Source organism: Schistocerca cancellata, chromosome 5, assembly GCF_023864275.1.
Source record: "Schistocerca cancellata isolate TAMUIC-IGC-003103 chromosome 5, iqSchCanc2.1, whole genome shotgun sequence".
NCBI classification, from domain to species: domain Eukaryota; kingdom Metazoa; phylum Arthropoda; class Insecta; order Orthoptera; family Acrididae; genus Schistocerca; species Schistocerca cancellata.
The window spans coordinates 758,891,097-758,963,185 of NC_064630.1; the positions used below are offsets into that span (position 1 = coordinate 758,891,097).

The following is a 72,089-nucleotide window of genomic DNA, read 5'->3' on the forward strand; positions in this document are numbered from 1 at the left end:
ACACAGTCAAGGAATCATTACCGTAGCGTAGTATTCTGAAAGGTTTTACATAATGCCATGAACGCACTCCGCCTGACATTATTCTGAGTTGGAATCCCGTGATGTAGCGTAATAATTTTGCAATTTTTACATCACTTTCGCCACATAATCTGATGAAGTCGAATTGCAGGAGTAAGCAAAACGTTGTTACATAATCTTACAGAACTAAATCATTAAACATTGAAGCTGGAGTAATGATTTAAAATTTGTGCCAAGGCCGGGACTCGTAGTCGGGTCTCTTGCTTACTACGCAGATGTGTTACATTTTCTTCTCTTCTGGGTGAAAATCATGGTATCATCATTGAGTTGAAGTTTATCCATAAATTTTCACTCTGCAGCGGAGTGTGCGCTGATATGTAACTTCCTGCCAGAGTGAAAATCTCATTCTCGAAACATGCCCTAGGCTGTGGCTAAGCAATGTCTCCACAATATCCTTTCTTCCAGGAGTGCTAGTTCGGCAAGGTTCATAGGAGAGCTTCCGTGAAGTTTGGAAAGTAGGAGACGCACCGTCCTCACAGCTTTACTTCCGCCAGTACCTCGTGAGTCGTGCTTGGGTAGCTCAGGTGGTAGAGCACTTGCCCGCGAAAGGCAAAGATCCCGAGTTCCAGTATCGGTCCCACACACAGTTTTAATCTGCCAGGAAGTTTCATATCAGCGCACACTCCGCTGCACAGTGAAAATCTATTCTGGTGAGAGGTGGGCTGGAGGGCCCAGTGGAAACTTTGTTGACAGTAAACACCGACTTTATTTATCCCCAATACATGGCCTGTCGTGGCTCAGAGAGGCAAACACGCCTCTCTCTCACATTCTCTTTTATCCCTGGCAGACGCTGACGCATAAGCAGTGGGTTCCTCCCTGGGACCGAGCGAAGTGGCGCAGTGGTTAGCACACCGGACTCGCATTGGAGAGGACGACGGTTCAATCCCGAGTTCGGTCATCCTGATTTAGGTTTCCCGTGATTTCCCTAAATCGCTTCAGGCAAATGCCGGGATGGTTCCTTCGAAATGACACGGCCGACGTCCTTCCCCATCCTTCCCTAATCCGATGAGACCGATGACCTAGCAGTTTGGGCTCCTCCTCCAAATCAACGCCAACTCCCTTCTTCCCTGGACGCCGACTCCCTGGGTGCTGACTGCAGGCCTGCGGTAGGCCGGCTGCCTTTGGAAGCCGTGTCCATTGACGTCAATGGTGAGCTACTTCCGTGATGGCGCGGAGATACGGCTGCCCCTCATTCTGCATGCGTCACCACACCACTGCATTGAGATGGCTGTGTTCGGGGTAGATGGAGGGCAACTGGATCTGAGGCTCCAAATCCCACTAGGAACTCAGTGTTGGTGGCAGCATGTGTAGTGGCGCTGAAAATTCAGACTTAATTTGCTAAAGCGTGCACAAACCTCCTGCACGGTTACCACTGTGCGGAGCAGTTTATTGCTGCGCCGGGCTGTCCCCGTCTTGCAGTCCCCTTGCGTGTCTACTGTCGCGACCCCCATGTCACCAGACTGGCGCCTGTCACCCTGCAGCTGTTTATGATCTGTGGCGGCGCTTTCACTACCCTCTCATTACTTTTGGTACACTCGATACACACCGAGGTGACAAAAGACGTGGGATAGCGATATGCAAATATACAAAAAAAGGTTCAAATGGCTCTGAGCACTATGGGACTCAACATCTTAGGTCGTAAGTCCCCTAGAACTTAGAACTACTTAAACCTAACTAACCTAAGGACATCACACACACCCATGCCCGAGGCAGGATTCGAACCTGCGACCGTAGCAGTCCCACGGTTCCGGACTGCAGCGCCAGAACCGCTAGACCACCGCGGCCGGCTTGCAAATATACAGATGGGGGTAGCATCGTGTACACAAGGTATAAAAGAGCAGTGAGCGGAGCTGTCATTTGTACTCAGGTGATTCGTGCGAAAAGGTTCCCGACGTGATTATGGGCACAAGACGGGAATTAACAGACATTGAACGGGGAATGGTACTTGATGCTAGATGCATGGGACACTACATTTCGGAAATCATTAGGGAATTAAATATTCCGAGATTCACCGTGTCAAGAGTGTGCCGAGAATACAAAATTTCAGGCATTACCTCTCACCACGGACACGGAGTGACCTACAGTTTTCATTTAATGACCGATAACGGCTCTAAGCACTATGGGACTTTAAGTAGTTCTAAGTCCAGGGAACTGGTGACCTCAGATGTTAACCTAACTAACCTAAGGACACCACACACATCCATGCCCGAGGCAGGATTCGAACCTGCGACCGTAGCAGCAGCGCGGTTCCGGTCTGAAGCGCCTACAACGGCCGGCATTTAATGACCGAGAGCAGCGGCTTTTGCGTACAGTTGTCTAACCTAACATAAAACCAACACTGCGTAAAATAACCGCAGAAATCAATGTGGGACGTAGAGGTCCGTTAAGACAGTGCGATGTTAATGGGCTACGGCTGCAGACGACCGACGCGAGTGCCTTTGCTAACAGCACGACATGTCTGCAGCACCTCTGCCGGCCTCGTACCCACATGAATTGCTGTCTGGGAATCCGTCGCCTGGTCAGACGATTACCAACAGCTCTTACCAGCTGAAATCGGGAGAGTTCGAGTGTGGCGCCGATCCCACGAAGCCCTGGACCCACTTTGTTAACAGAACACTGTGCAGATTGGTTGTGGCTCCAGAATGGTGTGGGCTTTGTTTACGTGGAATAGAGTGGGTCCTCTGGTCTCATTGAACCGATTATTGATTCAGCTACTTGGAGACCATCTGGAGCCATACACGAACTTGGTTCCCAAACAATGACGGAATTTTTATGGATGAAAATGTACCATGTCGCCGAGCCACAATTGTTCGCAATTGGTTTAAAGAACATTCTGAACAATTCGAGCAAACAATTTCGCCACATAAATCGCCCGACAGGAGTCCCATCGAACATTTATGGGACTTAATCGAGAAGTCAGCTCACGCAAAAAATCCCAACACCACTTTCGCAATTCTGAATGGCTTTCGAGGGAGCACGGCTCAATATTTCTTCTGACGACTTCCAAAGACTTGTCGAGTTGTTGCACGATGCCAAGAAAAAGTAGGTCCGACACGATATTAGGCGGTGTGCTATCACTTTTTTCACCTCACTGTACGACTGTTGCTTCAAAATTTTCTCTTTTAGGCGATGATAAAAGCCTTATGTAAAGGATATCATACGTAATATAAAGGATATACCTATAGTGTAGACAATAACATCAGCACAGAAAACTCTTGTAAAAACAAAGTTTTATTGCCCTAATGTGGTCAACTAGTCAGTGAAGTGACCATTTTAATTACCAGTACTGAGGACAGATAGAAAGCTTTCTTGGAAGTATGATGTTCAAGACCTTATGCAGAAACCGAATGCTCTTGTTTCCACTGTAACAATAAGTCTTCGCGCTTCGTTGTAACAGACAGTAGATATTGTCTTCTTATTCCAAACGATACAGGAGAGTGAAACTAAGCGAAGCAAATCCAATATTCATTGAGTAAACATTAGACGGCGAAGCGATGTACACTTGGAGAATACTTAAGCACTGTACGGAAAGGTGTACACTTTTCAGCAGTTTCCGTTTTCATTAGACTTCCGGAGTAATCAAATCCAAGTAATCAAGTCCAGGTTGCAAGGTTTCTTTGTGCCACACTCCTACTGTGCACGGAAGTTCGTGGCAGTGGTTGATTTTTCTATAAAGTGTTATTCATTCTTATAACCATAACATGTTTTCCTGTTTTATTAATTTTTTTAATTCTGTCCTTAAAATTTCGCCGGCCGGGGTGACCGAGCGGTTCTAGGCGCTACAGTCTGGAACCGCGCGACTGCTACGGTCGCAGGTTCGAATCCTGCCTCGGGCATGGATGTGTGTGATGTCCTTAGGTTAGTTAGGTTTTAGTAGTTCTAAGTTCTAGGGGACTGATGACCTCAGATCTTAAGTCCCATCGTGCTCAGAGCCATTTGAACCATTTTGAACCTTTATAATTTCTCTGGTCAACAGTCTGTAAACCACATATCGATATGGGCTATGACCGAATCGCTTTGGTTCACATGGTGGACTTGGTTCGTTGCCTTTCACAGCCGGAATCAGTTCGTCTGGATTGTATTATTTATTTATTCTATTTAGTTACGTATTTACCGACACCTGTTCTCTCTTTACGAGGCGTAAAGTTCGACATACGAAAACTTTATTAAAATTATTCAAATATGTTTGGAACTTACGGAATTAAACTTTAACCTGTAACTCTCTGTATTTCTCTAGTAAACCGAAAAGGATTTGAATATGGTGAGAAATTTCTCCAGCACAAGACCCTCGATTGGCTGCGCTGCTTCACTGCCCTTTAACTACCAAGGTCGTACTCAGTACCTGTTTTGTTACGATAAGAACATATTCTGCTATCTGAAAATGATTCTCTCTCCTCGTTATCTGATAATATAAAGCGGAAAGTGTCGTGCCTCTTCATCTCATCACTCGCTCTCAGACGTTTCTGACAGCCATGCCTTCACGAGTAGCTCTAAGGCTTACCATCGCGGTAAGTAATAAATATTTTTTTATATACTACGGAAGTTGCAGCTATCATTCATTTGACACTTGCCTAGAAGAGTGAGGTAGGAATTCGGTCTGTTTCTCGTCCATCATTCCTCGATGTAGCGAAGGAGGCGAGCGACGAAGTGTTAGCCATCACTGACTTACGCTTTGTGTTTTAAGTAAGATGAACAACCGAGGACCACAATGACGTTTTTTGTGTAGTCATATCAGCTTCATTTCACCACCTAGGTGGAAGTACGATGTAGTTGTTAGTTTTAGCCAGAAAAAAAACCTTGTCGAGACAAAGGAAGTAAAAGAAGTATTATTAGCGACAATCTTAATTTCTCAGTGAAATATTCCTACCACGTCATGCACAAGCTCATTAGTGACCCAGCGCAAGATGCGATTGGTGATAGGTAGTTGGCCGAGTTGCTTTGTTAGGAGCAGTCATAGCCTTTGCGTTACAGAATTAAGATAACTACGGAAAATCGTACTCTTTATCGCTGGACGGATATCCGATGTTCCGTTCTCCTAAATGCGAGTCAGGTAGCTTACCACTACCCAGTCGGGCCTGCCCTAACAATCGGATCATAACGAGTCGTCGTGTGCGACACAAAACCGTTGGTAAGTTTCTATTCACAGTCGAAAAATACTTGTGCCAAGGATACTGAATAATCCCCTGGCTAAGAAATTCACTTGTTTCTTGCAAAAAGGTCGATTAACGATTAGCTTTTCTTGACATTTGTAAGAAAACTGAGGTTAGTGAAATTGTTGTTGTTGTGGTCTTCAGTCCAGAGAGTGGTTTGATGCACCTCTCCATGCTACTCTATCCTGTGAAACATTCTTCATCTCGCGGTACCTACTGCAACCTACATCCTTCTAAATCTGCTTAGTGTATTCATTTCTTGACCTCCCTGTATTGATCTTACCCTCCACGTTGCCCTCCAATATTAAACTGCTGATCCCTTGGATGCTTCAGGAGATGTCCTACCAACCGATCCCCTCTTCTAGTCAAGTTATGCCACAAATTCCTCTTCTCCTCAATTCTATTCAGTACCTTCTCCTCTTTAGTTTCGTAATCTACCCATCTAATCTTCAGCATTCTTCTTTAGCACCACATTTCGAAAGCTTCTATTCTCTTCTTGTCTAAACTATTTATCGTTCACGTTTCACTTCCATAGATGGCTACACTTCATACAAATACTTTCAGAAAAGACTTCTTGACTCTCAAACCTATACTCGATGTTAACAAATCTCTCTTCTTCAGAAACGCTTTGCCGGCCGGAGTGGCCGTGCGGTTCTAGGCGCTACAGTCTGGAGCCGAGCGTCCGCTCCGGACGCAGGTTCGAATCCTGCCTCGGGCATGGATGTGTGTGATGTCCTTAGGTTAGTTAGGTTTAATTAGTTCTAAGTTCTAGACGACTGATGACCTCAGAAGTTAAGTCGCATAGTGCTCAGAGCCATTAGAAACGCTTTCCTTGCCATTGCCAGTTCATATTTTATATCCTCTCTACTTTGACCATCACCAGTTATTTTGCTCCCCAAAGAGAAAAACTTATCTACTACTAGAAGTGCCTCATTTCCTAATCTAATTCCCTCAGCATTACCTGATTTAATTCGACTGCATTATTATCCTCGTTTTGCTTTTGTTGACGTCCTTTCAAGACACTGTCCATTCCGTTAAACTTCTCTTCCAGGTCCTTTGCTGTTTCTGACAGAATTACAATGTAATACGTAAACCTCAAAGTTTTTATTTCTTCTCCATGGATTTTAATACCTACTCCGAACTTTTGTTTCCTTTACTGTTTGCTCAATATACAGATTGAATAGCATCGGGGAGAGGCTACAACCCTGTCTCACTCCCTTCGCAACCACTGCTTCCCTTTCACGTCCCTCGACTCTTGTAACTGCCATCTGGTTTCTGTACAAATCGTAAATAGCCTTTCAAAATGTTGAAAATGTGTGTGAAATCCTATGGGTCTTAACTACTAAGGTCATCAGTCCCTAAGCTTAAACACTACTTAACCCAAATTATACTAAGGGCAAAGACACCCACCCACGCCCGAGGGAGGACTCTAATCTCCGCCGGGACCAGCCGCACAGCCCATGACTGCAGCGCCCAAGACCGCTCGGCTAATCCCGCGCGGCAAATAGCCTTTCGCTCCGTGTATTTGAGCCCTGCCACCTTCAGAATTTGAAAGAGAGTATTCCAGTCAACACTGTCCAAAGCTTTGTCTATACAAATGCTAGAAAAGTAGGTTTGCCTTCCATTAATCTATCTTCTAAAATAAGTCGTAGGGTCAGTATTGCCTCATGTGTTTCAACATTACTAGGAATCCAAACTGATCATCCCTAAGGTTGTCTTCTACCAGTTATTCCATTCGTCTGTAAATAATAAGTCACCAATGCAAAATACTAACACGAATTCAACTGATAGTTCGGTAATTTTCACATCTGTCAACATCTGCTTTCTTAGGGACTGAAATTATTATATTCTTCTTTAAGTCCTAGAGTATTTCGCCTGTCTCATACATCTTGCTCACTAGATGGTAGAGTTTTGTCAGGGCTGGGTCTCCCAAGGCTATCAGTAGCTCTAATGGAAAGCTGTCTACTCCCGGGGTCTTGTTTCGGCTTATGTCTTTCAGTTTTCTGTGTGCAGAAACGAGTGCAGTATACTGCTGCATCCATTTTCAATAAGCTACCACAAGAATTCAAAAATCTTAGCAGTAACCACGCGCTTTCAAATTGAAACTGAAGAGTTTCCTCATGGGTCACTCTTATTCTGTTGAGGAGTTCCTTGAAAAATCAAACTGATTCTTATGTTATATTGTTGACTGCGTTTTCTTAAGGTTATGGCTAATTTTTTTTTTTGGTTCATAAATATTTTGTTTTTCATCGGTTATTACTTTTACGTTGTAATTTCATGTATTGACACTTTCCATGATCTTGGAGATTTGCTCCTATGTTTGCTCCTACGGAACTAGACTCGTAAATAAATAAATTACTTTGACAGAGTCTGTGGCAGCTTTGGGGGCTCGACTCTTACAGGTTTAGCGCCGTAGAGGTATTGCACACTGGCTAGTAACAGGTCTATCACGAACCATGCTGAAAGTAGCAAGTGTCAATCTGGGATAATGCCCAACTAGATTTCTTATGTCAGCGCGTTTAGTGTAGCACTATAGGCTGTCCATTTCATGTTGATGAATGTTCTGTTAATGCTGAACGTATTTCGATAGTTACAAGGCATGGTGTTGCGCACATTTGTATCAACGACCACTGCACACGTTTTATGTTTTGCTTAGCGCAGTTTTATCCATACAGAAGATATTACAGAACAATGTCGCTGCTTCACATGTACTGTTGGGGAGAGGAGATGACCCCAATAGTGGCGCATGATGCAGCTGTTCATGTGAGAGGAAGAGAGGAAGACGTGCCTGTTTCTCGCCTACATTTGTGACGTAGGGTTCGCGATGACTGAAAACGCCCGCTGGGCCATTAATAATAAATCCCTTTTTACAATAGTCCATTATCAATTTCGGTACAGAGACGGGATAACAGCAGGAGGGAGGCTATTAACTATTCTCCCTCCTTTGGCTTTAACCATTTAGTCGGAAAAGTGAGTCACCGCAGGTTTGGTATACAATATGATATATACAGGCGCAGACATTCGAATTACATTAATTCCAAGTAAACGTCATGGTACACTTTGTATACTCACACACTTAACACAGTCCACATATCACATCTTCACATGCTGGATCCTTTGTGTCTGACTTAAAACTGGTTATCTGCTCCTTGCAGAAAGTGCGCATACTGACGTAGCACGTCACCAACGTAGGCTGGAAAATCCCTTCTCTTATCAAGACCCCGAGAAACTTGCGGTGTTGTCTATCATATTGTGAAGACCCTAGTATCATATGGTTGAGGTCTGCAATCTCAGTGGTCCCCGGCGGACGTTCGAGACCTCCCTCGGGCATGGGTGTGTGTGTTTGTCCTTAGGATAAGCTAGGCCTATTGTTTTTATTTAAGTAAGGCATTTGATTGTATTGATCACAAAATATTGCTCCAGGAGTTGGGCCATTATGGAATATGGGGAGAAGCTCACAATTGGTTCACCTCTTACTTTAGCAACAGACAGCAAAAGGTCATTATTCACAATGTTGATAATGGCTGTGACGTGGGGTCTCAGTGAGGTACGGTCAAGTGGGGGGTACCCCAGGGGTCAGTGTTGGGGCCACTCTTGTTCCTTATTTATATAAATGATATTCCCTCTATTATTACTGGCAACTCTAAAATATTTCTGTTTGCTGATCACACTAGCTTGTTAGCAAAGGACATTGTGTGCAACATTGCACTATTTAAAACTGAGGCAGTTTATGACCTAAGTTCATGGCTTGTAGAAAATAAACTAACGCTAAATCACAGTAAGGTTTAGTTTTTACAGTTTCTAACAAGCAATTCAACAAAACCTGACGTTTTAATTTCACAGAATGGGCATATGATTAGTGAAACTGGAGGCGTTCAAATTTCTAGGTGTTCAGATAGATAGTAAACTGTTGTGGAAAGCCCACGTTCAGGAACTTGTTCGAAGACTTAATGCTGCCATTTTTCCTATTCGAACGGTATCTGAAGTGAGTGATCGTTCGACACGAAAATTAGTCTACTTTGCTTATTTTCATTCACTTATGTCGTATGGTATTATATTTTTGGGTAACTCGTCCCACTCTAAAAGGATATATTTGGCTCAGAAACGCGCGGTTCGGGCAATAAGTGGTGTAGGTTCACAAGCCCCTTGTCGAACCCTGTTCACGAGTCCGGGTATTTTGACATTGGCCTCTCAATATGTATATTCCTTACTGTCATTTCTTGTTAACAATACTAGTTTATTCAGAAGAATAAGCAGTTTTCACTCGGTTAATATTCGGCAGAAATCAAACCGGCACTTGGATCGGACTTCCTTAACTCTTGTGCAGAAAGGTGTGAAGTATACTGCTGCATCCATTTTCGGTAAGCTACCACTCGAATTCAAACATTTTAGTAGTAATCCACGCACTTTCAGATCGAAACTGAAGAGTTTCCTCATGGCTCACTCCTCCTATTCTGTCGATGAGTTCTTTGAAAAAATTAAGCTGATTCTTGTTGTATTGTTGATTGCGTAAAGACTTTTTCGGGTTCTTAAGGATTTTATTTTTATCTATTATTACTTTTATGTTGTAATGTCATGTACTGACACGTTCCATGACCTTAGGGATTTGCTCCTCAATTTGTCCTACGGAACTTGACGTGTAAATAAATAAATAAATAAATAAATGTCGTTGGGGCAACACAGGAACACGTAGGGGTCGTGTGATGTGGACCTGCATGTTCAACATCGGCTTTTGGAACGGTGTGCCCCGAAACACATGTGCCTGCACCAGCCTCGTACCCTGTCGTCAGATCTGCCACAGACAGCCACCAATCGTGGATTACAAGAAGGGGGATCCTCTGACGTGAACGATCTGTGATAAGACCTGGCCGTCCAGTACTACACGGCCTACTCCTTATTTCACAATCCTTCGCCGGCCAGTGTGGCCGTGCGGTTCTAGACGCTTCAATCTGGAACCGCGCGACCGCTACGGTCGCGGGTTCGAATCCTGCCTCGGGCATGGATGTGTGTGATGACCTTAGAACTACTGAAACCTAACTAACCTACGTTCTAGGGGACTGATGACCTCCGATGTTAAGTCCCATAGTGCTCAGAGCCATTTGAACCATTTTGAACAATCCTTCAACCACTTTCCAGTAGTACGCCAACAGGCGACCAGCTTTCAGAGATTCTTGTTCGCACTCGCAGCGCCACAACAATGTGCTCTTTGTCACAACCGCTCACATCAGTGGATTTCCGCATTTGCAGCCTATATCTTCGCTATAATGGCTACCCATTCGTCTCTCTTCCGCTTACGTTCTTTCCTTATTGCGTCACATTCCCGCAACACAACCCGGAAGCATTCAGTGTCGTCGTGAGCACGGTCATAATGATCTGGCTCATCAGTATATTCTCTAATGCAGTCACTCAAAAAAGAACAGATTTCATCAGGACCTTTGTGACCTTCCCCTTCTATATATGAATAAAAAGTTCCGTTGCCAGTTTTGAACTGTGAATGCAAAATACATTTAGCCATAGCTAGCGGTAATAAAGGACCTTTTGCACAGGTAAAGAACGTAGGTAAAGATTTTGCATGTAATCAAAGCACAATCAGCTACGTTTTCACTTTCTTTACATGTCAGTCGAAGTATATTCAGTTTTTAAAAAAAAATTTTTGAGGCTCTGCTCTTGCGAAGGGTGAGATTAGCAGTTGCAGCACATTTGGCATTGTCATTTAAGTGAGGGTCTCTTATTTTGTTACCTAGCTTTTCATACTTCGAGCACACGTCGATTTGAAGGCGATCCAAAAATAAATTGAAATTTTCTCGAAAATACTTCAGAAAAAAATTGTATTTTGCTTTTATTTGGCACTCTGGATGTTTTGTGGTTAAAATTTGCTATAAACATTTTAATTTTAGCTCTGCGGAAAGATAATACACTTTTGTGACATAATGATGCGTTTGCTTGGCAGGTGTATCATTTATAAATTCATGAATCTTCTGGCGACGTTCACCACGAATCACCGTGTTTGAACGAGAGCCAACCTACTTGCTTCTATTATCACGAGGACTTTGGTTACGGATTTTCAAATAGCACAATCGATCAACGCGTTTCCTAGTTATCAAAAACAACGTGTGGGAAGTGTTACGACGTATAGTTAGCCGATAATTACTGAACAATACGACAATGTACTTCAAGGTGTCTGCTTTGATTTTGAGAGTCTTTGACTTACGTTTTGTTTGAATATCTTCATCAACAAGCTTTTTTTAAAGTTCTTTGTTAGTTGAACACCGATTAGTCCTTGGAGAAAAATATCTTTGAGACAGTAAATAACTTTGCTCGTCTTTGGTATTAATCAGTCCCATACATTTTTCAAGCGAGGAGAATCAAAATAATAGTACTACGTAGCAATAAAAGCTTATTACAATCGAAAATTTGAGTATGTAGTCTATCTGCTTCACAATAAAATATAATAATGATGATGAATTTTTGGAGTTTGTTCAAAGCGCAAACGTTAAGAACACACCAGTACGCGTAAGTGCGGACAATTCAAGTGTTTCATTAATAGTCTAGTAACTTACTTGCAGGTGTTTCGAGTGTGTCAAGCTTGAACAAATTTCCCAAAGTGATTAATATGCTCTTTTCCCGTCACTTTTGAGTTCCTAATCGCTATCTGTTCATATTTATCAGGATTTGAAACACCTTTGTTTCGTACTTAACACAGTGAACAAGCATCAAGTTGTAGTAATGCCACTAGACTACAAACAACACGCTGGCAGGGATTGTTGCGTCAGCCCAACATCAGTGTAGGATTCATTTTGAAAACGGGACATCTCCGACAGCTGACCCCTTTTCAAAATGAATACTATGCTTCTTTTCGACTACAACGCTCTGCGACGACGAGATCTGTCTATCTGTCTCGTTTTTGTGAGGAGTCGCCGACCCGACGCTCAGAGAACCCGAATCCATTCAAAATGCATTTTGTCAAAGAACTGGAGATGACCCCTTTTCAGAATGATGATTCCTTAAAAATGTTAGAAACATCTAGTAACAGATATTGAGATATATTGAAATGTTAACTGTATGTTCATTTTGCGAAAACTGTGCTAATGCAGTGATAGTGACATAGGAAACGATTATCTTTTCCAGTTCCTGGCCATTGCCGCCGGCGCTGCCAATGAGGAATATCTGGAGGGTGAGGAATATATGGAATACGAACCAAGAGCGACTTGTTCGTATCCCAGTCAAGTTGTCTGCAGTAATGACTGTTCACAGGTAAGTCATTCTTTTTTAGTTACAATACAATCAGTATTTTTATTTAACAACGATTATGAATACTTCTCAATGCGAATAACCTTTTCATAAACTGAGATTGTCCCGTTACCAAACTTTAATTCTTTAACTATTGATAAGCGTATGATCGGATTTAAGTGGAGCGCGATTTATATCTGGTAAATGACCGTATCTTCCCAGAGAGAATGTTTTCTTTCCGACTAACTAATGGTTATTATCTGGCGTTAAATGAAAACATATAACCTAGGGGGAAGACATTTCGGTAGTCATCTCATATAACAGACATTATTTGAGGTTACTAGTTTGCAAACTGACAGTGTGAAAGTCTAGCGATCTTGCATGTTGCTGTGTTGTACTGATTTTCCATTTTGTCGCATTTGAAATGATGGTTCTAGTCTGTCGAGTTACTCTGTCAGCACTTCACAGTTAATACAGTACACTGGAGAGGCGCCCAGCTTCCGGTTTTTTTTTTTTTTTTTGTGGTTTTAGGGCGCACAACTTCAATGGTCATTAGCGCCCTGACTACTCTAAGAATGCACCGCGAGGCACAAGTGGACAACAACAACTAAAAGGGAAAACACGATAAAAGACAGACTGACAGGCATAGGATTAAAAAACAGCATCATCAAATGTTCTGAGAGAGGTTTGTCAAATTGATAAAACGAAGAACACGAGCAACTGCTCGTGGGTCATCCGCTAAAATGGCATCGAAAGTACTTGGCAGGTTAAGATCTAGACGCAGTGTGTTAAAATATGGACAAGACATTAAAATGTGTCGATCCGTCAGCAAGTGCCCACATGGGCAGAACGGCGCTGGCGCTGGCGCAGCCGTCAGCAGATGGCGATGGCTGAACCGGCAGTGTCCAATTCTTAGCCGGGCCAAAACTACCTCCTCCCGCCGAGAAGGGCGTGAGGAGGACGGCCAAGCCACGGGAAGAGGTTTTAAGGCCCGAAGCTTGTTGTCGGGAAGTGCAGCCCAATCGGCATGCCACAGCGACACAATGCGCCGACAAATGACCCTGCTAAAATCGGACGAAGGGACACAACAAGAAGCTGTCCGAGGCTGGAGGACCGCAGCCTTGGCCGCGGCATCTGCAGCTTCGCTCCCAGGGATACCGACATGGCCAGGAACCCACATAAAGCTAACCGGAGAACCGACGTCCACCAGCTGCTGAAGAGAGCGTTGGATCCGGTGCACGAAAGGGTGAACCGGGTACGGATCACTGAGGCTCTGGATGGCGCTCAGGGAGTCGGAGCAGATGACATAAGCAGAATGTCGGTGGCGGCAGATGTAAAGAACAGCCTGGTAGAGGGCAAAGAGCTCAGCTGTGAAGACCGAACAATGGCCATGGAGCCGGTATTTGAAACTTTGTGCCCCGACAATAAAGGAACACCCGACCCCGTCATTGGTCTTAGAGCCATCTGTATAAATGAAAGTCATGTTGATGAACTTCGAACGAAGTTCCAAAAAACGGGAGTGGTAGACCGAACCGGGGGTAACCTCTTTTGGGAGCGAGCTGAGGTCAAGGTGAACGCGGACCTGAGCCTGGAGCCAAGGTGGCGTGTGGCTCTCACCCACTCGAAAGGTTGCAGGGAGTGAAAAATTAAGGTGTTGAAGGAGGCGACGAAAGCGAACTCCAGGGGGTAGCAGGGCAGAGACATACAACCCGTATTGACGGTCGAGAGAGTCGTCAAAAAAGGAACGATAATACGGATGGTCGGGCATTGACAGTAGCCGACAGGCATACCGACAAAGCAGTATATCGCGCCGGTAGGTGAGTGGCAATTCGCCAGCGTCAGCATGAAGACTCTCTACGGGACTAGTATAAAATGCTCCGATCGCAAGTCATAAACCCCGATGTTGTATGGAGTTGAGGCGGCGTAAGATGGATGGCCGTGCAGAGGAGTATACGAAGCTCCCATAATCCAGCTTGGAGCGGACGATCGACCGATATAGACGAAGTAGGACAGTTCGATCCGCTCCCCACGACATACCACTGAGAACACGGAGGACATTTAAAGAACGGGTACAACGGGCGGTCAAATATGACACATGTGGAGACCAGCTAAGTTTCCTGTCAAATGTAAGGCCTAAAAATTTTGTTGTCTCCACGATTGGGAGAGCAACGGGACCGAGTCGTAAGGACGGTGGGAGAAACTCTTTGTAGCGCCAGAAGTTAATACAGACCGTCTCCAGCTTCCGTTGACATGAGCTCACACCTTCTTGACTACAATCAGAATGAGGTAACAGCTACGAATCCTCACCTCCGTATCGAGTTGGTTATTAGAGGAAGGAGAAAACTTGTTGGTGTTGAAAACTACTTACGTTAGCATGGGCTGCACAATAACATCAATCAGGTTTGTAATGGTCGGTCCTCGCTGCTCTTTCCCTAATGGATGCACTTCAAATGGGATTAATTTCGGTGTTATTCAGTCATTCTTTCCACTTACACGTCCTATATAATTATAACCTGTGTGGAGATATAAATGGGTATGGAGACATAAATTGCAAAAGGTATGGACAGTAACAATTCTGTAATCGATTTGGGTTCAAACGTTTATTGAAACTAGCGTTTCTACACTGATGAGCCAAAGAAACTGATACACCTGCCTAATATCGTGTAGGAGCCCCGCGAGCACGCAGAAGTGCAGGAACACGACTTGGCATGGACTCGACTAATGTCTGAAGTAGTGTTGGAGGGAACTGACACCGTAAATCCTGCAGGGCTGTCCGTAAATCCGTAAGAGTGCCATGGAGTGGAGATCTGTTCTGAACAGCACGCTGCAAGGCATCCCAGTTATGCTCAACAATGTCGGTGTTGGGGAGTTTGGCTCCAGGAACATTCTTGTGAGTTTAAACACTTTCGCTGGCCACCAGTCTACGATACCCCGCAAGTCCAGAATTGCTACAATGTCCTGCTGGAATTGCCCAAGTCCGTCGGAATGCGCAATAGACATGAATGGATGCAGGTGATCAGACAGGACGCTTACCTACGTGTCACCTGTCAGAGTCGGTATGTAGAAGTATCAGGAGACCATACACTCCCAACTTGTCATGCTCCATACCACTACACAGCCTCCACCAGCTCGAACAATCCCCTGCTGACATGCGGAGTCCATGTATTCATGGGTTTGTCGCCATACACGTACACGTCCATCCCCTCGATACAATCTGAAACGAGACTCGTCTAACCAAGCAGTATGTTTCGAGTCATCGACAGTCCAATGTCGGTGATGATGGGACCAGGCGAGGCGTATAGCTTTGCGTCGGGGATCCTACGGCTCCGAAAGTCCATATCGATGACGTTTCGTTGAATGGTTCGCAGATTGACACTTACTGATGGTCCAGCATTGAAATGTGCAGCAAATTGCGGAGGGGTTGCACTTTGTCACGTTGAACGATTCTCTTCAGCCGTCATTGGTCCCATTCTTGCAGGATCTATTTGCGGCCTCAGCGATGTCGGAGATTTCATGTTTTACCGGATTCCTGATGTTCACGGTACACTCGTGAAATGGTCGTACGGGAAAATCCCCATTTCATCGCTACGTCAGAAATGCTGTGTCCTATCGTTCAGGCACCGGTTACAACAGCAAGCTAAAGCTCAATAAATCTTAAAAATCTGCCATTGTAGCAACAGTAATCGATCTAACAACTGCGTCATACACTTGTTGTCTTATATAGGCGTTCCCGACCGCAGCGCCGTATACTGCCTGTTTCAATATCACCGTATTTGAGTAAACGTGCCTATACCAGTTTCTTTGGCGCTTCAGAGTATATGACTTTTGGCCGCCAATGTTTGGCTGTCAGGGACAAACAGCCATCGTAAAGAGCTGGACGCAGTTCCGGCGGTCCGGGAACGAGCAGACATTTTTATAAGCCCCTCTATGGTCCCACAGCAGACGACGTCAATATCAGAAAATACAAAAAGAAAAACGCTGTGTTCCTGTATAAGCGCAAACCCGTACGCATTGACAGCATGCAGTATAACTGCCTAGTTACGAAAACCAATTATCGATCATAATTCTTTGGAATACTAATGGCATCGTGTGCTCCAAACCGCTATAATTCCTTTGATAAGCAGCAACGCCGACAGTAACACCGCCGAGATGTAATCCCCAGACCTGAAAATGTCCGAAACTACGTCCATGCATTCAAATGGGTAATAATCTAGCTTGTGCATTAAAAATGTACAAATATCCAAGTGGTACGGTTGTTAAAATACTAGCACTTAAAGCACTTCTTTTAACTATATAGGCTTTTAATGCAATTTTATTCAGATGGACGGAGAGAGAGGGAGGAGGCGATGGACAAAGAAAGAAAAGAGAAGGAGGTGGATAGAGACAGGGACAGAAAGAGTTGAGACAGAGATATGAGCGAACAGGAGATGAACAGAGGAGGAAACTACAGAGAAAGGGAAGAGGAGATAGAGATAAAGGGGCGGGGATGCAGTAAGTTTGGAATTTCTGGGCACTAGTCCGCTCCTTCCCCATCCGATAGACGTAACTCACTGCTGAGCTGTCTCGACGCCACAGCACCAGCGATTGCTGCGTGCTATGTCCCCAAGAAATCCTCGGCTTTCGACGTCCATGTGGTTTCCATACTCAAAAGGCGCATTAAGATGAGCTTGGAGGTGGAAAGCTAAGTGGGATAGTCGCGAGTGTATCAGTAGTTCTGTTGGTAATCAATAGAAAAATGCAGTCGAGACTGCTTTAACTGACCAGCTGAGTACCTGGAGTTGCCCGAGTATGTATATTCCTGTCTTCTATTAGTCCCGTCCCCTTCTCTTTGTCGACTTCCTCCTTTACCCTTCTGTACATATCCTCCACACACCTTTCTCTGTGCACTTCCTCCACCAACACTCCGTCCAACTCCTCCTCCCCCTCTAATTCAATCTCATCTTCCCCCCTCCTTTGTCAATCTCTTCCTTCACACCATTTTGTCTATATTCTCCACCCCCCCCCCCTCTCTCTCTCTCTCTCTCTCTCTCTCTCTCTCTCTCTCTCTCATATATCCTCCCCTTTCCTTCCTCTGCCATTTCCTCCTCCCCCTGTGTCTCTCCATCACTGTCTCTTACTCTCCTTGCCTCTGTCCACCTCCTCTTTCCTCTCTCTGTTCATTTCTTACCCTCCCTCTCTCCATCTCTTACTCCCCCATCTCTGTTTATCTTCTTCTCCACCTGTCTCTGTGACCATCTGCTACTTCTTCCTTTTTCTAACATGTAACAGGACGTCTCGGAGTTTGTAGCAATGTTCTTTTGGCAGCCTACTTCTTCGTTAGTTGAAAGCAGCGAACCTATAGCGTACATTTGTACAGATAACACCACATGTTATCAAAAGCATCCTGGCACCTGGCTGAAAATGATTTAAAAGTTCGTGGCGCCCTCCAACGGAAATGTTGGAATTCAATATGGTATTGGCCCACCCTTAACCTCGATAACATCGTCCACATTCGCAGGCATACGTTCAATCAGGTGCTGGAAGGTATCTTGGGGAATGGCAGCTCATTCTTCACAGAGTGCTGCACTGAGGAGAGGTATCGATGTCGGTCGGCGAGGCCTGGCACGAAATCGGCGTTCCAAAACATCCCAAAGGTGTTCTATAGGATTCAGGTCAAGACTCTGTGCGGGCCAGTCCGTTACAGGAATGTTATTGTCGTGTATCCACTTCGCCACAGGACGTACAGTATGAACACGTGCTCGATCGTGTTGAAAGATGCAATTGCCATCCCCGACTTGCTGCTCAACAGCGGGAAGCAAGAATGTGCTTAAAACATCAATGTAGGCCTTTGCTATGGTAGTGCCACGCAAGACAACAAAGGGTGCAAGCCCCCTCAATGAAATACACGACCTCACTATAACACCACCGCCTCCGATTTTTACTGTTGGCACTACACATGCTGACAGATGACGTTCACCGGGCATTCGCGATACCCACACCCTGCCATCGGATCGCCAAATCGTTTACCGTGATTAGTCACTTCATACAACGTTTTTCCACTGTTCAGTCGTCCAATGCTTACGCTCCTCACACCAAGCGAGGCATCGTTTGGCACTTACCGACGTGATGTGTGGCTTATGAGCAGCCGCTCGACCATGAAATTCAGGTTTTCTCACCTCTCGCCTAACTGTCATAGTACTTGCAGTGGATCCTGATGCAGTTTGGAATTCCTGTATAATGGTCTGGATAGATGTCTGTCTATTACACATTATGACCCCCTTCAGCTATCGGCGGTCTCTGTCAATCAACAGACGAGGATAGCCTGTGCCCTTTTGTGCTGTTAGTGAAATGGAAACGTCAAGACACGATCACATTGGAAACAGTGGACCTAGATATGTTTGGGTGTCACTAGTATCATACGTCTGTACGCGATATTTCCACGCTTCTAATCACCTGACCACGTTCGAAGTCCGTGAGTTCCGCGGAGCGCCCCTTCTGCTCTCTCACGACGTCTAGTGACTACTGAGGTCGCTGCTATGAAGTACCTGGCAGTAGGTGACAGCACAATGCACCTAATATGAAAAACTTATGTCTTTGGGGGTGTCCGGATACTTTATATCACATCGTATATCTATACAAATGTACTCTATAGGTTCGTCACTTTCAACTAACGAAGCGAACGCAGATTCCCAAAAGAACACTGTTATATGGGAGAACATTTTTCTGAGTTTTTAGCAATTTCACGTGTAATATGTTACAAAACACGCCAAGAGCTGGTTTCGAACCTTTTTCCTATTTAAAAAAAAATCTGTTTTTGTGCTTGGGGGGGAGGGGACGTCCCATAACGCTGATCTATTCACCCAGTGTTTGTATTGCAGAGGGCAGGTAACGCTCTCACCAAACACGCTGAGCAACCGCGCCGGCTATACTAGACACCTTCAGTACGTCGATCTGACGCTCTACCACAGTGGTCGTGTGTTTTCAGGATGTATTCCCGTCGTTTTTCCATTAACTGGCGTGAAATAGTAACACTTATTTACGCCATATTTAAAAGAGAGTGTTTTCTCTGCCATCTACATCTACGTTATTACTCTCCTATTCAAAATGAAGCGCCTGGCAGAAAGTTCAATAAACCACCTTCAAGCTGCCTCTCTACCGTTCTGCTCCCGAACGGCGGGCGGGAAAAACGAGCTCTTGATTTTTCAGTGCGAGCCCTGATTTCTTTTATTTTATCGTGATGTTCATTTCTCCCTATGCAGGTGGGTGCCAACAGAATATTTTCGCAATCGGAGGAGAAACTGGTGATTGAAATTTCATGATGAGGTTCCGTCACAATGAAAAACGCTTTTGTTTTAATGATTGCCATTCCAATTCACGTATCATGTCTGTGACACTATCTACCCTATTTCGCGATAATACAAAAACGAGTCGCTCTCCTTTGAACTTTCTCAATATCATCCGTCAATCCCACCTGATACAGATCCCACACCGCACAGCAATACTCCAGAATAGGGCGGACAAGTGTGTGTAAGCAGTACATCTGTTGCACCTTCTATGTGTTCTGCCAATGAATCGCAGTCTTTGGTTTGTTCTACCCACAACATTATCTATGTGATCATTCCAATTTAGGTTATTTGTAATTGTAATCCATAAGTATTTAGTTGAATTTACAACCTTCAGATTAGTGTGACTTATCGCGTAATCGAAATTTAGCTGATTCCTTTTAGTAATGTAAATAACTTCACACTTTTCTTTATTCAGGGTCAATTGCCAGTTTTCGCACCATAGAGATATCTTATCTCAATCGTTTTGCAATTTGGTTTGGTCATCTGATGACTCTACAAGATGATAAATGACAGCAAAAACTGCAAACGATCTAAGACAACTACTCAGATTGTCTTCTATGTCGTTAATATAGGTCAGGAACAATAGAAGCCCTGTAACACCTCCTCGGGCAACGCCGGATATTACTTCTGTTTTACTCTATGACTTTCCGTCAATTACTGTCTTTCTGACAGGAAATCACGAATCCAATCTTACAGCTGAGGCGATTTTCCATAGGCATAGGGGTTGGTTAGAAGACGTTTGTGAGGAATGGTGTCGAAAACCTTCTGGAAATCTAAAAATATGGAATCAATTTTACGTCCCCTGTCGATAGCACTCATTAAATAAATGGCTCTGAGCACTATGGGACTTAACATCTGAGGTGATCAGTCCCCTAGAACTTAGAACTACTTAAACCTAACTAACCTAAGAACATCACACACATCCATGCCCGAGGCAGGATTCGAACCTGCGACCGTAGCGGTCATGCGGTTCCAGACTGAAGCGCCTACAACCGCCGGCTAGCACTCATAACTTCATGAGTATAAAAAGCTAGTTGTATTTCACAAGAACGATATTTTCTTAATCCGTGCTAACGATGTGTCAATAAATCGTTTTCATCGAGGTAATTCACAATGTTCTAACACAGTATATGTTCCAAAATCCTACTGCAAATCGACGTTAGTGATATTGACCTGTAATTCATCGGATTATTCCTGTTTCCCTTTTCGGGTATTGGTGTGACTAGAGCAATTTTCTAGGCTTTAGGTACGGATCTTTCTATGAGGGAGCGCTTGTATACACACACATTAGGAAAAGTTTTGCGTCGCCTTGATTCCCGGAGTTCCGGAACCAGTACAGAAAATTGGAATAGAGATCAACATAATCATCATTTCCGCCCTTTTTATTGCTCATAAAAACCACACATAGCATGTTGTACCACCATATAGCGTGACCTTCAGAGGTGGTGGTCCAGATTGCTGTATACACCGGAATCTCTAATATCCAGTAGTACACCCTCTTGCATTGATGGATGCCAGTAATCGACGTGGCATACTATCCACAAGTTCATCAAGGCACTGTTGGTCCAGATTGTCCCACTCCTCAATGGTCATTCCACGTAGATTCCTCAGAGTGGTTGGTGGGTCACGTCGTCCAGTCCTTGTCAGTCTATCCCAGGCATGTTCGATAGGTTTCATGTCTAGAGAACATGCTGGCCACTCTAGTCGAGCGACGTCGTTATCCTGAAGGAAGTCATTCACAAGATGTGCACGATGGGAGAGCGAATTGTCGTCCATGAAGACGAATGCCTCGCCAGTACGCTGCCGAAGTGGTTAAAATATCGGAGGATGGCATTCGCATATTGTACAGCCATTGCGGCGCCTTCCATGACCACCAGCGGCGTACGTCGGCCCACATAATGCCACCCCAAAATAGCACAGAACATCAACCTTGCTGCACTCGCTGGACAGTGTATCTAAAGGGTTCAGCCTGACCAGGTTGCCTCCAAACATGTTCCCGACGATTGTGTGGTTGAAGACATATGCGACTCTCATTGGTGAAGAGAACGTGATGCCAATCCCGAGAGGTCCATTCGGCATGTTGTCGGGCCCATCTGTACCGCTCTGCATGGTGTTGTGGTTACAAAGATCGACCTCACCATGGACGTCGGGAGTGAAGTTGCGCATCATGCATCCTCTTCCGCACACTTTGAGTCGTAAAATGACGTCCTGTGGCTGCAGGAAAAGCATTATTCAACATGGTGGCGTTGCTGTCAGAATTCCTCCGAGCCATAATCCGTAGGTAGCGGTCATCCACAGCCCTTGGGCGGCCTGAGCGGGGCATGTCATCCACAGTTCCTGTCTCTGTATCTCCTCCATGTCCGAACAACATCGCTTTGGTTCAGTCCGAGACGCTTGTGAGAGCCCTTCCTGGCACAAACTAACAATGCGGACGCGATCGCACCGCGGTGTTGACCGTCTAGGCATTGTTGGACTACAGACAACACGAGCTGCATACCGCCTTCCTGGTGGAATGACTGGAACTGATCGCCTGTCGGACCCCCTCCGTCTAATAGGCGGTAGTCATGCATGGTTGTTTACATCTTTGGGCAGGTTTAGTGACATCTCTGAACAGTGAAAGGGGGCTGTGTTTGTGATACAATATCCACAGTCAACGTCTGTCTTCAGGAGTTCTGGGAACCGTCGTGATGCAAAACATTTTTTGACGTGTGTAATTGCTAAATATGGAGCTATTGTATCAGCATAGTCTCGAAGGGACCTGACAGTCTAGACCGGAGGCCTCGCCTTTAGGGGGGTTGGGGTTGTTTGGGGGAAGAGCCTAAACTGCGAGGTCATCGGTCTCATCGGATTAGGGAAGGACGGGGAAGGAAGCCGGCCGTGCCCTTTCAAAGGAACCATCCCGGCATTTGCCTTGAGCGATTTAGGGAAATCACGGAAAACCTAAATCAGGATGGCCGGACGCGGGATTGAACCGTCGTCCTCCCGAATGCGAGTCCAGTGTGCTGCCTCGCCTTTAATAAATGATTTAAGCTGCTTTGCTACACCGAGGATATCTACTTGTATGTTTCTCATCTTGGCAGTTGTTCTTGACTGGAATTGAGGAATATTTACTTCGTTTTCTTTGGTGAAGGAGTTTCGAAAAACCATGTTTAATAACTCTGATCTAGTGGCGTTGTCATCAGTGACTTCATCGTTGTTATCGCGCGTCGTGGCACTTTTGTGCTTTATGTATGGGTTTTCTGCCAGATTCCGAGACAGAGTTTCGTTGTGGAAATTATTAAAAGCATCTAGCATTGAATCACGAGCCATATTTCGATCTTGTGCAAAACTGTGCCAATGTGTTGAATTTTGCCATCTTTTAAATTTGGCATATTATAACTCGAGAGCGTAACGAATGAAACAGGAAAATGCTCACCGAACGTGACCAGTGCTTCGAATGGGAAGTTTGTTCGAGACGTGGTGGGCCATGGGACATACTGTATACGTCTTCCTCGCTCGCAGGTCAACTTGTGCATGAGCGTGGACGGCGGCCTGACACCCACAGTGGTGGAGACCTGCGACGTCAACGCCGGCCAGAGGTGCAGCTTCTCGCAGAAGACGTGCGTGGCCGAGGGCTCCTCCGACTGCCACAGCTTCGTCACCAACTTCACGTGCAACGACCCGGGCGCCTACCCCGACCCCTACGACTGCACCACGTACCACGTCTGCTTAGAGGGCGACACCACAGCGGATTTGGGCCACTGCGAGGTCGGCTGGGCCTACAACGCGCTCACCAACGACTGCAGGTAACCCTTAGTACAGTGGTTCCCGTCATTTCTTAAGACGCTTATCTGTGACCGCAATCAGGTACTGGCTGGCACCCCCGTCCTCCCCTCCCCGCCATCTGTTGCATCCTCTCAAACGCCTCTGAGCACTATGGGACTTAACTTCTGAGGTCATCAGTCCCCTAGAACTTTCAACTAGTTAAACCTAACTAACCTAAGGACATCACAAACATCGATGCCCGAGGCAGGATTCGAACCTGTGACCGCAGCAGTCGCGCGGTTCCAAACTGTAGCGCCTGGAACCGCTCGGCTACCCCGGCCGGCTGCATCCTCTCCCTCACATTATAACCAACCTTAGCACCTAACTAAATTTTAGAATGTAATACTTTTCTTGGAGCACTTTTATTTCTAAAATGAAAGATTGGTGTCTGTGCCTCTGTCTGCCTGCGCGTGTGCGCGTGTGCGCGTGCGCGTGCGCGCCTGCGCGCGTGCGCGCCTGCGCGCGTGCGCGCCTGCGCGCGTGCGCGCCTGCGCGCGTGCGCGCCTGCGCGCGTGCGCGCCTGCGCGCGTGCGCGCGCCTGCGCGCGCGCGCGCCTGCGCGTGCGCGCGCCTGCGCGTGCGCGCGCCTGAGCGTGCGCGCGCCTGCGCGTGCGCGCGCCTGCGCGTGCCTGCGCGTGCGCGCGCCTGCGCGCGCCTGCGCGCGCCTGCGCGTGTGCGTGTGTGTGCGCGCCTGTGTGTGCGTGTGTGTTCGCGCCTGTGTGTGCGTGTGTGTGTGCGCGTGTGTGCGCGCGCGTGTGTGCGCGCGCGTGTGTGCGCGCGCGTGTGTGCGCGCGCGTGTGTGCGCGCGCGTGTGTGCGCGCGCGTGTGTGCGCGCGCGTGTGTGCGCGTGTGTGCGCGTGTGTGCGCGTGTGTGCGCGTGTGTGCGCGTGTGTGCGCGTGTGTGCGCGTGTGTGCGCGTGTGTGCGCGTGTGTGCGCGTGTGTGCGCGTGTGTGCGCGTGTGTGCGCGTGTGTGCGCGTGTGTGCGCGTGTGTGCGCGTGTGTGCGCGTGTGTGCGCGTGTGTGCGCGTGTGTGCGCGTGTGTGTGCGCGTGTGTGCGCGTGTGTGTGCGCGTGTGTGTGCGCGTGTGTGCGCGCGTGTGTGCGCGTGTGTGTGCGCGTGTGTGTGCGCGTGTGTGTGCGCGTGTGTGCGCGTGTGTGCGCGTGTGTGCGCGTGTGTGTGCGCGTGTGTGCGCGTGTGTGCGCGTGTGTGCGCGTGTGTGCGCGTGTGTGCGCGTGTGTGCGCGTGTGTGTGCGTGTGTGTGCGTGTGTGTGCGTGTGTGTGCGTGTGTGTGCGTGTGTGTGCGTGTGTGTGCGTGTGTGTGCGTGTCTCTCTGTGCGCGTGCGTGTGCGTGTGAACTTTCCACAGTGACGGCACACACTTGTTACGTAACATGCTTCCCCTGCATTACTCCTCTCCACTACGGCTCTTGCTTGACCTGCAGAGTGAAACACCATTTAAAATCAAACAAGTTCAGACGTGTGTACTGTACTTACTGTTCCCAAATCACTTAATTTCATTACTGCACGTCTTACTTCTGAACTGGCAGAAAGTGGACGACTTCAGTCTGTCAATGTTTTGTGTCTGAAGACTACTAACAATACTAAAAGCTTAACTCCTCGCGAACAGGCTATGAAGGCCCAACGCTACCGACCGGCCGCCGTGTCATGCTAAGGCGTTAGTGGATGAGGATATGGAGGGGCATGTGGTCAGCACACCGCTCACCGGCCGTGTATCAGTTTCCGAGACCGGAGCCACTGCTTCTCAATCGAGCAGCTCCTCAGTTTGCGTCACAAACGCTGAGTGCACCCTTCTTGCGAACAGCGCTAGGCAGACCGGATGGTCATCCATCCAAGTGCTAGCCCAGCCTGACAGCACTGATCTGAGGGAACCGGTGTTACCACTTCCCCAAGGCCGTTGGCTCACTAACACTACAATTTCTAATAATAATAATAATAATAATAATAATAATAAGAAGAAGAAGAAGAAGAAGAAGGAGAAGAAGAAGGAGAAGAAAAGAATAGGCCTCCGGTATGTTCTGCCAGTCGTCAAAAGGCGACGAAAAGAACGAACCACTAATAGGGCTAACCCCCCCTTTTAGTGTGATTACTTGGTTCAGGACAGAACTGAAGAAGCCTCGGACAAGCGCCGTCATGGTCGGGGACGACGCTTGAACCCTATGCCCGCCCACAATGGTAACGACACTGCTAGCCAACTGGAAAATGATTTAAATCCAAATAGAGGTGTTTTGCAGGATATGCTTCCTGCGACCACCCTAGAAGGAAAACAAAGACGGAGGATGAGATGGTCAGATGAAGTTAATCGACACCTCATGTTCTGTTATTACCAAGCAACAAACCTAGGAACCAACACAACTGGATACAGATCACAAGTATGCACAACATTTATTACCAGATACCCGGAATTAAAATTTTTAACAGAACAACGACTAGCTGATCAGATCCGTGTAATAATAAAAAATAACAGGATACCCCAGTCAGAATTAGAAAACATCAAACAACAAGTACAACAAATACTGGAACAAAATAATGTGCAATCAGAAGAAGAAGAAGAAGAAAATACAGTAATGGACTCAAATATCCCAGAGCAAACAAACAAAGACCAACACGCATCAATTAAACAATCAGAGGAAAACGAAATCTTAAGACAGCCACCAGAACAAGCACAAATAGAACGCGAAGAGACACAGGTGTTAGATATAGAAGAGAAATTTCAGCTGACATATATAGAATACAAAGACACAAATACAGACATTAGACCATTCTTGCATAGACCGCCAAATAACCCACAAGTCGAAACAACACTAAAAACTATCAACACAATCATACACAACAAAATAAATGAAAATACAACTATGGAAGAGTTACAACTACTGGTTTATGTAGGAGCACTCACTACACTAAATATACACACTAGGCAGAGATCAGAACAAACTAACACACAGAAGAAACCCACAAAACCAGCATGGCAACACATGCTACAGATCAGAATAGAAAAACTGAGAAAAGACATCGGACAGCTAACACAATTTATAAGAAATGAAATATCAGACAAAAAACGAAAAAGGTTAGGTAAAATCTCACAACAAGAAGCAATAGAGCAATTAGATGAAAAAAAAACAGAAATTACAAGCATTGGCCAAACGACTTAGAAGATACAAAAAAGTGAAAATAGAAGGAAACAAAACCAAACATTCAACACAAACCAAAAGAGATTTTACCAAACAATAGATACACACATTAAAATAGACAATCCACCAAACATAACAGACATGGAACACTTCTGGAGCAACATATGGTCAAACCCGGTACAACATAACAGGCATGCACGGTGGAGACAAGCAGAAACAGACACATACAAGATGATACCACAAATGCCTGAAGCGATAATTTTGCAACATGAAGTCACCCGAGCAATTAATTCTACACACAATTGGAAAGCCCCTGGAAATGATAAAATAGCAAATTACTGGCTAAAGAAGTTCACCTCAACACATTCACATCTAACTAAATTATTTAACAGTTACATTGCAGACCCATACACATTCCCTGATACACTTGCACATGGAATAACCTACCTGAAACCTAAAGATCAAGCAGACTCAGCAAACCCAGCTAAATATCGCCCCATAACATGCCTACCAACAATCTACAAAATATTAACTTCAGTCATTACACAGAAATTAATGACACATACAACACAGAACAAAATTATAAATGAAGAACAAAAAGGCTGCTGCAAAGGAGCACGAGGATGTAAAGAGCAACTGATAATAGATACGGAGGTGACATATCAAGCTAAAACTAAACAAAGGTCCCTACACTACACATACATTGATTACCAAAAAGCCTTTGATAGTGTACCCCACTCATGGTTACTACAGATATTGGAAATATACAGAGTTTAGAAACTGTATCAATTTAGGATCTAAATAGTAATATCCAAACAAATTCAGATAACATCACATCACAGCCAATACAGATTAAGCGTGGAATATACCAAGGAGACTCATTAAGTCCTTTCTGGTTCTGTCTTGCTCTGAACCCACTATCCAACATGCTAAATAATACAAATTATGGATACAATATTACTGAAACATACCCACACAAAATCACACATTTGCTATACATGGATGATCTAAAACTACTGGCAGCAACAAATCAACAACTCAACCAATTACTAAAGATAACCGAAGTATTCAGCAATGATATAAATATGGCTTTTGGAACAAAAATTTAAGAAAAATAGCATAGTCAAGGGAAAACACACTAAACAAGAAGATTACATATTGGATGACCACAGCGACTGCATAGAAGCGATGGAAAAAACAGATGCCTATAAATATCTAGGATACAGACAAAAAATAGGAATAGGTAATACAAATATTAAAGAAGCTCAACAGAAAAATATAGACAAAGACTAACAAAAATACTGAAAACAGAACTGACAGCAAGAAACAAGACAAAAGCTATAAATACTTATGCTATACCAGTATTGACCTACTCATTTGGAGTAGTGAAATGGAGTGACACAGACCTAGAAGCACTCAATACACTTACACGATCACAATGCCACAAATATAGAATACATCACATACATTCAGCAACAGAAAGATTCACATTAAGCATAAAGGAAGGTGGAAGGGGATTTATAGATATAAAAAACCTACATTATCGACAGGTAGACAATTTAAGAAAATTCTTTCTAGAACGAGCAGAAACTAGCAAAATACACTAAGCAATCACTCATATAATCAGCTACACCATTGCAATTTCATAACCACTTCTACAACCCTTTAGATCACATAACATCAACAGGTACAAAGAAAGTAAATTGGAAAAAGAAAACACTACATGGCAAGCACCCGTATCATCTAACACAGCCACACATAGATCAAGACGCATCCAACACATGGCTAAGAAAAGGCAATATATACAGTGAGACGGAAGGATTCATGATTGCAATACAGGATCAAACAATAAATACCAGATATTACAGCAAGCATATTATTAAAGATCCCAATACCACAACAGATAAATGCAGACTTTGCAAACAACAAATAGAAACAGTAGATCACATCACAAGTGGATGTACAATACTAGCAAATACAGAGTACCCCAGAAGACATGACAATGTAGCAAAAATAATACATCAACAACTTGCCATAAAACATAAACTAATAAAACAACACGTTCCCACATACAAGTACACACCACAAAATGTACTGGAGAATGATGAATACAAATTATACTGGAACAGAATGATTATAACAGATAAAACAACACCACATAACAAACCTGACATCATACTCACCAATAAAAAGAAATTAACACAACTAATTGAAATATCCATACCCAACACAACAAATATACAGAAGAAAACAGGAGACAAAAATTGAAAAATGCATCCAACTGGCTGAGGAAGTCAAGGACATGTGGCATCAGGATAAAGTTGACATTATACCAATTATACTATCAACCACAGGAGTCATACCTCACAATATCCACCAGTACATCAATGCAATACAGCTACATCCAAACATATATATACAACTACAAAAATCTGTAATTATTGATACATGTTCAATGACCCGAAAGTTCCTAAATGCAATATAACGTATACCGTACAGTTAAAAGGAAGTGACGCTTGATCAAGGTCCGCGTCACTGTCCATTTTTGACCAGACATAACGTCTGAGAATAGAAAGAAACAATAACAATAGTAATAATAATTCGCCTCCAAAAACTAAAGAGAGCCAGTGGAAGAACCTACAAGGTGTACAATAAAAAATTAGTCCAAAAACACTAAAATTAGGCATTGTAATACAGTATAAAAACCCGAAGTCCTGTATGCCAGTGAAATACTGACATTCCACATAAAAGTTGACATACGAGTAGAAATCTTATTCAAGGAAGAACTAAAATCATCACAAAGATATCAGGACCAAAGAAAACCGGAGAGGGCTATAGACTACAATCTCGTCAAACAACTTAGAAATTGTCCAATCGTGTAGCAGACATTAGAAAAAGGCAATTAAGAATTTTGTGCGTAAGTCTTGTTTTGGGAAGCCTAGAGACGCGCCCATAGAATTTCAAATACTTAGGACAAAGTGAATCAAGAACCTTCTCTAGTTTGAGCAGAAATGCTCTGAAGTCGGAGTAAGGGAGCTATAAACAACATACATAACCACTCCTCCATCCCGCAAGGAACTCCTCGAGATACAGCCAGCTGATCTGTATCGTGGTAAAGGAAGCTTCTGAATTGTCAAATTGTTTAAGTGGTGCTCTGATATACCAATAATTTTAGAGTCAAAATCTATAAGCAGTTCACTAGCTTTATCTCTAATACCTCTTATATTTTGATGAAATATGCTAATTCCTTCTCTACTTGGAAACATTACATCCTGAGAAGATGAGCCCATAGTTAGAGAGACTTCCTTTCAGAAGGTATACCTATCAACTGACTTCAATCTAAAAAAAGGTGCAGCTCTAACACCAACTACTACAGGAATTTTTCCATGAGTGACACCACCACCACCACACTTCCAAAAAAAAAAAAAAAAAAAAAAGTTTCAAATGGCTCTGAGCACTATGGGACTAAACTTCTGAAGTCATCTGTCCCCTGTAACTTAGAACTACTTAAACCTAACTAACCTAAGGACACCACACACATCCATGCCCGAGGCAGGATTCGAACTGCGACCGTAGTGGTCGCGCAGTTCCAGACTAAAGCGCCTAGAACCGCTCAGCCACACCGGCTGGCACTACACTTTCACCTATAAGCTTAGCCAATCATTATGTAATACTCTTTTCAGTAGTTATTTAAATTGACAAGCACATTTTAACAACATCGTTACAACATTTTATATAAACAACACTACAAATTAACGCAGAAATATAGATTGTTGTTGTTGTTGTTGTCTTCAATCCTGAGACTGGTTTGATGCAGCTCTCCATGCTACTCTATCCTGTGCAAGCTTCTTCATCTCCCAGTACCTACTGCAACCTACATCCTTCTGAATCTGCTTAGTGTATTCATCTCTTGGTCTCCCTCTACGATTTTTACCCTCCACGCTGCCCTCCAATACTAAATTTGTGATCCCTTGATGCCTCAGAACATGTCCTACCAACCAATCGCTTCTTCTAGTCAAGTTGTGCCGCAAACTCCTCTTCTCCCCAATCCTATTCAATACATCCTCATTAGTTACGTGATCTAACCCACCTAATATTCAACATTCTTCTGTAGCACCACAATTCGAAAGCTTCTATTCTCTTCTTGTCCAAACTAGTTATCGTCCATGTTTCACTTCCATACATGACTACACTCCATACAAATACATTCAGAAACGACTTCTTGGCACTTAAATCAATACTCAATGTTAACAAATTCCTCTTCTTCAGAAACGCTTTCCTTGCCATTGCCAGTCTACATTTTATATCCTCTCTACTTCGACCATCATCAGTTATTTTGCTCCCCAAATAGCAAAACTCCTTTACTACATTAAGTGTCTCATTTCCTAATCTAATTCCCTCAGCGTCACCCGACTTAATTCGACTGCATTCCATTATCCTCGTTTTGCTTTTGTTGATGTTCATCTTATATCCTACTTTCAAGACACTGTCCATTCCGTTCAACTGCTCTTCCAAGTCCTTTCCTGTCTCTGACAGAATTACAATGTTATCGGCGAACCTCAAAGTTTTTATTTCTTCTCCATGGATTTTAATACCTACTCCAAATTTTTCTTTTGTTTCCTTTACTGCTTGCTCAATACACAGATTGAATAGCATCGGGGAGAGGCTACAACCCTGTCTTACTCCCTTCCCAACAACTGCTTCCCTTTCATGTCCCTCGACTCTTATAACTGCCATCCGGTTTCTGTACAAATTATAAATAGCCTTTCGCTCCCTGTATTTTACCCCTGCCACCTTTAGAATTTGTAAGAGAGTATTCCAGTTAACATTGTCAAAACCTTTCTCTAATTCTACAAATGCTAGAAACGTAGGTTTGCCTTTCCTTAATCTTTCTTCTAAGATATGTCGTAGGACCTATTGCCTCACGTGTTCCAACATATCTACGGAATCCAAACTGATCTTCCCCGCGGTCGGCTTCTCCTAGTTTTTCCATTCGTCTGTAAAGAATTCGTGTTAGTATTTTGCAGCTGTGGCTTATTAAACTGATTGTTCGACAATTTTCACATGTCAACACCTGCTTTCTTTGGGAATGGAATTATTATATTCTTCTTGAAGTCTGAGGGTATTTCGCCTGTTTCATACATCTTGCTCACCAGATAGTAGAGTTTTGTCAGGACTGGCTCTCCCAAAGCCGTCATTAGTACTAATGGAATGTTGTCTACTCCCGCGGCCTTGTTTTGACTCAGGTCTTTCAGTGCTCTGTCAAACTCTTCACGCAGTATCGCATCTCCCATTTCGTCTTCATCTACATCCTCTTCCATTTCCATAATATTGTCCTCAAGTACATCGCCCTTGTATAAACCCTCTATATACTCCTTCCACCTTTCTGCCTTCTCTTCTTTGCTGAGAACTGGGTTTCCATCTGAGCTCTTGATGTTCATACAAGTAGCTCTCTTTTCTCCAAAGGTCTCTTTAATTTTCCTGTAGGAAGTATCTGTTTTACCCGTAGTGAGATAAGCCTCTACATTCTTACATTTGTCCTCTAGCCATCCCTGCTTAGCCATTTTGCACTTCCTGTCGATCTCATTTTTGAGACGTTTGTGTTTCTTTTTGCCTGCTTCATTTACTGCATTTTTATATTTTCTCCTTTCATCAATTAAATTCAATATTTCTTCTGTTACGCAAGGATTTCTACTAGTCCTCGTCTTTTTACCTACTTGATCCTCTGCTGCCTTCACTACTTCATCCCTCAAAGCTACCCATTCTTCTTCTACTGTATTTCTTTGCCCCATTCCTGTCAATTGTTCCCTTATGCTCTCCCTGAAATTCTGTACAACCTCTGGTTCTTTCAGTTTATCCAGGTCCCATCTCCTTAAATTCCCTCCTTTCTGCAGTTTCTTCAGTTTTAATCTACAGGTCATAACCAATAGATTGTGGTCAGAGTCCACATCTGCCCCTGGAAATGTCTTACAATTTAAAACCTGGTTCCTAAATCTCTGTCTTACCATTATATAATGTATCTGATACCTTTTAGTATCTCCAGGGTTCTTCCACGTATACAACCTTCATTTATGATTCTTGAACCAAGTGTCAGTTGTGATTAAGTTGTGCTCTGTGCAAAATTCTACCAGGCGGCTTCCTCTTTCATTTCTTAGCCCCAATCCATATTCACCTACTACGTTTCCTTCTCTCCCTTTTCCTACTACCGAATTCCAGTCACCCATGACTATTAAATTTTGGTCACCCTTCACAATCTGAATAATTTCTTTTATTTCATCATATATTTTTTCAATTTCTTCGTCATCTGCAGAGCTAGTTGGCATATAATCTTGTACTACTGTAGTAGGTGTGGACTTCGTATCTATCTTGGCCACAATAATGCGTTCACTATGCTGTTTGTAGTAGCTTACCCGCATTCCTATTTTCCTATTCATTATAAAACCTACTCCTGCATTACCCCTATTCGATTTTGTGTTATAGATACAGATATAAAATAGGTTTACTTGTAGCACCTATTTTTGAGCAATATCTCATCGGGAGAAATGAGTTCGTCTCCAGGGTGACGATGTCGAGAAATAAGTGTCTAGATATGAAGAACTAAGATGCTGATTGTTAGATAACTTCGTTTTATTTAAAAACTGTAAGAGTTTTCACATAAAGAATTCGGAGGCACTGCTTTTTAGCCCGTCTCCGTAGTTACGGGGTTAGTTTAGTAAAGCCCTTTATTGTAATTCTGCCTGTAGTGACGTTCGCTAATGCTCGGTTTCAAACGTCCAGCCTTAAGACGACGGACCGCCCGTGCGTGGAGGGCCCCATCGACGGCTGCACGTCACCAGCGCAGGTGGGCGTGGTGCAGGAGAACCCGGCCATCTACTACGTCTGCATCCGCGAGAACGGGAACCTCTTCCCGGACATGCGCAGGTGCCACCACGGGCAGGTCTTCAACGTCACCACTGTCGGGTAAGTACTGAATGTAGCAACGCAGCGAGGAACGCCAGAAAAGAACCACAGTGGAAAACTTGATGTTACGAACAATATACGGGGTGTCCCAAAAAGAATGACCCGATTTTAAGTTGTAATAATACTGAGACAAATGTCACTAGTAACTGAAACAGCGCTAGATGTAATCGGCATGGTCTAGAGTTTCAGAAAAAATCCGCTAGATGTCGCTACGAGCGCAGTTTCCTCGATGCCAACGTGCCTGAACATTAGATAGGGCGTGACAGGACCGCAAGACCAGGCTTTACACTCTTGGCCTCCTAGGTCCCCTGACTTAACACCATTCGATTTCTTCCTCTGGGGGTATGTTAAACAATGTGTTTACGTTCCTCCCTTACCTCGTGACACTGGTGAACTAAAAACCAGAATATCAGCTGCTGTAGCTTCAGTGACAGAAGACACCTTACACTCAGTTTGGAATGAATTCGGCTATCGGCTAGATGTCGTCCGTGCAGCCAATGGAGGACATATTGAACATTTATGATGGATTTTTATACACTTCTGTCTTTTCTGAGCAATTTACCATGCAATTTGTTGGTGTTAAGCCCTTCTTCCTAATAAATAATTCTATTTAAAATCAGGTCATTCTTTTTGGAACACCATGTACACTGACTGCGTATCCTCCTCCCGTTCTGGGTGGTTCACATTTTTTTCCAATGAAACTTCACGAGCTGTGAGTGTGTATGATGTCATTTCGACGATTACAAGAGAGAGTCAAATTAAAAAACAACTTGCATTACGAGCGCACATATCAGCAGGACATCCTCAATGCTATACTCTGTTCGTCATAAGAATAAACCCGATGTAAACAAACACAAACGCAATGATTGGTCAGAAGCCGTAGCACACGTACACTGGTGGTGTTACGCTCTTGGAAATAAACTTTCATGTAACGTAACTTGGTATTAAGATATCTAGTGTATAAATAGGACTTAAGACGTTATAATGTATTAACAGCCATAATCACACTTAAGCAATCTAGTTTTTATTTCAAAAATCGTGTGCATCCACCGTCTCTGTACTGTTGTGTTTTGAGTAGCACTGTTAATACGCAGAATGAAAACGGCTGAGGCTGCTTCCCGCTCCATAGTCAAACACGCCTGTGGACCACGGTTAAAAAGTGCCGAGAAATACGTTGTTCTTAATATTTTTCATAACTTTACAGAAAACAACAGGCTTCGAAATTTTCCAAGCGATGCTATTTAATGTAGTTGAGATACAAATAGAATGGCTTTTTTTTTTTTCAACCTCCGATAGGCTATAAATAAAAGATAAGTTCATAGAAAACAATTATTTTATTATCAAAAGTTTTGCACACTTGTGGTTACTTTTCAACATCACCACCGAAAAGACAAACATTTACCGTACCTGCGGACAAGCTTTGCAATACCTTCTTCAAAAAATGTTGCCGCCAATGATGTCAAATGACACTCCTAGCCATGTCTTCAGTTCAGGGAAAAGGTGAAAGTCACTGGGTGCCAGGTTAGGACTGTACGGCGGATGATCGAAAATGTCCCATTGAAATTGTTATTTTAAGGAGACGTTGGGTTGTGACAGCAGTGTGTGGACGAGCGTTGTCATGGATCAACACAATTCCTGAAGCCAGCATTCCTCTTCGTTTGTTTTGAATAGCTCTCCGCATACCTTAAGTTTCACAATAAGCAGCTGCACTGAGAGTGGTTCTGGGCTGCATAAACTCTACAGGCCACACACCCTTTTGGTACAAAACATGGTAGCCATCACCTTTCTGTTGTTGAATGTTTGGATGCATCCAAATCAGCCAAAAAAAAAATCATTCTTGTGACTGTAGTTTTTTTTTTCCGGTGTGTCATACTGGTTCCAAGTTTCACCTCCAGTAACAATTTATTTCAAAAAGTTCTGTCCTTCATCGTGATAATGGTCAAGGAAATTCAAAGCTGATACCATTCGGTGATATGTGGGCGTTTGTCAACACTTTTGGAACCAAGCGAGCACGAAGTCATTCGTAGCCTAAATGTTCAGTAACGACAGAGTATACGACAGATCTTGAAACTTCCAGAATTGCCATAGATAAAGCAGTTATGGTGAACCTACGATTTCCTCTAACCATTCTGTCAACTCGTTCAACAAGGTAGACCGTAACGACAGACTTGCGTCCTTGGCCTCCTCCATCATGCACGTCATTTCGGCCATCGTTAAACCATTCACGCACAACACCATCAGTCATGAAGTTATTCACCGTACACTCGGCTCCTCCTCCGATGAATTTCTGCTGCACTATTCCCTTCTGCTTGCAGAAACCGAACTGCACTTCGTAATTCACAACTGGCCGGAGCAACAATGACTGCAGCCATGTTTTGGCTGTAGTGCAACACAGACTGATTCCTTGAGGTCGGCAATGGCGGAGTGTGTTGTGCGGGAGTTGCGCAGGAGCCTACAGTGAATGTCCACTTTCTGCCGCTCGCATAGCTTCTATAACAGTGGAATCGGTAGCGTCGTAGGTAGCTAATTTAGTGCACTTAAGTGGTCGCTGGTTCAAGTCTCGTTTTGGTTATCTTTCTTCGTTCAATTTGAAATACCTACTTCTCGTAATTGTAAAATTGATCATTTTTTATGAATAATGGACGTCGTCTTGTTTCTAATCACAAATTGCACGCGAAATTCCTGTTTCCATTTCAAATGTAAATTCTTAATTAACGTACTCTGAAAGATTGTTAATAAAGGTTGCTTAAATTAAGACATTAGAACAAATTAGGACAAAAACGAAAAATGTGATACTGTTTATTTGGACTATGTCTATTGTTTTACACCACAGGAACCACAATGATAACTGTCGCAGAAACCTGAATAATATCATTTTCACAGCAGTACTGAAATGAAATGAAATATATTTCTCGGATTTCGATAGGGAAGAAACTAAGGGATTACCAGAGAGTAACTGTAATTAATACCTTCAGTAGCTTCAGTATTCAACCATACGGTGAAATCCTTGCAGTATGCTTTTGCAGCACACATAGCTCACCCAGAAAAATTCCGTGTTTAAGTTAGGAATCTTCATCATACTTGTTTGTGGTTAGAATATACAGGGTGGTCCATTGATAGTGACCGGGCCAAATATCTCACGAAATAAGCATCAAACGAAAAAACTACCAAGAACGAAACTCGTCTAGCTTGAAGGGGGAAACAAAATGGCGCTATGGTTGGCCCGCTAGATGGCGCTGCCATAGGTCAAACGGATATCAGCTGCGGTTTTTTTTTTTAAATAGGAACCCCCATTTCTTATTACATATTCGTGTAGTACGTAAAGAAATACGAGTGTTTTAGTTGGACCACTTTGTGGTAGATGGCGCTGTAATAGTCACAAACGTATAAGTTCGTGGTATCGCTTAACATTCCGCCAGTGCGGGCGGTATTTGCTTCGTGATACATTATGTGTGTTAAAATGGACCGTTTACCAATTGTGGAAAAGGTCGATATCGTGTTGATGTATGGCTATTGTGATCAAAATGCCCAATGTGCGTGTGCTGTGTATGCTGTTCGGTATCCTGGACGACATCATCCAAGTGAACGCACCGTTCGCCGGATAGTTACGTTATTTAAGGGAACAGGAAGTGTCCAGCCACATGTGAAACGTCAACCGCGACCTGCAACAAATGATGATGCCCAAGTAGGTGTTTTAGCTGCTGTCGCGGCTAATCCGCACATCAGTAGCAGACAAATTGCGCGAGAATCGGGAATCTCAAAAACGTCGGTGTCGAGAATGCTACATCAACATCGATTGCACCCGTGCCATATTTCTATGCACCAGGAATTGCATGGCGACGGCTTTGAACGTCGTGTACAGTTCTGCCACTGGGCACAAGAGAAATTACGGGGCGATGACATATTTTTTGCACGCGTTCTATTTAGCGACGAAGCGTCATTCACCAACAGCGGTAACGTAAACCGGCGTAATATGCACTACTGGGCCACGGAAAATCCAGGATGGCTGCGACAAGTGGAACATCAGCGACGTTGGCGGGTTAACGTATGGTGCGGCATTATGGGAGGAAGGATAATTGGCCCCCATTTTACTAATGGCAATCTAAATGGTGCGATGTATGCTGATTTCCTACGTAATGCTCTACCGATGTTATTACGAGATGTTTCACTGCATGACAGAATGGCGATGTACTTCCAACATGATGGATGTCCGGCGCATAGCTCGCGTGCGGTTGAAGCGGTATTGAATAGCATATTTCATGACAGATGGATTGGTCGTCGAAGCACCATACATACCATGGTCCGCACTTTCACCGGATCTGACGTCCCCGAATTTTTTTCTGTGCGGAAAGTTGAAAGATATTTGCTATCGTGATCCACCGACAACGCCTGACAATATGCGCCAGCGCATTGTGAATGCATGTGCGAACTTTACGTGTATCGATATTCCTCTCAACAGCGAGTAGTCCGCCTTCCGTATTGCCAAATGCATTGAGGTTGACGGACATCATTTTGAGCATTTATTGCATTAATGTGGTATTTACAGGTAATCACGCTGTAACAGCATGCGTTCTCAGAAATAATAAGTTCACAAAGGTACATGTATCACACTGGCAAAACCGAAATAAAATGCTCAAACGTACCTACGTTCTGCATTTTAATTTAAAAAACCTCCCTGTTACCAACTGTTCGACTAAAATTGTGAGACGTTTGTGACTATTTTCGCTTTGTGGTAAATGGCGCTGTAAAAGTGGTCCAACTAAAACATTCATATTTCTGTACGTACTATGTACTATGTAATAAAAAATTGGGGTTCCTATTTTTAAAAAAACGCAGCTGATATCCGTTTGACCTATGGCAGAGCTATCTAGCGGCCCAACCATAGCGCCATCCGGTTTCCCCCTTCAAGCTAGGCAAGTTTCGTTCGTTGTAGTTTTTTCATTTGACGCTTATTTCGTGAGATATTTGACCCGGTCACGATCAATGGACCACCCTGTATACACGATACTGGGGCAGTAACAATAACTCTTGTGTAATGTACAATGTTTTACGTTAATTTATGCACTTTCTTTATAATTTTACAATATCTTAAAAACATTTGCTTGAGAATAAATTATGTGCTTTATTTAATTTGTCTGTAGGTGCACAGACAAACAAGAAGATTGAAGCACCGCGGCTTCTGGGTAAGATTAAGGTCAACAAAGTACCTCTCATCACGATGTGGAGATTCTGCCACATTCACAGCCATTGTGGACCACAATGGCCGAAGCTGGAACTCTGATGGTGTCTCATAACTAGAACATGGACATCTACAATGATCATAGACATAAGTTCAACATGCATTCTTTGAGTTGTTTATTACCACCAGCACCAAGAAATGTAAATAATTTGTACATAACTAATCAAAAGACAATATAAAACGTTACATTAAGTAATTTGTGTTTCAAGTGTTTGATTGCCAACCTGTTCATAGACATAAGCCAAGTGAGAATGCTATTTGGATATTGCACAGTTCAGCCATACAACTCTCAACTCACAACTCAGCATAGCCATTTCAATAGTACTACCATACTAAACATTTCTTTTTCTGGGGTAAATGGAAACAGACCCATAGTTATGGGCCTGTTAACGTGTATTAAAGTATGTTCTATAGAAATTTATTCTTGGATAGGTTTGTATTTGAAGTTATTTACCACAAGATGAAGTATGCAAACGTCGCTGAATATCGTATGCACCAGATACCTGCAGATCCAGTTTCACGTTAACAAAAAAAAATTGATAAAAAAGACGTCTCAAGTGGATGGTCTTGTTGATGGTGCGGAAAAACATATTCTCTTTTAACTTTATCCAGTATTTACGTGCAATTTTAGTTCCCTCTGACAAGGCATCCACAGTTTAACCAAAGCTGAAAAACTGCCAAACATACTCAGCTTCTTACCATCGTTCTTGCATTTTTATGTGTGTCTTCATTTGCATCTTCTCTGACGAACGTCGAGGGCTTCCTTCTCTACTTTTCTAAGTCTATTGCAACTGTTTTTAATCAAAACTCAAATGTTGCCACTTCACTGGTTCTTGCTTTATCGGAATACATTGGAACTGAAAATATGCTTTCTCTGAATTAATATACGGTAAAAAATGATACATTAATTTGCAGCTGAAAGCTAAACCTAATTTCTGACATACACACAAACTCACTGAACCATTCATACATAAAGAGATATAATGCATTTTACCTGCTTGAACATCAAATATCATTACTCTGTAATATTTTATGTCTCAGGACGCAAGCGGAAATAACGAGTATTAATGTCGTCAGAGCAAATTTTTCTATTTCTATAAATGTTGGAGCTGATGTGAATTCATTGAAATTCTATTAAACAATCTATGCATTGAATATGGAATAGCTATACCAAAGTTCCCATCACTGTTTACATAGTCACAAGGCTATACGCTAACTGCGATCTTTCATTAATATGCATACTTATCGATAGAACTGAAGTAATCTTTACACCGAGTTATATTACCACGGAGATTCAAACAGTGAGTGATTTATACTTCTTTCAAGAAAACACTGTTACTTCAAGAAGTTCGTCTAGGGCAACTAAGTATCGGGCTGCATGTAATGTCTTAAACTTCGTTCTATTATGCACATTATGCTGAAAGTTGTTTTATTTTGATAGTGAATTACTGCTGCAGCTGAAGATAGCTATGGATATGTGGTGTGGAGATATTCTGCTAGGTCAAAAGAAACTGAAAATTCAAACGCTGAAATTATGCATAAAAAATATTATCCTTCAAAATAACTGTCCCAAAAATACTATATGGCCATAAAAGATACCAAATACCTTCATGTTGATTATCTGTTTCGGTCTACTCGCTTATTGTGAGCAACAATGGACTCCAATGCAATCTTAAATTTATGTGGCGTAGCGTTAGTTTATTTAAGCTTTTACTTTCAAACCAAAAAATTAGTGCTCGACCCTGAGAATAAAATAACTCTTGTAATTAGTGCACCGTTCCAACCTCGTTCTCAGTAGCACAAGGAATGTTCAACATTCACTTTCTTTGATATTGTGCACTGCCCCTACAGCCCAATGGCTCAGTCCTCATTTTGATCAAAACACACAGCCGCTATCTTCTGCATGCACTGGCACAGCTATTGACCCGTTCACTGAAACTTGGTTGACGAGAGCCTGCACGATCCTTGTTCTTTCGATGTCATGATGTCTGCATACTGAATGATCTTCTGCACCGATTCTCTTGAACAGTCTTTCGTGCAGTTCAGTTTTCTGTTCTGCTTCTCTATTTATTCGTGAAGCCCTCAACTCAATTCGTCGTTAATTTCAGTGACTCGTTTCCAGACATGAGTGATGCCGTCATAATTATAACATCTTCATTCCACTCTTTCAATATTTCGACTCAGCTCTCCATACTTTATCATCTGGCAATACCACTAAGGACACTACTCTTATTCCACAAAGTGCCATCATTTCTCCTCTAAACTATGCCATGTCCTTTCTGTCTATCGTTATAATTCCGATTTTCATAGTCAACTGTCTCTTTCTCCTCAATAATATTATAGAGATATATTTTTACATGTTGAGCCACAGCACTTCTCACGCTCCATCCGTGAATGGAACCAGAAGAAACCCTAATAACAGGTACAAAGGAATGTACCTTCTGCCATGGACCTCGCGATGGTTTGTGGAGTATACTTGTAGATGTTGATCTCGTGCTGTCATTCATTGATACCTTTCCAAGTGTGTTTTACAACAGGTAGTGGTCTAGTGGTTAGCGTCCCTCTAGATTCTACGGTTCTAGGTTCGATTTCTTGCTGTTTTTTTTTTCATATGTGGTCTGGGTGTGTTGTTCTAATCCTTTCATCTCTTCTTCATCATAAAGAAGTTAAAAAGTATCTGAAGGGACATGAAATGGGAAGACGTGCACCAGTGGGAGGGGGGGGGGGGACAACTCTGGGGGAAAGGGAGGGCTCCTCTGTCCACTGGAGCCGTCTTTTCATTCCCATTTCTGTGAAGACGACATGAAATGTCGAGGCCCTTTATCTACTATGTTTCAAAAGCATTGCGCTCCTGTCGTTATTCGTCATTAAGCGTGTCTTCCACAGTCTTGTTTCTTACAGTTGATGCTTGGATCAAATCGAGACTATTCGCTGTAGGTACTTTTTCTCCCCACGCCTATGGACTATATGAAATTGCTTAGTAGCTGCATTTAGCAATAGATTTTCGTTTAAAAAAAGATAAAATAAGGGGGAGAAATGACAAAGACTGGAATATATCTGTATATTAAAGGTAATTGAAGTGTATGGGCATTGGTGGGACAAAGGAAGAGGTACAAAATATAAGCTAGAATCTTCCCCAAAGCTTGTCTCACGTATGCATTCAACACACACATTGAATACACCTCCTCCCTGTATTGCCCGCACACTCGCACTCACCATATCTTCCTCCCCCTGCCTCTTTTCATCTCCACTTCCCCCTCCATCTGCTTACAACCCCTCTACAACTTCGACCTGCATGACACATCTACTCCTACTCCTCCCATCTCTCTGACCATTTCCTCCTCTTCTTGCTCAGTCCACCTCCTCTACATACCTCAACCCACCCCAACTATGTTCATCAGTACATTTACCATTTCCATTACAGTTCCCAAAACATGCCTGTCATGCAGGGCAGGCTAAACATCAGGGGCTTGAAAATCATTCGTTTGCCCCTGACATACAGGCCTCCATGCAAAGTATTTCGATAAAGCAGGCCAATAATACTCCAACGCCATGCACCTATAACGCAGGGCAGTCTACATATCAGGGCAAATAAAACCATTTCTTGCATCTGAAATGTAGGCTTCTCTGCAAAGCAGATTTATTAGGCAGGCCAATACTGCCTCCACACCACATTCGTGCCATTCATAAACAAACCAGAGGCTAGAAAAATATATTCTTCCCTTACCTCTGCTGCTATTGGAACTAGCAGGTTATAACAAGTTATAAAACCCATAGTGCTGATACTCATTTCTGTGTCAAATTTGGTTGGAATGGATCCATAGGTTTGGGAGCAGATGTTGGACACACACACACACACACTGTGATGTACCACTATTGAAATAAACCCTTCATGTGTAAGTCCATTTTTGTTCATTCTGAGATACAGCATCCTAAAATTAAAAGACAGCTGAAAAATCTTCAGATTTCCATGGACTAAACACAGAGAAAAACACAACCAGTAAAGGACAAGCAATAAATGTTAGTGAGATGTCAGGCTACATTGCTGAAGTTAAGCGCCATCAGTTGTGGATAGTATTTCGATAGTTGTGATACTCACCATCCGGTTATCCTGCACACTGTTAAAGATTTTCCCTTTGCCTTTACAGCAGATGGGACAGGAAATACTGAACACCAGGATTTATTCCAGTGTCCTAGACTAAGTTCCAAACCTATCTGCAGTGCCTGATGAAGTGAGGACACACAGCACTGTACGCGATGTGAAGGCCATGTGTCAGAATTGGGTTTTATACTTTCCCTTCTCTGAATGCGCCCTTCGGTGTCTCCTAGCTATTCATGCCACAGTAGCTCCCTTTACGTCTGAAATATGAAGTCTGTTGAAATTTCACTCCATTCCTTTAAGGCAACGAAGAGTTTGAACGAGTACTATGCTAATTGGAAACTAATCATGATTGTGAATGTCATTATATATTGGAAGCCTCATAAAGGGGGTTCATAAAATCTAAAATGTCCTTACATGGGAGAGTATTGGGCAAAAAGTACATACTCCCTATCGACTTTCATTTATGTCGTACAACCACTTCCCAGTGTTGCGATTTCTTCTCCGTCAGTGTATTTGTCGTTTGCTTACATATTATACGGAAATAAAAGCAAGACCCATGAAAGGTTGTACATAAATGTCGAAATGTGTGTGGTTGGAAAATAAAAAGTTGAAACATTGTGCTTCGCGCAAGGCGATGTATTACACACACTCATTACAAGAGTAAAGCAAGGTTTTTGGGAAATATCTGTCAGTTGTTTTGTGTAACTTCTACCCCTTACAGAACCAGAGACAGTGTTCATAGTTCATGAATGACATCCGATAGCGGTGGGGAGCTGTGGGTCAGATTTTACTAAAAGTTTCAGCAGTTCCTTGCGGTGACTGTCATGCTATCAGAAGGAGAAAGAAATTTGGTTAAGATCTCCAACTGAAGTATCATTGCACTGACAACATGGGAACTCTATAGCCTTCATTCGCTGCAGATAACTAAGAAACGGACCGTAATTCAGTCTTATCCTTTAGACGACGTAAACCGAGGTCTTTTGGGAATATCGGTCAATCTTTTTGTGCAACTTTTACCCTTACGGAACGAAAGATAATGTCCATACTCTCACGGTCGAGAGACAAACTGAAACTGAGTGTACTAAAGCAAAGGCGTAAGTGCCTAGCTCCGTTTCTGAATGTTCCTTTACGAAGGCAATTATAGTAGTATTAACCTAATATAATTCTCTCGCCACTGAAAAGTTGATCGATAGACATGTCAGTGTTAGCGATGTTGAAAAAGAGCCGAAATCAGTAAAATCAAACAAAGTTCGATAACCCGATGGGATCTCTACCAGGTTCTATACCAAATTTGTGGATAAGTTGGTGCCTGTTTAAGCTATAATTCACAATATGTCCCTCTAACAAAAATCCGTGCCAAACAGTTGGGAAAAAACAAAGATCACAACCATTTATCAAAGGACAACAGAATTGATCCTCGCAACTACCGTCCAAATTCACTGATACTCGTTTGCTATAGATTCTTAGTGTTGTGTCTAGACAAGACAGTCTAGACAAGACAGTCTAGACAAGACAGTCTAGACAAGACAGTCTAGACAAGACAGTCTAGACAAGACAGTCTAGACAAGACAGTCTAGACAAGACAGTCTAGACAAGACAGTCTAGACAAGACAGTCTAGACAAGACAGTCTAGACAAGACAGTCTAGACAAGACAGTCTAGACAAGACAGTCTAGACAAGACAGTCTAGACAAGACAGTCTAGACAAGACAGTCTAGACAAGACAGTCTAGACAAGACAGTCTAGACAAGACAGTCTAGACAAGACAGTCTAGACAAGACAGTCTAGACAAGACAGTCTAGACAAGACAGTCTAGACAAGACAGTCTAGACAAGACAGTCTAGACAAGACAGTCTAGACAAGACAGTCTAGACAAGACAGTCTAGACAAGACAGTCTAGACAAGACAGTCTAGACAAGACAGTCTAGACAAGACAGTCTAGACAAGACAGTCTAGACAAGACAGTCTAGACAAGACAGTCTAGACAAGACAGTCTAGACAAGACAGTCTAGACAAGACAGTCTAGACAAGACAGTCTAGACAAGACAGTCTAGACAAGACAGTCTAGACAAGACAGTCTAGACAAGACAGTCTAGACAAGACAGTCTAGACAAGACAGTCTAGACAAGACAGTCTAGACAAGACAGTCTAGACAAGACAGTCTAGACAAGACAGTCTAGACAAGACAGTCTAGACAAGACAGTCTAGACAAGACAGTCTAGACAAGACAGTCTAGACAAGACAGTCTAGACAAGACAGTCTAGACAAGACAGTCTAGACAAGACAGTCTAGACAAGACAGTCTAGACAAGACAGTCTAGACAAGACAGTCTAGACAAGACAGTCTAGACAAGACAGTCTAGACAAGACAGTCTAGACAAGACAGTCTAGACAAGACAGTCTAGACAAGACAGTCTAGACAAGACAGTCTAGACAAGACAGTCTAGACAAGACAGTCTAGACAAGACAGTCTAGACAAGACAGTCTAGACAAGACAGTCTAGACAAGACAGTCTAGACAAGACAGTCTAGACAAGACAGTCTAGACAAGACAGTCTAGACAAGACAGTCTAGACAAGACAGTCTAGACAAGACAGTCTAGACAAGACAGTCTAGACAAGACAGTCTAGACAAGACAGTCTAGACAAGACAGTCTAGACAAGACAGTCTAGACAAGACAGTCTAGACAAGACAGTCTAGACAAGACAGTCTAGACAAGACAGTCTAGACAAGACAGTCTAGACAAGACAGTCTAGACAAGACAGTCTAGACAAGACAGTCTAGACAAGACAGTCTAGACAAGACAGTCTAGACAAGACAGTCTAGACAAGACAGTCTAGACACAAGGAGAGGAAGCCGAAAGGGCACGCGTTTACACACGCAGGCTTGCTTTAGGTCTGAAACAGGATACGTAATGAATGCTATAAAGAAAAGTACGTAGCTGCTGGAATACTTAACTTTAATCCAACATTTGTATACAGCATTCTCGATGATACAAGTGAGACTCTCTCTAGATATGGTTAATGGCGCCTTGCTAGGTCGTAGCCATGGACTTAGCTGAAGGCTATTCTAACTATCTCTTGGCAAATGAGAGAAAGGCTTCGTCAGTGTAGTCGCTAGCAAAGTCGTCGTACAACTGGGGCGAGTGCTAGTACGTCTCTCAAGACCTGCCGTGTGGTGGCGCTCGGTCTGCGATCACTGACAGTGGCGACACGCGGGTCCGACATGTACTAATGGACCGCGGCCGATTTATAGCTACCACCTAGCAAGTGTGTTGTCTGGCGGTGACACCACACTTAGAACATATTCTGAGCTCAGATGTAAAGAGGTATCTCGAAGAGAGCGAACTTCTCCATGACAAAAAGCATTGCTTGAAAAAACATGGAAGTAGTGGAACCCCACCCACATAGTTTCCTCATGACGTCCTGAAAACCTTGGATCAAGGCGTTCAGGTAGATTCAGTATTTATTGATTACCGAGATGCATTTGACACGATACCACACCTCCACATGTTATCGAAAGTACGTTCGTATGGACTATTGAGGATTTGATACCCCGGTAGACGCAGCATATCTTCTATGGAGAGTCATCGATAGATGTAGAAATTAGTTCTGGTGCGTTCCATGGACGGGTGTTGGTACCCTTGCTGAATGACGTTGCCGGAAATATTGTTACCTAAGACTTTTCCACGGATAATGCAGTTATGCACAATGAAGTACTGTACAAAGAAAGCTGCGCAAATATTCAGTTGGGTCTTGGTAAGATTTGAAAGTGGTGAAGAGTTTAGCGACGTCCTTTAAATGTTAAGTAGTGTAGAACTGTGCTTTAAATGTGAATATTTTAGGTTTGAATTTACCGTGACTGTTGTTGATCACGAATAAAATAACAAGTTTTCTATTACCAGTCTTAAACCTTCGGAGTGTGGTGAAACTTCCGTTACCAGGATGATTTATTTTATCAATATGGCATGCGTATATTGTGCGACGACATTTGTGGTAACCTGTGGCACTTTATAACAGATAAAACGAAACACCATTTCAGAATACCTCTGTGGAAGTCTTTGAATATAACCCGAACTTAAATATAAAAGTGCAAATAAAATAGAATATCTCCAGTGCTCACAGGCTCCTTTTTCTCTTTTAACACGTCAAATGTAAACCGTCACACTTTGTAAACAAAGATGGTGTTCACAAATTGATAGCTGCTAACACACAGGGTATTAGGCGTATAGTTACAGATATTGTGGTAATTGGTACCTTAATATGTATGCACTTCATTGTGATAGCTTTCTCTTTGCGTCTAACATCCTTCTCTTAAAAATCACATAATTTGCTGCCTCATGTTTTCTGCACGGTCGTAACTGTGTCATGAAGTTGACTAAACCTGTCCATATAGACTGTCCATACTTCAATAACTGATCTGCTTCCCAGCGGAAAATAAACGTTGATGGCTTGCTTGTGCTGTGTGTACTTGGAGGTACTAACAAAGCTAAAAATTTAAAACTCATAATAACTAGAATCATTAGCCTGCAAATGAAGTAAATATTGATGTATTGTTGTTCAGCACACTGTCTTCAGTCATCAATAGAAATATCTGCACTTACACCCCTAACATAATAAACAGCAAAACAGGAACACGATCTCGAAGTACAAAGAACATGTAAGATCACTGAACAGATGGAGCTATTATAATTCACATTTCCACACAACTATAACAGAATCAACAATAAATTCCACAATCAAACAAAAGGCCTAGCAATGGAGTCAAACATTTCTTGACTGTTAGCGGAAATATTTATAAACTACTTAGAAAATAAAATTCTTAATTCCGACAATCACATCATCATGAACTTTATCTACGACTATAGATATGTAGATTATATCATCATTTTAATCAATGGCACAAAACATAATATCAGTGAGTTAAACCAATTTCTCAACAGTTCCCATGGAAACAAAGTTCACAGTTGAGCATTATGTGGGTGACAGCATAAACAATCTAGACCTGATCTTTTAACAGTGAATAATATACACCAATTTGTAATTTGTCAGAAATTTTCCTTAACACACACTACCATCCAAAATTATTCTTGTGATCCAGCACCTCTCAAAATGGCAACATTCCCATATATGGTCAGCACAACTATCCAACTACCAAACTCCAAAGTAAAATTCAAAGAAGAAATTGAAATAATAAAGCTAAAAGCCGTTGCAAATGGCTTTAACACCTCCACAGTAGACACCTTGAAACTCTCCGTCATGGCGAAACAACCACACAACGACAAACAAGCAGAAAGTAAGATACCCCATACTATACCATTTCACAGGGAGCCTGATTAAAATACGACTATTTCTTAAAACAATAATGCATGAACATCTTTTCCACCGCTGACAACAACATTGTGTTGATGTTATGAGGTAACTTCTGCCAAGTGAACTACTATAGCATACAGATGTATACAGAAATTGAATGTTTTAACTGTGATCTTTTCTACATAGGCCAGACAAGTAAATCATTTGAGATTAGATTCAAGAGAAATACATGTCAGCGCTAAAACACAAAAGAAACACCCTACATCAGAAATATCCTTCTACCTGTATAAAACCAAACACTATACTAACAGGGTGTGTTACCACTGAACCGCAAAAGATTCGTTTCGCCACTGGATAGATAGAAATGTTGTTCCAAACTGCTCAAAAGTTTGACAGAGTTCAACTGTGTCTGTGGGCCAAGGGGCTCCAACACCTTGAATTTAAGTACTGGTCAAGAGGCCACAAAGAGATTGAGGAAACAGGTATTCAATCCAGAACCGTTCCATAACAAATAGCGTAGTCTCCTCAGGTGCTCTGAGAAATATTTGAACGAAGCTAATCATGTGGAAGAGTCCACATCTCACAAAGATGTGGCAAGAATTCTGAAGGACAAGTTGCTTTCCATAGTCGTGAGAAATTTACAGGTACCAGAAGATGATCTATAACATTTTATGTCTATTCTAGATTCTGTTGATCATATTCATGAAGACATGAATGTCCATAACCATAAACAATAATGGCCACAATAGCGCGCCAAATTCAAGTCAGCTGCACGAACAGTACCATAACACTGGCAGTCCAGATGAGTACCGTGCCGTTCTTCTGATGTCACCTCTTACATCACCCGACTAATGATGCACGTCACACAGATAATCGTGAACAGAATTCTAATAATAGTAACAGAAGAAGGTTTAATAATAACCAGTAGCACCCTGGGTACCAGATAAACGGAGATTGACAAAATTTCAGAAATAAAAATAACGGTTGCTGGAATCCAAGTAATGGAGACCAGAAATGACGAAAAGCAGACAACATTTATCAAACAGATTACCTATATACAACACGGTGTGCCTGCTAGTAGTTGGAAAAATCAAGGTCATTCGGTAAACACTGCATAAGTCACAAATGAACCACGGCCAACTGCCCACACAGAAGCTTCGTCAAATTAATTTCAGCCTCATTAAATCCTCCGATGTCGGCCGTATCACGCCGTGGGGGAAACCAAGCAATCATGCCAACCTCTGAAGGTGTAATTACGGTACCTGTGTGCCTGTGCACACTCAAGAAGTACAGGTTTTAATGCAAGCCTCAATACACGCCTTACTGGGAAAAATTCCTACCACAATAATTTTAGAAACAGGTGCACTATTAACTTCTTATCAAAATACTTATTTAAACCTATTAGTAAAATAGACAAATTGCCGACCTACTAGGTACAAATCTGTTGTATTGTTGGAGCTCCAGGTGCCAAGTCGCAACCTGTAAAGTTGCAGACAAAAGTAATTCTTGATTCTAAAAAAAAAATATTATCATTTGCTGAATATGGAGTTTATCTGAGAAAAGGATTTAAAATTAGACTTTTCGTTGGGTAAATGCTACTCACGCATCAAGGGCGATTAAACTGAAGTAGATTTAATACTAAACCCAAGCGAAATATAAGTACTTCAATGGAATTAAAGTAGAAGATTTTAATACAGAGTAATGAACTTTAAATATATTATGTACACGAACATATTGCCGAAATGATTAACGTTGAAAGATCACAGGTTAACGTCAGCGCGAGATAGGCTACTGCAAATGTGAAATGGTGGTACGTCAATACCGGGTAATCGCCAGAGTGTGTGAATGCATGCAAGCAAGCAAACGTGCATGCATCGTGTTGTACAGGTGCCGGATATCAGTTTGTGGGATGCCTGTTGCAGTTGATTGGTCAATACAGGGACGGTTACTGCTGTTTGTGTATGACGCTAGAGTTTTCGTCCAATGACGTCGCGTGTATATTGGATTGGGGACAGACAGATCTGGTGATCAAGAAGTCGACACTGTAGAACATTTGAAGTTAAAAGCCGCGCGGGATAGCAGCGTGGTCTGGGCGCCTTGCCACGGTTCGCGCAGCTTCCCTCGTCAGAGGTTCGAGTCCTCCCTCGGGTCTGGGTGTGCGTGTGGTGCCCTTAGAGTAAGTTCGTTTAAGTTAGATTAAATAGTGTGTAAGCCTAGAGACCGATGACCTCAGCAGTTTAGTCCCATAGGAACTTACCACCAGTTTCCATTGGGTTACAACAGCGGTAAACGGACTAGCGTTGCCATGTTGGAAAACAATCCCTGGAATGCTGTTCAAGAATGGCAACAAAACAGATTAAATCACCAGACAGACAAATTTGCAGTTGGGGTGCGTGGGACAACCACGAGAGTGATCCTGCTGTCATACGATATCGCATCCCTGACCATAACGCCAGGTGTGGATCCAGTGTGTCTAGCATACAGACAGAAATGGTGCAGGTCTATTTCAGATGCCTGAAAAGGACGGTAAGATTGAAGTTAACATGATTAGTTTTGCTACTAGATCCTTTTCAGAACGCGAGCGTGGATATTCTGCAACTGGCCGAAATGTGGTAGGTTAAGAAATACAGGTATTACCTTATGGAAAACACATTGAGGTATTTTATGACCATCATGTTCTGAGGCTTTTATTAACCTCTAAGCTACTACATCCCAGGATTATGAGGTCTGCAGTCTTTCTACAGGAATATAGTTTCGAGATTATGTCTAGGAAAGACAAGAACAATGTTGTGACTGACGCTTTGTCTCGCCTACTGCAAGGGCTGATAGATCTTTTGGATTTAACATACCAAGTAACGGAATAAAGAATTTTGTTAAGGAAAGAAACACATTACAAACAATACTGTTTAGATATGTATAACAACCTGACTACGTTATGTGACACAGGCTCGAGTGACATAAAATGAAGACTCTCCTTACACAGAACTCACCTCAGATAATTTTACAGCATTGCAAAACTCAAAACAATGATTTATGCTACAGACGTAATGCTTCTGTTGACAACTGGTGTGTGTGCTTGCCACATAGTTGCAGACAATAGTTTGGCATCCTCAATATGTTTAGAGTCATTAGTGCCACAAAACGTTTAAGAAAACTGAATTTACATTGCTTGTCTACCGTGTCAAAAAGCAACGCCAATAATACGTTCTACTATACGGAATCGCACACTGTCTTCCCAGCACAGTCGCTACAAATTTTATCTCTCGATATAAGCGGGCCAATGCCCTCTAGACGTGGTTGTGTTAAGTATTTAGTAGCTGTGAATGACGTTTTTTCCAAAATATGTCAAGCTATATGCTACGAGGTCGACGGGAGTGTCTTTTTATTGTGAACATTACGTACCAACAATTGCGAAGCGTCTCACATGCTCCACAGACAATGGGTCGAGTTGTACGTTCAAGAAATGGAAACATTCTGTGCGGTAGTATTCAGCACGTCTTTATAACCTGGTAATACCGTCCAACTAACCCGGCTGAACACATTTCCAGAAAATTCAATCGATTTATAAGAACTTACGCTAGTACACAACACACACGATGAGTTAAATTATTTACAATGTTTTTGAGTGGTTCAATAGATTCATCTATTGACACAAAATCATAGACACCTGCAGAAGAACTTAATGACAATAAGGAAACCAACGATTGGATAAACCCATTGCCACCTCTGCCTAAAGAAGAACCTGCTCTGGAAGAAAAGGTAAGGAAATACACTAGTTGCAAACACTGATCATGCCAGACGTAGAAAAAAAGAAAAGATACGACAAAATGTTAGCTCATGTACTCGTACAGCAATATTTTGGTTGAGATTGGAGTATTTCTCCAACCAAATTCTCTGCTTTACAGAAAGAAAATAGCAAATATCAATTACGCTATACAGGATCCTACCGAATAGTCCACACCCATCTAGTTATCTTTTGGCCTTTCCTAAACCTGGTAAAATTAGAACATCTTACTGTCACCAGGATCTGAGAACACATCTACATGTGTAACAATAATGACCCTGTTCTCTGATCTGAGAAAGCAGTAGATGTACCTTTTTTTTGTTTTTTTTACAAATGACATGTATGAAAACTAAAGCAAAGAAAGAACTAAACCTATGCTTTTATGCTGTGACTTTCAGATTAATCAAATATACGTAAGAAAAATACAAAAGAATACATCACTGCTTAAGATAATCCTGCTGTAATACGGACAGATTTTGTTGACTGTAGCGAATATAGCTTTCATTTACCGAACAAATTACTATGGAACCAGAGACCCTGTGAATCATTGCATGAAACACTATATTTGTAAAGAAATTACTTTACGATTCATCTTGTCTTAGGTACAGTGAACTTGAATGTGGCATTAACGGAAAACTGAGATGACCTCAGAAGTTAAGTCCCACAGTCCTCAGAGCCATCTGAACTTTCTGGCTTGACACTCAATACTGTTCATCAGTCCCCTAGAACTTAGGTTAGTTAGGTTTAAGTACGAGGTGCATTCAAGTTCCAAGGCCTCCGATATTTTTTCTAATTAACTACTCACCCGAAATCGATGAAACTGGCGTTACTTCTCGACGTAATCGCCCTGCAGACGTACACATTTCTCACGACGCTGACTCCATGATTCCATGGCAGCGGCGAAGGCTTCTTTAGGAGTCTCTTTTGACCACTGGAAAATCGCTGAGGCAGTAGCAGCACGGCTGGTGAATGTGCGGCCACGGAGAGTGTCTTTCATTGTTGGAAAAAGCCAAAAGTCACTAGGAGCCAGGTCAGGTGAGTAGGGGGCATGAAGAATCACTTCAAAGTTGTTATCACGAAGAAACTGTTGCGTAACGTTAGCTCGATGTGCAGGTGCGTTGTCTTGGTGAAACAGCATACGCGCAGCCCTTCCCGGACGTTTTTCTTGCAGTGCAGGAAGGAATTTGTTCTTCAAAACATTTTCGTAGGATGCAACTGTTACCGTAGTGCCCTTTGGAACGCAATGGGTAAGGATTACGCCCTCGCTGTCCCAGAACATGGACACCATTTTTTCAGCACTGGCGGTTACCCGAAATTTTTTTTGGTGGCGGTGAATCTGTGTGCTTCCGTTGAGCTGACTGGCGCTTTGTTTCTGGATTGAAAAATGGCATCCACGTCTCATCCATTGTCACAACCGACGAAAAGAAAGTCCAATTCGTGCTGTCGTTGCGCATCAACATTGCTTGGCAACATGCCACACGGGCAGCCGTGTGGTCGTCCGTTAGCATTCGTGGCACCCACCTGGATGACACTTCTCGCATTTTCAGGTCGTCATGCAGGATTGTGTGCACAGAACCCACAGAAATGCCAACTCTGGAGGCGATCTGTTCAACAGTCATTCGGCGATCCCCCAAAACAATTCTCTCCACTTTCTCGATCATGTCATCAGACTGGCTTGTGCGAGCCCAAGGTTGTTTCGGTTTGTTGTCACATGATGTTCTGCCTTCATTAAACTGTCGCACCCACAAACGCACTTTTGACACATCCATAACTCCATCACCACATGTCTCCTTCAACTGTCGATGAATTTCAATTGGTTTCACACCACGCAAATTCAGAAAACGAATGATTGCACGCTCTTCAAGTAAGGAAAACGTCGCCATTTTAAGTATTTAAAACAGTTCTCATTCTCGCCGCTGGCGGTAAAATTCCGTCTGCCATACGGTGCTGCCATCTCTGGGACGTATTGACAATGAATGCGGCCTCATTTTAAAACAATGCGCATGTTTGTAACTCTTTCCACTCCGGAGGAAAAAAATCGGAGGCCTTAGAACTACGAGGTGCATTCAAGCTGTAAGGACAATACACACATCCATGCCCGAGGCAGGATTCGAACCTGCGACCGTAACCGTCGCGTGGTTCCAGACTGTAGCGCCTAGAACCGCTCTGCCACCCCTGCTGGCAAGCCAGAAAGTGTGCCTGAAGTAAATGTGAGTCCTTCCATAAACACACTCCAGTAAGTAATCCTCACTTTTCACTTAAAGACTAATATGTGAACATACCTATACTAACATTCCACTAATGATTAAGTAGTATTGAAGTACAAAATTTTATACATGGCTGCACGTTCAGAGACCGTGAATAGTTACAATTGAAAGAAAACAGCCCTCGGTCACTATTTTTAACGTATTAACCGGGTTTCAACACTGCCAGGAGTGTCTTCCTCAGAATACATGGTCACAGAATTATGACTAAAAACGGAAGTCCGTTTGCAACCTGTAACCGCGCAAGCAACGAGCAGCCCTTAGTGGCTCGCCATTACGGGTTTTTATCTTAAATCTCTTTGTGACAAATGTCCTTTTGGCTGACTGAAGCGCCTAGAACCGCTCGGCCACCGCGGCCGGCTGGACGGTGCGAAACTTACGACAATCCCAGTGATACATCGCAGACTTTATTGTCGATACCGACTGTTCCCTATGCAAGGAGGTTATAAAAATTCAAACAGCTTAAATAGAATGAATACAAAATGCAAACTTAATAAAGACAGAGACGGCGCTAATGTAAGTGTTCGTAAGATGTTAAATAAGCCCTGAATAAAACTGAGGGGATATTCTAAAATATTTCCAGTATCTTACTTATTTATCAATATATGTTCATGTTGCATCAGGAATGGAAATCTTGTACCCATGGAATTCTAAAACGCTTTTGCACAACTCAAGACTGTTGTGCTGAAATAAATATCACTGACTGTGTCGTACAATTGTTCCATTACCCAGGCCTGTGTGGAAGATTTGAAGACTTCCTGGATATCACGACGTCATTCAGTTACAGTACGGATGAGAAACTCACCTCTTGGATCCCATCCCCCAAAGTGGAACTGCCCCCCAAGCTGTGCTGCCTCCTGTCACCTGACTTGCCTCGGCGAGTCGTCTACCTGTTTACCAATCAGTGGTAAAACAAGCTACGTCAATTAATCTTATATTTACTTAGATGGCGCGCGGAGTGGCCGGCCATGACACGGACTGCAGGGCCCCTCCCGCCGCAGGTTCGAGTCCTCTCTTGGCCACGGGTCTGTGAGTGCTGTTCTTAGCATAAGTTACGTTAAGTTAGGACTGAAGAGCACAACAACACACTGAGACTGGTTTGATGCAACTCTCCATGCTACTTTATCCTGTGCAAGCTGCTTCATCTCCCAGTACCTACTGCAGCCTACATTATCCTGAATCTGCTTAGTGTATTCATCTCTAGATCTCCTACGATTTTTACCCTCCACGCTGCCCTCCAATACTAGATTGGTGATCCCTTAATGTCTCAGACCATGACTAGAAGAAGGGATCGGTTGGTAGGACAAGTTGGGCCACAAACTCCTGTTCTCCCCAATTCTATTCAGTACCTCTTCATTAGTTATGTGATCTACTAATCTAATCTTCAGCATTCTTCTATAGCACCACATTTCGAAAGCTTCTATTCTCTTGTTGTCCAAACTTTTTATCGTCCATGTTTCACTTCCATACACTGCTACACTCCATACAAATCCTTTCAGAAACGACTTCCTGACACTTAAGCGTTTCTGAAGAAGAGAAATTTGTTAACATCGAATATAGATTTTCCTTGCCATTGCCAGTCTACATTTTATATCCTCTTGCTATTTGGGGAGCAAAATAACTGATGATGGTTGAAGTAGAAACTACTTTACTACTTTAAGCGTCTCATTTCCTAATCCAATAGCCTCAACATCATCCGACTTAATTCGACTACATTCCATTTTCCTCGTTTTGTTTTTGATGTTCATCTTATATTCTCCTTTCAAGACACTGTCCATTCCGTTCAACTGCTCTTCCAAGTTCTTTGCTGTCTCTGACAGAATTACAATGTCATCGGCGAACCTCAAAGTTTTTATTTCTTCTCCATGGATTTTAATACCTACTCCGAAATTTTCTTTTGTTTCCTTTACTGCTTGCTCAGTATACAGATTGAATAACATAGGGGAGAGGCTACAGCCCTGTCTCACTCCCTTCCCAACCACTGCTTCCATTTCATGCCCCTCGACCCCTAGAACTGCCATCTGGTTTCTGTACAAATTGTAAATAGCCTTTCGCTCCCTGTATTTTACCCCTGCCACCTTCAGAATTTGAAAGAGAGTATACCAGTCAACATTGTCAAAAGTGTTCTCTAAGTCTACAAATGCTAGAAACGTAGGTTTGCCTATTCTTAATCTATCTTCTAAGATAAGTCGTAGGGTCAGTATTGACTCACGTGTTCCAATATTTCTACGGAATACAAACTGATCTTCCCCGAGGTCGGCATCTTCCAGTTTTTCCATTCGTCTGTAAAGAATTCGCGTTAGTATTTTGCAGCCGTGACTTATTAAAGTTAGTTTAAGCAGTATGTAAGTCTAGGGACCGATGACATCGGAAGTTTGGTTCCTTAGGAATCCACACACTTAAATATTTTTTTATACCTACATACTTAATCGCAAGAAAAAAAAATGAAAACTATCCATTCAAAAGAAAGACGAAAGCCTTTTGCTCTGTGTATGAACAACTTTTACCTGCCTACAAGAAATCAGTATATTTGTTGGTTCATGTGTGCGATAAAATGTGCTAAGTGTTATGAGAGTTCAGGAACCAAAGAAATTAACTTACACTGCTAATTATGAATAATTAACACAATGGAATGAATAGACATTGTGTAGTGACTTGTTGAATAGCGTGTAAAATTCATGGTGAATGCCAACGCCTTTCAAGGGGGCTATGTAGTCCCGCAATTTATCATCATCATCATCATCATCATCATCATCATCATCATCATTACACCACCACCACCACTTCCAAATCTCAAAGATAATTTCAGAGTGAAAAGAAGTAATAGGACATCGTACAAGATTAAATTGTTTTTAGGACAAATCCTCACTACTCTCTTGCACTCTTTTTGTCTCAGTGAATGCATGGAATAAAAAGTGCTGTCTAGTGATGTTCGTTTAACTAAGGCGAATTACACTATTCTGAAAATTTACTTTATTCATCTGCATTATTCAATTTACTCCTCGATATCATCCGATAATTTTTAACGCTTTTGAGCAAATATTCGTTGTTGGTCGTCTTAATACGATGATGCAGTGGATCAGTCGCCATTGTCGCAGCCGTAAGTGCTCATGGTACGTTCCAGAAAACGAACCTGTCTTCATTCAGTTGCACGATACCGACGTCTGATGCCGATTTATAAGCGTCATTTTATGCAAAATTAATTCAATTTTCGCCTTTCGTCTCATCACTATAATCATCCTCTCTCTCTCTTTGTCCTTATATAATCATCACAATCAGTAGTATCATCTTACTAAACGGAAAGAGCGATTTAATACAACACACACACACACACACACACACACACACACACACACACACACACACACACACACACGTTGCCTGTATCGCCCCTTCATATTTGGCATGAATTATTCAGTTATTTGGATGGTTGGTTGATTTTTTTGTGTATATCTTTTGAGTTTTGCGAGTTATGCAAGTCAACTGTTCATCGAGAAAATATTAAACGTTTGTGTCCCATGTCAACCTGTTATTGTAGATGTCTGTTCATGTTATTGAGAGAATATCTATCTGACTAGCTTTAATTCTTTATCAGTGTATTTCTTCAACATTTCCTTAGATGGAACATGTAACACATGTATGCATAAGAAACCCACAGCTTTGGTGTAACCATACAGTGCTTCCTGCCTGTCACTCCCATCGTCCTCTATCTACGAATGCCAACCTGAATTGCTATTCATGTATAATTTTGGCAACATAAATATTATATTTAACGTTTTCAGCGTGTAGCCTGACTGCACAAATGAGTGCAAAGATTACGCTCTATAATCTTGACAGAAAAATATTCGTGTAGGCCTACCAATTTAACAAATCTGCTCATTCTCTCAACAGAGGTATCCACAATGGCTTCCTCCGAAATAATAATTTTGTTCTGCTGTGTATTCTTTGTACTTTGAAATTGTGATTGTGTTTTGCTATATGTTCCTTGCACCTTTAAGTAACTAGACAGCATGTTTGTTTACGAAACGTGATAATTTATGTGTGATGTATTGGGACAGAGAAAGGAGACTGTCACCGCTGGTGGTATTCTATTCTAGTTGTTTTATTTGAACATTTCTGAAATAGAGAATAGTTGCTCAAGCGCTCTACGATAAATTACTGCTAGAAGGGGAGCAAGTTCTTTCGCATAATCTTTATAGAATCTTATAGATATCTCATCTGGTCCTGACGTCTTTCCGTTACTAAGCGATTGAAGGTGCTTTTCAGTTTCGGAATCGGCCATTTCGACGTTCGCACGACGATTGAAAGGAGGGACAGTGTTACTATCTTCCACGGTGAAAGAACTTCGGAAGACCGAATTCAGTATTTCGGCCTTCTCTCTGTTGTCTTCCATTTCGGTGCCGGTGTTGTCGCTGAGAGAATGAATAGATGATTTTGACCCACTCTTAACTGGTTTTGCATACGACCAAAGTCTCTTAGGCCGCTTGACGACGTCTTATTTTCAAAATCATTGAACGCTTCTCTCATTGCTCTTCTTACGCTCATTTTCGCTTCGTTCAGCTTTTGTTTGTCAGCTAGGTTTTTACTTCTCTTGAATCTGAGATGAAGTGCTCTTTGTTTACGCAGTGGTTATCAACACGGCTATTAAACCATGATGGAACTCTTCCATACCTTACTCTTAAGATATTTGTCTATGGAATATTGAACAATGTTTTAATGTCTTTGAATTTTTGTATTTGTTCTCCACATCTTCATCCTCTTCGCCGAGTATTTGATGCTGACTGCTGAGATATTTTGAAATTTGTATCCTGTCACCCTTGCTGAGCAAATATATCTTCCTACTCTTCTTAACATTCCTTGTAGGACCGGTCGTCATAGATGCTGGCACTGCCTTATGAACACTGATGACTTCCTCTACGTTAACTGATTCGATAAGTTCAGGTCTGTTTGTTGCCAGGAAGTCTAAAGCTTTACCCTCACGAGTTGGTTCTCTGTCTATCTGCTCACAGTGTAAAATGCTTAGATACAAAAAAGTTTTGCCTAGAGCAACATATAGAAGCATGTGCCTGTCAACTTAAACTGAAGGAGGGCTCTTTTATACTTGTAACGGTATATAGGTCCCCTTCAGGAAACTTTCATTTATTCCTGGAAAACTTGGATGCCATGTTGTGCTATCTGTCAGATAGAGGAAAGCAAATTATTATTTGTGGGGACTTCAGTGTTGATTCACTGAAAGAGGGTAGTAGGAAGAATGACCTAGAAGTCTTGCTCAGTTCTTTCAATTAGACATCTGTCAATTTTCCTACTCAGGTAGTAAAGGACAGCTCCTTGCCGCCGTTGGATAAGCAGCTGCTCGCAGAAAGTCGTATACTCGTAACTCACTTATTTGTTACATAGTTTAATTCTTAATTTTGCGTGTTTTTGGTACTTGCATTGTTTATTCATAAATTTCGGGCGTATTATAGTATTTGAGAGTTGTAGCATCGCGTTTTAGTACCTGAATAGTGTAAAATTGCCTAGTAAATGCAGTAATGCTGCTACTTGCGCACTGCTGACACACTGCTCGGCGGCGGAAGGAGACCACGCAATCTTGTATTTTAGTAACCGTTTAAATTTTGTGTCGATTTGTTTGTGCTCTCTGTAGATTAGTTCAGACGTTCTTCGCACAACAGTTTTTAGCATGGATAGGGACTGCAACTGCTGTGTTCGGATGCATGCTGAGTTGGCATCCCTTCGCTCCCAGCTTCAGGCAGTGTTGGCTTCGGTCACACAGCTTGAGGCTGTTGCCAATGGGCATCACTGTGGGGGGTCCGGACGGGGGTTTGTCCGGGACGGCCAGCTCGTCCCACGCATCACCCGATCGGACTACGACTGTGGCTGCCCGGGACACTACCACAGGTGAGGGATCAGCCTCAATGTGGGCAGAGTGGGAGGTCGTCTCAAGGTGTGGCAGGGGGCGGAAGACATTCCGGAGGCCTGAACGGAAGGCCTCTCCAGTTTGTCTGACGAACCGGTTTCAGGCTCTGTCTCAGGCTGATACTGATCTTTGGCCGGACATGGCTGCTTGTCCTGTTCCACAGGTTGCCCCTCAGTCTGCAAGATCCGGGCGGTCGCAGAGGGTGGGCTTACTGGTAGTTGGGAGCTCCAACGTCAGGCACGTAATGGGGCCCCTTAGGGATATGGCAGCAAGAGAGGGGAAGAAAACCAATGTGCACTCCGTGTGCATATGGGGGGAGTCATTCCAGATGTGGAAAGTGTTCTTCCGGATGCCATGAAGGGTACAGGGTGCACCCATCTGCAGGTGGTCGCTCATGTCGGCACCAATGATGTGTGTCGCTATGGATCGGAGGAAATCCTCTCTGGCTTCCGGCGGCTATCTGATTTGGTGAAGACTAATAGCTTGCGGTCTCAGAGTACAGTGAGAAATCTGCGCAGCAACTTTTAGTGTTTCTGGTGAGCTCTGCTTTCATCCCGCTAGCGAGACAGGCAAACAGAAATGAATTTGTCTACTGAAGTTGATGTATTTACAAATACCTTTTTTTAGAAATCCTCATTATAGAAAGTTATTACACGAAATAAATATTCAAACTAGAATGCACTGACCTAAACTGTATGCTGTCTGCTAGCACAAAATTCAAACTTTATGGCGTGACGGAATATCTGGTGACGGGAAAATTTACGCTAGGATGCCGCCCTAAACAAGGATATTCACAAGACCTACGCAAAAACTAAAAAACTACGATTAATTTTCTAATCACTAGTCTACACAGTATGATGCAGGCTGTGCCTCTGCTTTGCCGGAGTGGGCGTGCAGTTCTAGGCGCTAGTCTGGAACCGAGCGACCGCTACGGTCACAGGTTCGAATCCTGCCTTGGGCATGGATGTGTGTGATGTCCTTAGGTTAGTTTGGTTCAAATGTCTCTGAGCACTATGCGACTTAACTTCTGAGGTCATCAGTCGCCTAGAACTTAGTAAATCAATTTAGTCTTTGGTCTTTTTTGATGTGCCTCTGCAAAAAAAAGTTTAATTAGTTCTGTTTATCAGACAAGTATTGCTGCTCGTCCTCTCGGGTCGGAGTCTGCACACGCCTTATTCAACATGTAAACATCACTACAGATTTAGGTTACGGCATGCTCGATGGGCCTGCCATTATTGTCGATTATGTGGCGCATACGAATAACGACATACTGCATGCTATTTTGTCAAAAAGTGACGTTTTGAGCCCGTGGCTATCTACAAAACAAAGGTTGATTCTTACATAGGAGATAACAGCAGCCAACCACTTTTTACAGTGTTATTTCTTTATTTAAGTAACGCCGTTACCGGTTTCGGAACCGACGGGTTCATCATTTGGGGAAAAAAAGGCGAAAACTAAGGGAAAACATAAACTAGCCGTCTGAAGATGAATTTTCCTGGGCTGATGGTGCCCTACAACTAAAACAAGATGTGAGACAATGTCTTTTTAACTGTAACTGTCCCCAACAACGATTTTAAGTGATCGAAACATCTTCCCTTTAATAATTTGTTTACGTTACTAACTAAGAGAAATCCGCGCCATTATGTTCCAGTGCTGACTGCTTATTATCTCGTACCAGCGAAAACTGTATTCTTGACTTTTTATGTATATTTATGTACATAATTTAAAGCAACGCTCACACACTAAGAAGATTCATCACATAGAGGTATGTATGCAAAGATGGCGATATTACGATCATAACAATGCCGAAGTCTTCCACTTTCAGAGATATTGCGTTACATACATGTATGTGACACAAGAAATTCACAACTAACTAATGTTACATTACTTGTCCACCTAAGTTTAAACATTCGTCTGTGAGAAAACCGAAACAGAAGAGAATCGAAGCATTCGAGATGTGGTGCTACAATGTTTCGCTACCATACAATGCTGTACTCCAGACGTACATTCTCAGAAATTTCTTCCTAAAATTAAGGCCGTTATTTGATATTAGTAGACTTGTCTTGGCCATGAATGCCGTTTTTGCCGATGCTTTTCTGCTTTTGATGCATCTTTGCTCCGTCCGTCATTGGTTATTTTACTGCCTAGATAGCAGAATTCCTTAACTTCATCTACCCCGTGACCATCAGTTCTCGTATTAAGCTTCGTCTTTTTTCGATTTGCTCTCAATCCATACTCTGAAGAATTTCATGATCTGCTGAATGGAATGAACAGTCTAATGAGTACACTTTCGCACAGGATAGCAGTGTCATCAGCGAATCGTATCATTGATATCCTTTCACCTTGATTTTTAATTCCACTCCTGGACCTTCCTTTTATTTCCGTCATTGCTTCCTCGATGTAGACTGAACAGTAAGGTCAGACTGAACAGTAACGTCAGTAGGGGCGAAAGACTATATCCTTCTCTTACATCCTTTTTAATACGAGCACTTCGTTCTTGGTCGTCCACTCTTATTATTCCCTCTTGACTGTTGTACATATTATAGACAACCCGTTTCTCCCTACAGCTTACCAGTATTTTTCTCAGAATTTCGAAAATCTTGCACCATTTTACATTGTCCAACGCTTTTTCCAGGTCGACAAATCCTATGAACGTGTCTTGATTTTTCTTTAGTCTTGCTTTCAATTTTAAACGCAACGTCAGAATTGCCTCTCTGGTGCCTTTATCTCTCGTAGAGCCAAACTGATCGTCACCTAGCGCATCCTCAATTTTCTTTTCCATTCTTCTGTATATTATTTTTGTCAGCAACTTGGATGCATGAGCTGTTAAACTGATAATGCCATAATTCTCGCACTTGTCAGCTGTTGCCGTCTTCGGAATTGTGTGGATGTTGTTTTTCCGAAAGTCAGATGGTATGTTGCCAGACTCGTACATTCTACGCACCAACGTGAATAGTCGTTTTGTTGCCACTTCCCCAACGATTTTAGAAATTCTGATGGAATGTTATCTATCCCTTCTGCCTTATTTGACCGTAAGTCCTCCAAAGCTCTTTTAAATTCTGATTCAAATATGGGATCCCCTATGTCTGCTAAATCGGCTCCTGTTTCTTCTTCTATCACCTCAGAGGAATGTTCTCCCTCATAGATGCATTCAATGTATTCTTTCCAGCTGTCCGCTCTCTCGTCCGCGGTTAAAAGTGGTATACCCGTTGCACTCTTAATGTTATCACCGTTGCTTTTAATGTCACCGAAGGTTTGTTTTACTTTCCTGTCTTAAGGTAGTGGAAGTTTATTGAGTACTGCTACGACATGTTTGCACGCTTCAATTTTTTTAATTATCCCTTATTATTATAGGGATTGCCTTCTTTTCAGTTGTTCAAAATGGTTCAAATGGCTCTGAGCAGTATGGGACTTAACATCTGAGGTCACCAGTCCCCTAGAACTTAGAACTACTTAGACCTAACTAACCTAAGGACATCACACACATCCATGTCCGAGGCAGGATTCGAACCTGCAACCGTAGCGGTCGCGCGGTTCCAGACTGTAGCGCCTAGAACCGCTCGACAACTCCGGCCGGCCTTTTCAGTTGTAAGGATACTGAAACTGCTGGAGGTTTTCTCCAGAATGTTTCTAAATATTTTAGTTGCGACTACTTAGAGTGATTGCTACACTCATATTCATTTTCCGTGTTGGGTTAAACGTACTAAGCGTACCGGTGGAAAGCTGTTTCATATTTTCTCACAGTCAAACACCACGGAATATTGCAACAGGGCTACTCTCTACTTTATAATCCTTAACAAAAACTCTGTCACAATGAATGTTAGCTAGACTGCAGTTATGTGGGTCGTTCTATTGTGGTGTGCAGACGGATGTGGTTTGCCCGACTGTGGACGCGACTTGTGGAGCAGTTGATTGCAGCTCATCGCTGTTTTCACCTTGTAATAAAAGTGTCGAATCGTCAGCAAATACGAGGGTCACTCCAAAAGAAATGCAAACTATTTTTGTAAAAATATAGTTTTCATTCTGCATGTGTGAAAGTTTTACAGTGTGTAGACACATCCTTCCCGCTTGTTTTCAAACTTAGTTCAACCTGTTCCCGCGAGTGGCGCCGTCACACCATGTCTTCAAGATGGCTGGTACACTTGACGTGCGTCAGAAGCAACGTGCTGTCATAGAACTCGTGTGCTGTGAAAACGAGCCAGTGGAAATCATCCACAGGAGGTGCAAGGTATGGAGATGCTGCTGTCGATTCGCAGTACAGTTAGTCGGTGGGCAAGCAGGTTACGTGATGAAAGTGGGCACAGCAATATTGAGAATTGTCCTCACAATGGCAGGCCTCATACTGCACACACTCCAGACAATGTGCAGAGAGTTAACGAATTGGTGACTGTTGACAGACGCATCACAGTGAACGAATTGTCATGCTACATCAGAATAGTGGAAGGGAGTGTTTGAAGAATACTTAAAGTGTTGGCGTTAAAAAAGGTTTGTGGCAGGTGGGTTCCCAGGATGTTGACAGTGGCTCTCGAAGAAACAAGAAAAACGGTATGCAGCGAACTTTTGGAACAGTACGTGAATGGTGGAGATGAATTTCTTGGAAGAATCGTGACACGTGATGAAACATGGCTCCATCATTTCTCACCAGAGACGAAGAGGTAATCAATGGAGTGGCATCATGCAAGTTCATCCAAGAAAAAAAATTCAAAACCACACCTTCTGTTGGAAAAGTTATGGTTACGGTGTTTTTCGATTCTGAAGGACTCTTGTTTGTGGACATCATGCCAAGTGGAACCACCATAAATTCTGATCTATATGTGACGACACTGAAGAAACTTCAAGCTCGACTGAGTCGTGTTCGACTACATCTGTAAAAGCAGGATGTTTTGCTGCTGCACGATAATGTACGGCCACATGTCAGTCAAAAAACCATGGAAGCGATTACAAAACTCGGATGGACAACACTGAAACACCCACCTTACAGTCCTGACCTGGCTCCATGTGACTATCACCTGTTTAAGAAACTGAAAGACTCTCATCGTGGAACAAGGTTTGAAGATGATGACTCCCTTGTTCACGCTGCCAAACAGTGGCTCCAACAGGTTGGTCCAGAATTTTACCGTGCGGGTATACAGGCGCTGTTTCCAAGATGGCGTAAGGCAGCTGAGAGGGATGGAAATTATGTGGAGAAATGAAAATATTGTTCCTAAAGGATGTATCTACATACTGTAAAACTTTCAAACATGTTTTTTTAAATCCATCTTTTATTCTACAATTAGTGTGCATTTCTTTTGGAGTGACCCTCGTAAGATACCTTTTTGTACTTCTACAGACTTACGACCAGTGTGTTCAGCTGCTTTGCACTTTGATCACAATTACGTACTGCACAGTTTGCTGATGACGCTATAGTGCCCAGAAAAGTACCGTCGTTAAGGGTCTCTAGGAGGATACACATTCACTTACACTGCATTTCTGTTTGGTATGATGAATGGCAGCTTGCTCTTCACGTAGGAAAAAATATGTAAGTTAATGCAGATGAGTAGGAGACAAGCCAATAACGTTGGAATAAAATATCAGTACTGTGAAGCTCGATACAATCTACACGCACATGAGTAATCTGCAGTTCAAAACAAAGTGCGTGGAAGAGGGCTCGTCGACCCACCTCGCTCTTTTCTCTGTTTCACTCACGTACAGCGCGCGGGATACACGAACACTTCAGTCGTGCCGTGCGAGCTCTGATTTATTCTATGATCATCATTTCTCCCTATGTAGGTGGGTGCCAACAAAATATTTTTACCCTCTAGGAGAAGATTTGTGATTCAAGTTACAGCAGAAGATCTCACAGCAACGAAAAAGACCTTTGTTTTAATGATCGCCACCCCAATTCGCGTATCATATCCGTGACAGTGTCTCCCCTACTTCGCGACTGTACAGAACGAGAGGCCCTTCTTTGAGCTTATTCTTGTCCTCCGTCAGTCCTGTCTAATGCGGATCCCCCACCTGGGTGGACAAGCTTCATGTAAGCACTCTGCCACAGGTCTACAAAAGAAGTCTCCAAGTGTTCTGCCAGAAAATCGCAGTCGTTGGTAAGGTTTCCTCACAACATTCTGCATGATTGTCCCAGTTTAATTCGTCGGAAATTGTAATTTCTATACATTAAGCTAAATTGACAGCCTTTAGATCGACGCATTGTGAATCAGGAATTTAGCGAATACCTTTTTGTACACCTGTGGATTGTCTCGCTTCTCCTTATAGAGACACAATCGCCACTCTTAGAAAAAATATCTGTATGGTGCGAAATCATTTTGCAAATTCGTTTTGATCATCTGACGACTTCACACGACGGTAAATGACGGCATCACCTGCTAACAATATATGAGAACTGCTCAGATTGTCTCCTAAATAGGTTGTGTAGATCAGGAACAGCAGAGGGTCTATAACACTCCCTTGAAGATCATAGATATTACTTCTGTTTTACTCTATGACTTTCCGTAAATTAATATCTCTGACCTCACTGACAGGAAATCGTAAATCGAGCGAAGAACTAAGACGATAATACATAGCCATGGAATTTTATAAGAAGTTGCGTGATTCCCCTTTCGGTAACACTCATTACTTCGTGGAACTAAAGCGCTAGTTATCTTTCTCGTGAAACAACGCTACACAATTTCTGAATCCGTGCTGACTGTGTGTCAACAAACAGTTTTCCTCGAGATAATTCTTGTTGTACGAACACAGTTTAATGTTCAAAAATCCTGCTGCAAATCTCTGTTAGAAGTAATTCGCTCAATTACAGACCTATCGCTATGTTTCCTTTCTTGGGTATTGGTGTGACTTGTGCAACTTTACAGTCTTTAAGTGTGGATCTTTCGAAGAGCGAACGGTTGTTTATGATCGCTAAATATGAAGTTACTGTATCAGCATACTCTGAAACGAACCTGACTGGTAATAAAAGCAAGGCCTCCGGTCAAGATTGTATAAGTTATATAAGCTGCTTCTCAACACGGAGGATGCCTACTATTAAATTGGTCAAGTTGGCAGTAGTTTTTGATTTAAATACGGCAATATTAACTTAGTTTTCTTTGCTGAAAGAATTTCGGAAAAATTATGTTTGGCAACTCGGCTTTAGTGGCACTTCATCAGTAACATCACCATTTTTATCGCGCAGTGAAGGTTTTCATTGCTTGACGTTGTACTTTACACACGAACAGAATCTTTGGATTCTGCCAGATTTCGGGACAGTTTCGTTGTAGCAGTTGGCGCTAAGTTTCCAGCTTTTTTAAAACTCTCTTGCTAGTGCTTGGATTTTACGTTCTTTCATATTTGGCGTGCTTTTCTTCGTAGCTTCTGTAACAGTGTACCGACCTGCTTTGTGTACCATGTGAGACCTCTTACTAATTTGTTTGGTATATATCTCTCAACCGCCGTCGATTCTATTTGAATCCAAACGACGTCTAATCTAGGCTTACATAGTCAAATCGGAAACGCTGTTTCTTAGAAAAGCGTCAAGTGCGTTTTTATCTGATTTTCTAAATATATATATATACTTTCCGTTTATTTTTTGTGGGCGTGGGTGTTAACATATTTAGACTCGCTACAATGAGCGTGTGGTCACTAACCCCTGTATCAGTCACGATGCTCCCTATTTGCTCAGGATTATTGGTTGCTAAGAGGCCAGCTACGCTCTCGCAACAGTGGGTCCTTGAAATAATAATTATTGTTCAAAATACTTATCCGAGACAGTTGAGAACTTTCACCATTGCAGCGAATCATCAATCTTGAGTACACTACTGGCCATTAAAATTGCTACACCACGAAGATGACGTGCTACAGACGCGAAATTTAACCGACAGGAAGTAGATGCTGTGATATGGAAATGATTAGCTTTTCAGAGCATTCACAGAAGGTAGGCACCGGTGGCGACACCTACAACGTGGTGACATGAGGAAAGTTTCCAACCGATGTCTCATACACAAACAGCAGCTGACCGGTGTTGCCTGGTGAAACGTTGTTGTGATGCCTCGTAAGGAGGAGAAATGCGTACCATCACGTTTCCTACTTTGATAAAAGTCGGACTGTCGCCTATCGCGATAGCGGTTTATCGTATCGCGACATTGCTGCTCCCTTTGGTCGAGATGCAATAACTGTTAGTAGAATATGGAATCGGTGGGTCCAGGAGGGTAATAAGGAACGTCGTGCTGGATCCCAACGGCCTCGTATCACTAGCAGTCGAGATGACAGGCATCTTATCAGCATGACTGTAACGGATTGTGCAACCACGTCTCGCTCCCTGAGTCAACTAATGGGGACGTTTGCAAGACAACAACCATCTGCACGAACAGTTCGACGACGTTTGCAGCAGCATGGACTATCAGCTCGGAGACCATGACTGTGGTCACCCTTGACGCTGCATCACAGACAAGACCGATGGTGTACTCAACGACAAACCTGGGTGCACTAATGACAAAACGTCATTTTTTCGGATGAATCCAGGTTCTGTTTGCAGCATCATGATGGTCGCAGCCGTGTTTGGCGACATCGCGGTGAACGCACTAGGAAGCGTGTGTTCGTCATCGCCACACTGGCGTAATACCCGACGTGATGGTATGGGGTGCCATTGGTTACACGTCTCGGTCACCTATTGTTCGCATTGACGGCACTTTGAACAGTGGGCGTTATATTTCAGACGTGTTACGACCCGTGGCTCTATCCTTCATTCGATGCCTCCGAAACCCTACATTTCAGCAGGATAATGCACGACCGCATGTTGCAGGTCCTGTACGGGCCTTTCTGGATACAGAAAATGTTGGACTGCTACCCTGGCCAGCACATTCTCCAGATCTCTCACCAATTGAAGACGTCTGGTCAATGGTGGCCGAGCAACTGGCTCATCACAATACGCCAGTCACTACTCTTGATGAACTGTGGTATCGTGTTGAAGCTGTACCTGTACATGCTATCCAAGCTCTGTTATACTCCATGCCCAGGCGTATCAAGGCCGTTATTACGGCCAGAGGTGGTTGTTCTGGGTACGGATTTCTCAGGATCTATGCACCCAAATTGCGTGAAAATGTAATCGTAATCACATGCCAGTTCTAGTATAATATATTTCTCCAATGAATAATCGTTTATCATCTGCATTTCTTCTTTGTGTAGCAATTGTAATGGCCAGTAGTGTAATTTAATGATTATAAAGAATCCGCCTCAATTGCAAATAGAAACCAGATGTTGACCTAGTTTTCGGCGCGGATTAATTTTGGACCATGCCTCTTTAGGCAGCCTGTAGTTTCAGTTTGTTCCGAAGGCGGCGTGATTATCCGCGCCGAAACCTAGGTCAACGTCCGGTTTCTATTTTCAATCGAGGCGGATTCTTTATAATCATTATCTCAGATAGCTTTCGGTACGATTTCTAATAAATCTATTTCGATGTCTACAACCGGCTTGATAAAAGTATTTTCGCCAACATCTGGACGGTAGACTGAAGTGGTCGTCATCTGCAATTGTATGTGAGGTGTACCTGTTTGAAACGACTATGCTCGTCTTTGAGCTGTTTGGCAACTTATTCAGTAGTTGGTACAACGAACCAATTATTAATCTGTTCAAGTTGTCGAATACAGGGTGTACATAAAGCCCGACAACACTTACAGTTATTTATTGCACAAGAACTCAACATTGTACAGATGTCATACATATTGCAGTTTGAAGAGTAATTCTGAAAGGTTTTTTTTTTTTTTGTTTTTTACAAAAGGTCGATATGCGAACCACGAGTGATCCGGCAGACGTCAATGCGGTAATAGAATTCTTGCCCTATCCGTCCCAGTATGGATCGTCAACTGTGGCAGTCGCTTCCCTATTCTCTCCCGGAGCTCTGCTACATCACGTGGTAGAAGCGGTACATACACCAGATCTTTAAGGTGTCCCCACAGAAGAGTGTCACACGGAGTGAGATCTGGTGATCGGGGAGTCCGTTTCATGAAACAGCTGTCCCCTTCTGTAGCACGGCCGATCCATCGATGCGGCAGCTCCGTGTTCAGGTACCCACGAACCTCACGATGAAATATGGGTGGTGCCCTGTGGTGTGCGTACTGTAAGACCTTCAGTACACACACCATCAGGTTATTTGACTTGTCACTCTAAAGAAGTAGGCGATTGTCAGCAATGTCTCGTGGTCTTATTGTGGCGTGTTTATCTTCTGACATTAGGTCAGACAATAGAAATGCCACTTGCACGCTTAGAGTAGCAGATTTATGGTGACCAACTTTAAACAGAACTTTATTATTATTATTATTATTATTATTATTATATTATTATTATTATTATTATTATTATTATTATTATTATTATTATTATTATTATTAATAATAAATGTATGTGAAAATTAATCATAAACGTTACTTTACTCGATTCTGGATGCTATTTACAATTGACAATCTGGAGTCTTGGTATGTTAATCTTATTCTCACATATCTCTGATACTTGACAAAGTGTCTATACATTTCCCTTCATGGCTACGGGAATATGGTGATCCTATTAGGCGCAGACTGGTGCAGCAATCTCATTGGCTGCGTTACATATTAATACGCAGATTGGCGGAAGCAGAATTTGGCCTGTCTCTATGGCAGTGCCATCTCGTAGTGCGGAGACGGACGAGCGCTGCGCCTGTGCTGTTGTGCTTAGCGGGGTGCGCTCTAGGGGGAAAGTTGTTGTGTACATAGATCCGCGTAGTCAGTGCGTACACAAGCCACATCCTGCTGAAGGATGAACGAAGAGTCCGATTGCAGTTGAGGCATCAGCCATTGCTGCAACTAGTCGTATGCACTCCACATTCACTTCAGTCACACTGAAACGTCTGCTTCGCTTTGCAGGGCACGAGCAACCTGTCATAACAAATTTGTTCTGTCACTGGTAAATGGCTTTCCTAGTTGGTGGCTTCTTACCATACTTGTGTGCTACAGCTGCTCAACAGATGTTTAGAACCTTGTTTTTTGTCAAACTCCAACACACAGCACACACAAAGCTCGCTCCGCATCTGAGCTCTCCATGTTTGCGACTAGCGCTGACTATCGGCAAATTACCAAACTACGCTGTGGTGGTATACACGAAAAAAACTTCCAGGGTTTCTCTTCAGAATGACATATGTATGATATCTGTACAACGTTTGGGTCTTGTGCAATAAATAATTGAAAGTGTTCCCGAACATTATGTACACCCTGTATTACCTATCGATACTAACTCGCAGGAACTGTACTTAAATTTCACAGCAAGGTAAATTAGAAAATTACTACTGACAGCAATAAACATTACACAAAAGCGTCTCCAGGCCAGCCGGCCAGGGTGGCCGAGCGGTTCTAGGCGCTACAGCCTGGAACCGCGCGACCCCTACGGTCGCAGGTTCGAATCTTGCCTCGGCCATGGATGTGATGTCCTTAGAACTTAGAACTACTTAAACCTAACTAACCTAAGTTCTAGGGGACTGATGACCTCGGATGTTAAATACCATAGTGCTCAGAGCCATTTGAACCAATCTTCAGGACACAAGTGGAACATTGGAATAATCCGGGGGGAAAAAAAAAAAAAAAAAAAAAAAAAAAAAAAAAAAAAGAAAAAAAGAAAAACACACACACACACACACTCACGCCCGAGGGAGGACTCGAACCTCCGCCAGGACCAGCCGCACAGTCCACGACTGTAGCGCCTTAGACCACTCGGCTGATCCCGCGCGGCGCCGTGTCGTCCTCAAGTGGAGGATGCGGATAGGAGGGTCGTGTGGTCAGCACACCGC

At 42.9% G+C, this 72,089-nt stretch overlaps 1 protein-coding gene across 1 annotated transcript; it reads left to right on the top strand.

Annotated features, from left to right (window-relative positions):
* Positions 1 to 4,522: 4,522 nt before the first annotated feature.
* LOC126187910 (uncharacterized) lies at positions 4,523 to 39,130 on the top strand. Its single transcript, XM_049929264.1, has 5 exons — positions 4,523 to 4,586; positions 12,357 to 12,482; positions 23,285 to 23,568; positions 33,513 to 33,695; positions 38,837 to 39,130. Exons 1-5 carry the CDS (start codon positions 4,551 to 4,553, stop codon positions 38,859 to 38,861), a joined length of 654 nt encoding a protein of 217 aa, XP_049785221.1. The 5' UTR covers positions 4,523 to 4,550; the 3' UTR covers positions 38,862 to 39,130.
* The last annotated feature ends 32,959 nt before the right edge of the window (positions 39,131 to 72,089 follow it).

Excerpts from the sequence above, each read along its gene's own strand:
- LOC126187910 (XM_049929264.1), top strand. The coding sequence starts at position 4,551 with ATGCCTTCACGAGTAGCTCTAAGGCTTACCATCGCG. Across the intron at positions 12,483-23,284 it reads GCAGTAATGACTGTTCACAG|GTCAACTTGTGCATGAGCGT; the intron begins GTAAGTCATTCT and ends CCTCGCTCGCAG. Across the intron at positions 23,569-33,512 it reads GCGCTCACCAACGACTGCAG|CCTTAAGACGACGGACCGCC; the intron begins GTAACCCTTAGT and ends TCAAACGTCCAG.